The sequence below is a fragment of the Microtus pennsylvanicus genome, unplaced genomic scaffold, assembly GCF_037038515.1.
Source record: "Microtus pennsylvanicus isolate mMicPen1 unplaced genomic scaffold, mMicPen1.hap1 Scaffold_256, whole genome shotgun sequence".
Taxonomy (NCBI): Eukaryota; Metazoa; Chordata; class Mammalia; order Rodentia; family Cricetidae; genus Microtus; species Microtus pennsylvanicus.
This window is the reverse complement of record NW_027460904.1, coordinates 1-59,068: the sequence shown is the minus strand read 5'-3', so window position 1 is coordinate 59,068 and position 59,068 is coordinate 1. Positions and strand designations below refer to the sequence as shown.

The 59,068-nt window shown below is 45.1% G+C and overlaps 2 protein-coding genes across 6 annotated transcripts; one reads left to right on the top strand and one right to left on the bottom strand.

The window, feature by feature from the left end:
- Positions 1-46: 46 nt before the first annotated feature.
- LOC142842200 (cilium assembly protein DZIP1-like) lies at positions 47-10,762 on the bottom strand. 5 transcript variants are annotated; one of them, XM_075959074.1, is made up of 7 exons: positions 10,503-10,762; positions 9,707-9,798; positions 9,184-9,385; positions 8,219-8,467; positions 7,560-7,979; positions 2,366-2,450; positions 47-539 (listed from the first exon to the last, which is right to left on the bottom strand). In XM_075959074.1, the coding sequence occupies exons 4-7, from the start codon at positions 8,219-8,221 to the stop codon at positions 487-489; spliced, it is 561 nt and encodes a 186-aa protein (XP_075815189.1). In that variant the 5' UTR covers positions 8,222-8,467; positions 9,184-9,385; positions 9,707-9,798; positions 10,503-10,762; the 3' UTR covers positions 47-486. The 5 variants fall into 5 exon arrangements, with proteins under 5 accessions (XP_075815189.1, XP_075815186.1, XP_075815185.1 ...); XM_075959071.1 differs by having other exon boundaries at positions 52-539; positions 7,560-8,108; positions 9,707-9,801; XM_075959070.1 differs by having other exon boundaries at positions 52-539; positions 7,560-8,108.
- Positions 10,763-23,331: 12,569 nt separating this feature from the next.
- Positions 23,332-55,405, top strand: LOC142842199 (dnaJ homolog subfamily C member 3). Its single transcript, XM_075959069.1, has 12 exons — positions 23,332-23,558; positions 34,012-34,122; positions 36,178-36,302; positions 38,392-38,466; positions 41,624-41,776; positions 46,560-46,741; positions 47,129-47,248; positions 49,151-49,256; positions 49,543-49,663; positions 52,595-52,727; positions 53,950-54,098; positions 55,230-55,405. Exons 1-12 carry the CDS (start codon positions 23,477-23,479, stop codon positions 55,385-55,387), a joined length of 1,515 nt encoding a protein of 504 aa, XP_075815184.1. The 5' UTR covers positions 23,332-23,476; the 3' UTR covers positions 55,388-55,405.
- The last annotated feature ends 3,663 nt before the right edge of the window (positions 55,406-59,068 follow it).

Sequence of the window (59,068 nt, the reverse complement as noted above, 5' to 3'; positions counted from 1 at the left end):
TGTGACCAGACATTTCATTAATTTTAGTGACTTCTGTCAGCCACTCACTGTACTACAGCTTATTCACAGGGACAGCATATGAACGCTGTTCAGGGAGCAGTCCTGGTGGCTAGGACTCTGGACTCTTCAGACAAGTCCATCCCACTCAAAGCAGAGGAGCAAAGGCTTCGCCTGCAAGTACCACACCGTCGACAACATTTGGGCTCCCTCCCAACTGTCCTAAAGTCCCTGTCGCTGGTCATATAAAGGCTGGGGACTCAAGATGCGGACTTGGGTAGTCATCTGTCAACTAAGGCAAAAGCGAAGGACTGAAAGGTTGTCCAAGGCAGCAAGGCATGAAGGGAGGAGTACTTATGATGTCCATGTACTTACATGAGGATGTACACATGACTGAATGGGTTTACATGTGCTGTGGGTGCAGACATGAAAGGGATGGAAACCAAAGCAGAAAGTCAGAACCTCAAAGATGACCTGAAGAGACAATACTCATCTCAGAGCCTGAAACGCCCTCTGACACGAGTATGAGAAACAAGAAGAAACTGAAACAGAGAGAGAGGTCAGTTCACACCGAAGAGCGGCAGGCCACTTAAAAAGAGTTCAACATTCGCGTGCGTCCAACAACACCGCTTACTCGCTCAGCAGTCCGTGGTTTATAATGGAAATTTCTGCTTTCTGTTTTGCCTCACAACACCGCTTACTCGCTCAGCAGTCCGTGGTTTATAATGGAAATTTCTGCTTTCTGTTTTGCCTCCACTACAGAGCACCACGGGCAGGACTAGCAACATACTGGCCCCGAGTGAAGGAAACCAGGGCATCTATTGAAAACACGCCTGCCCTGCTGGAGGAGGAGACCTGCCGTGCTTTGACAGCATTCAAACAGTGGGAAGACCGAGTCCTTGATAAACCAGAGAACCCTCTCCACAGGACCCTCTTCCATTTCTGTCTTTATTGCTACCTACTTCTATCTCTGCTTTCTGGCTACTTCCCATCAGCACCCAGACACATTAATGCCAATATAAGATGATTTTTCTCTTGTCTCCATGTTTCAATCAAGGTGCTATCTTGGGTCTCCTGCTTCCCTTCCCAGCACACACTCAGACCGACCTGCAATGCCAAGGCCAACTACTGTGCGGCAGCAGTCAGTTCCCCATCAGCATTCCACTTTTAGCTTCAGGAACAACGATATATTTGAGCTCTGCCACCTTCTAGGAACACTTTTCCTCTTGCTGTTCAAGACAGCACACTCCATAGGTCACCCTCACGGGACTGTCTGCCTGCCTTTCTTGAGGAACAATGTTGGGAGATCTAGCAGAGGCCTTGGGTCTTCTGACCTCTAACTAGAAGGCTCCAACCAGCCCCCGTCCTCCAGGGTCCTTCCAGATCCCTCTGTCTACCCCGGGTCTCCATCTGCAAGCATCTGCTGTGTGACTTGCGTGTCTCTTGCACGTGTGATGCAAATGTATGTGTGGCCAACACAAACTCTCCTGCCTCCACCTTCTTTGAACCGTCTTCCCACCCCTCACCCTCCAGCACAGAAAGCGTTCTCCTAAATAGGAGCAGGTCTGCGCTTCATCTCTTGCTTCCTCCTCAAGTCATAACCGTAGGCTCTGTGTCCGGCACATTCTTCTCTCCCTCTGCCCTGCAACCATTCCCGTCTCGGCTTCCTCCTCTTCTCACGTGGACTTCTAGGCACCTCCTGTCTCTTCTACCAGCTCCCACTATTGCCCCTGCGGGCAATTCACCCGCAGCTAGGATGCTCTCTGTCATCATTCTCTCTACAAAGGAGTCACTCCACGTCTTCCCACTGTACCCCCATAACCCATTGGCCAGGGCCTTCGTTTCCTCCTGAGATCAGTTCCCCCAAGCCTCCAGCCTCCCCACCTGCCATGGCCTTCCTCTAGACACACCGTGCAGCCTCTCCTCCCGCCCCCACTATCAGCGGTCCGTGAACCTCGGATGCTCTAGTCCAGAGATCTCACCAGACCGCAACTCCTTTAGGACTCTGCTCTCTGGATAGAAATCACTTCCTCAGAGAGGCCTCCAAAGCCTGCCTGGGATGATTCTCCCTGTCTCTGTCCTTCATAGCCTTGGATACGTTCTTTGGATCTGGCACTCGGAAACCAGCGCCCTGGTTCCAGTGTCACCTTGGCTCTCCATTTGCCGGCAAGACTCGAAGTGGGATTTCTCCAGCGTGCTCACACTGCATCCTCGGCATCAGGGCACTGAGAACTTACACATGGGATTCACTCGTTTACAGCCTGTGAGACTTTCTTTTAAAAGGACCGAGAAATGCACCGGACCATGCCTCACTGAGAAAGGAACAAGGCAGCAGAGGGATGTAACTCTGGCGGAGTTCATGCCTTACCAAGGGCAGACTCTGCAGTGTGGCGGCGCTGAATGTGGCTTTGTAGGAAAGCTTGGTTCATGAAGGCCTTGTCACAGAAGTGGCACTGGAAAGAAAGCAACACAGTCAAGTGTCTGCAGCGAGATTCTCCATCTACCTGCAGTAAAAACCAGGGACCTTGAAGCATGGCCTCTTGGCAGCTTCTCCTACAAGATAAAGAAGCTGGTTAGAGACGCTAACCCAAAGGTAAGGTAAGAACACCCTTCCAAGCTAAAAGAAGTCAAGGGAATACATCTCCTGACAGCTGAAGCATCTCCTCTGGTAACGTCTGGAAGCCCTACTGATGTTTCTATTACGTCGACTTCCAACCTATTGCCACTGACTTGCTCATGGTAGGCTGGCAGACCACACCAGACACCAGCCCTGATGTAGGATTCCCAGCTTCCAAATATCGTGAAAATAAATTTCCGTTACTTAAGCCATCTAATTGATGGTATTTGTCATGGCAGACCTAGTAGCTAATACAGGTACACACACATATGTGGACGTGTTTGTAGATGTGTCTGGAGTGTCTGAAACCTACGAACACTCTCCTATGAATATATACATCTGTGAAGACTTTTCAAAGGTACATGGTATACAACAGACATGAAGGAGAATACAAGGACACAATATTTCCTCTGGAAATGGATGGAGGGAAACTATTTAAAAAAATAAGAGTATGGCCTCTGGGAATTGGTCATACTCCAGGGGATGACCCCACACCCAAGAGTATGCAGATAGGACAAACTGGACACCATAGGTTTTTTTTTTTTTCTATTTTACAGAGGACATGAAGTTGGTGGGGACAGATCTGGCAGGAGCTGGAGGAGGTGAATATGATTTTAAAAAGTTATTAAAATTCTTAAAGTTAATAAAATTTTATATAAAAATAATGGAAAATATATCTTTTTGTTTAATCTTAAAGTTTCCCCAACATAGAGGATGGAAATACAGCAAAACCCTAGCACGCATTACATTTTGAAGGTGTCAGTTACACTGGTCTATGTGTTCTTTCCATGCTTAGGTTCGTTCATTGTTCGTTCTTATCGACTTCTCTTTTTAAATCTTCTACATATGAATATTCACATTTTGGTTATTTTGTTTTTTCTGTATATTGTAAATTCTACATGATAAAATATGGAGGGAAAAGGCAGTGTGGATTGCCATTGTAACCCTTTTACACATCCTGACTGCACACCACACATCACACCCACATTATCTGTGGGAAAAGGCCTTCAAGAAGTGGACATCCTGGAATATTTAATTTCTACTACACGATTCCTGAGATTTCTTGAATCAAAAGAACATGGAGACAAAGAAAGGGATAAAGGAATGAGATCAGGATTACTGAAGATGACCTGGATCACGTGGTTTGCCCAGTCTCTTTGCAAAGAGCCCAGGCCTTCTGGACTTTGTCTGCAGAGGTAAGGAAACATCAACATGCTGGAAGTCACGTGACTTTTCTCATCTTGTAATAAATCAGCTATGGTGTTTGTTTTGTCGGCTATAGGGCTTCCCCACCTCTCTCTCAGGTTTTGTCTACAACAACAATTAGTATGTTAAGAATGGCCACACAAGCGCCATTAGCAATGGCTAAGATGCGGGGACGACAACCTTCCCATTCCACAGAGCAGACATTCATGTACATAGGAGCTGAGCAATTTGCTAAGGTCTAGCAGTTGCAACAGCAGTAGAGGCGTGCTGTGGAATATTCCTTTACACTATGTGAAGGTATTTCACTGTGACTGGTTTAATAAAAAGTCAAATGACCAATAGCTAGGCAGGAGGTATAGGCGGGACTTCTGGACAGAAAGAGCTCTGGGAAGAAGTGGAGCTGCGAGACAGAGGGAGCAGGATGGAGAGCACAGAGTAAAGGCAACTGAGCCACATAAAAGAAGAGATTTAAAAATGGGGTTAAGTTAGAAGAGCTAGTCGGACAAGCCTAAGCTGTAAGTTGAGCTTTCATAATTAATGTCTCCCCGTCATTTTTTGTGAGTTGGTGGCCCAAAGGTGAATCCGTCTGGGATTTGAACCTACTCGTTCCCTAGAGAGCGTCTCCATTGCTGTTCTCTCTGGGAGCAGAGGCATGTGACCTGGATGCACTCTGTCAGACCACACGAAAGAGGCCACAGGATGGAACACATTCACCAGTAGAGAAGTGACTCCCACTCTCTTGATTATGTCTAAGACCCGACTGCGCTTTTCTATGTCATGGAATTTCTTACAATCTGAACATGCAAACAGGCCCTCAACACGTTTATCTGACATTGAAGGTGTGGTAGACTGTGAGGGAAAGAGGGAGAGGAGGGGGAAGGAGGAAGAGATGAGAGAAAGCTCAGTCCACCTGGAGCTACGTTTCCCTGTGAAGCCTGAGGACAGACAGAGTCATTTGACTCACTTTGCCCAGCAGGATTCTGACTCTGTTGACTCCTCCCCCAAGCCAGCAGCATCAGAAAGGTGTGGCTGTTCCCTAACAAGGGGCGTTTCTCACTCCACACCTCGGGAATCAGAATCTCCAGAGTATCACAATCCTGGCAGGTAGGGGAAGGCCATGAGGAGTGCTTGGCCAATAAATGAATCTTCTCTAATTGAAAAAATTAAGTGTGTGTGTGTGTAAGTGTATACTCACACTGGCGAACTTTCCCCACGTATCCTTCCTTTTCCGTGCCCACCACACTACCTGTGTTCTACTACACTCCGCTCCTCACTTTCCTCTCCTCTCCCAATGGCCTCTCTGTTTCCTGACTTCTACAGGTACCCCACCATAAACACACAAATCTAAGACTCAATTTTATGATCCACATATGAGAAAGAATTTGTATTTATTCTTCTGGGTCTGGACTACTAAAATAAAATTATACTGATCAATTTATCTACAAAGTTCATAATTTTATTTTTCTCTACTGGTACCTAAAACTCCATTGTGTATACATAGTAGCACAGGGCCATTGTCCATTCTACAGCAGGTGTTTATCTAGTTATCCTACACAGAAGGATAACGCCCCTCCAAGAAGCCTTAGGTTACCAAATGAAAACCCAGTGACAGGCGTGGGAATACTCTATAGGGTTGCTGCGGGAGTCCCAGAAACTCCAAAAACAACACAGTATATTACCAGTGCTCCTGGTTACCTACTAGAACATGATTGTAAGACCTGTACTTTGATTACAGGACATGGGTAAACCACATTGGTTAACATGAAGTTTCTCCCCTGCTGGTTAGCTTTCACGGTGTCGTAAGGTGCTGTGAACCCTGCTGAGGGAGAACAGCCATCAGCAAGGTTACCCGGCTGTGACTCCTGCAAGTCATCATGGCAACCACCCTGACAAGATCAGCCAGTGGTGCAGTGGTGGCATGGACCTGAGGGGAGATAACAAACAGCTCACGAAGCGTGGAAGACAAAGCGGAAAGACTGTAGCGCCGATGTCAGGAAGATTCCTTAGAAACAATGTCTGGTAGACAAGATGTAAAACGATGAGGCCATTGCATTCACGAACCCACAGCAGCCATGGCTGCCAGCATAAGACCAGCACAAGATCAAGCCTTCAGCACTCCGGCTTGGAGAAGGAACAGGCTCCTGAGGCTAGCTACACTGGCAATGCTACACTGGCAAAGAGATAGTCGCCTTTCTTCTGTGGTGTAGTTTGTCCACGCTCCAGTAGAGGGCTAGCTACCTACACAGGACAAAGCCCTAGGTTGCATTATTTTTTAGGCATTAGATTAATTAATTTTAATTCATTAATAAAAACTCAACTATATCCTAAAGTCAAACGACAAACGAGATCAAGTGTCTTGCCCTAAACTGTTTTGCTGACCAAAATATAACCTGAAGTGTCAATGTTTGCTCTTCACGGCTGTGGTCTGAGCCCCCGACTCACCCACATCTCCAGCACTGAAGCCTACTTCAGCGCCCATTTTCCGAAGACCACTTGAAGGCATTTAAAGAGCATCATCTCACATCTGTCAAAAGTACATTAATTCTGTCAACCAACAGGTTGACCATTTTTTTTAAAAAAAAAATCAGAGTTGGTCCTTCTTTCACTGAAGCACAAATTGAACCTCCCTAATCTGAAAGCTTTAAATCCAAAATTCTCCAAAGCATAGACATCTACCCACAAGTATGAAACTCCACACACAACTCTACGCGATGGGTCTCAGTCAAAACATATTTGCGTAAAACCAACACCAGGCCATCGCTGTAAGCTGTATTTAAAATAGCACTTAATTATCTATTTAGATGTGGGTCTCGTGGGCTGGAGAACCTTTACTATTCTTGCAGAGGACCCAGGAGAGAGTCTCAGCATCACATCAGGTGGCTCACAAACCACCTGTAACTCCAGTCCCAAGAGCTCTGACACTTTCCGGCCTCCTTGGACACCCTCACATGATCACACAGGCACATACACAGAAATACATATTTAGATTTGAGTCCCAGCCCCAAGATACCTTATTAGGTGAACACAAATATTCCAAATTTCCAAAGATGTCTGGTCCTAAGCAGTTCAAAGCAAGAGTTACTCAACCCATACCCTGATTTCAAAATTGCTGTATTTATCCTGGGTTCAACATCTAATTTGAACAGAGATTATGATTAGATTCAAAGGTGTTTAATTCTTTACATGCTAATCTTAGTATTCTTGTCCTTGTTAACCGCACACATTAATACGTCAGGAGTCTATAACTCATCGGGAGACAGCTCTTATGAAGGAACAAAACACAGACAGAGGAGAAACAGAAGTGTGGCAAATGTAGGTAATAGGGGCTTGGCTGACGGACCCACTAAGGTTGTTGGTTCTACTTTGGGACTTCTCTGTCATTTGGGAAACACTTTAAATTTTAAAAAAAGGGGGTGGGTCCCTCACATGTTGAATCATATTTCAGATCCTTTGGGGGCCAACCTCAATAGCAATTTGTATACAACTCATTTTTTTCACATCTATTGTAAAGGAGGAAACAGGTTCAACAACCTATATTTGGACAATATCATAAGTTATGCAGGCAATAGTAGATACTTGATAATCAATTCCTTGGTGGCTATAGAAGGTAATGAAACATTTTCTCTGTTGATTAAAACGAGTGTTTTTGCTTAGATCTGTTTTCTCTGAAGAACAAATCTCTGGGAAGAATGGAGAAGTCAGGGCTCCTAAAGTGAACTGGTCTGGCGCAGCTTCCTACCTGGTAATAGCTGGCTTTGGCCTCTATCATGAGCTGCTGTGTGGATAGCATCTTCTTCCTCCGTTTACACTCGTCCTTAAGTAGTTTGATCTCGCCAGCCTGCTTGGTGAGCAGCTGCTTACTCTGCTCGTAGTCGATCAGGCTCAGGCGCAGCCTCTCCTCCACCAGGTTTAGCTGCGAGGTGAGGAACTCCTGCGAATGCATTAGGTATTCGATGGTGAGCTGCGCCAGGCGGATCAGCTTCAGCAGCACTGGGTCTACCCCCGACTGGCAGTGTGGGCACTTCTCGTCCTCCAGCTTGCAGAAGGTGATATTCATGATGTTCTCCTGCAGCGTCAGGACGTCCACAGCGCCGGCCACCTTGTCCACGTCGATGGCGCTCAGCCGCCTCCAGTCCACGCTCTCCAGTCGCGGCCGAAACTGGAAGAAGGGCAGGGGGCCCGAGGCCGCTCTGGGGGGGACAAAGGCCATGGGGGCCGCGCCTGCGGAAGAGGCGTCGGGCCCCTCGGGGCTGTTGGCCAGAGGGTAATAGACGTGCTTCTGGAAGGGCTGCGGAGGAAGAGAGCGCGGCAGGAGGCAGGAGAGCTTGAGAGTCCCAGCGAACCCCACCGTCCCCGCCCTGCATCCCGGACAAGCACCTCTGGCCTCGCGCATCTTACCATGCTTGCAAGCCAGTCCACCGCCTAAGCTTGCGCTGCAGGGGCGGGGCAGTGTACTCTACTGGCCCGGGCCGCCTCGGGGCCGCCGCCGCCACTCCCCTCGTGAGCCCGCCGAAGGCCCAGACCCCTGCTGCGGCGGCGGCGGCAGCCTAAGATCTGGGCGTCCAGGACGTTGCTATGGCAGCGCCCAGCCCCGACCTGGAGCACTAGGCGTATCCGCCCACGCGCGTTCAGCATGCGCTCAGGGACCTGCGGGACCAGAAGGACAAGAGACCTCTTGGACCAGCCGGAGAACCACACTCCTCATCTTCCGGGAGCGGGCATCTGTCGGCTGCCACCTCCCCTGACACCATCCTCCCTGGTCTCAAAAGACAGGACCCAGAAAGCCTCTGAAACATGCGTGGGGTCACGTCTCCTGAATCTTGAACTCCTAACTGTGGTCTTCTAGCTCTTCACCCCCATGCTAGCGTTAGGTTTTGAGATCTGAAATACACACACACACACACACACACACACACACACACACACACACACACACCTTTCCCACACATTTGGGGAATGTGTAGCAACAGTTAATTGAGAGCATAAGGACGGGAAGGAAATTTGGGATAGAACATTCTGCATGTTGGCTACGGTGTTATCTGGATGTATACGTTTACCACAGTTAACGGAATTGTACATTTAAAATTAAGAGTGTCTTTTTTATATTACACCACAAAAGAGTTAAGCTTATCAGCCTTTTAAAATTTGTCTTGCTTTAAATATACTTTTTAGACGGATTGTTCTTCCTCTGTGGATTGGCAGCTTAATTTTGACATCTTGTTAAAATACAAACCAAATAACTAGCCCAATGTATGCAATAGTTTGTCATCCCAAAAGCATTTCTCAAAATGTTGAAGTTAAAAAGAAGGATGCGAACGTCAACCGTCAGCGTTCTATGAAGGCAACCGGGCTCCGGGATTTACCTTACAAACTTGTGGCGGTGCTGCATTCTTTAAACAGTTCTAGCAGTGACCTGCAGACCCCAGGCCTCTCATCGTGGGGGTCTTCTGGAGGCTGCCAGTGGTTCCCGCGGAGATCAAGGCGCTGAGGAAAAGCCAGGCATTCCTCCTCAATCCACCAGGGAGGCCCTGCTTGGACCAACCATCAGGAATTTCTTTTTCTTTCCTAAAAACCAAATACACGAACAGAAAAAAGGAAAATACAATTCACAATAACTAACCTGACGATAAGTTGTAACCAACTATTTTGAACACTTTCCGTATAAGTAAACCCACAGCAAAGTGTCCAGGAAATGAAACACACACTTCATATATATAAGCCATGTAGTCACAAGATTCTGGGGCTGTATGAAAACCAGATTTTAACGGAGCCTAGCATAAAAGCCGGAAGCACATATACTTTAAAGATTGGTTCTTCTATGTACAGAACACATCTGTTGACCCTGGCCCTCAGTTTCCTCAGCTATTGAAGCTCTGGGACACCGACCTGGCAGGCTTGTGGATTCTGGGCTCCATCCACTGGGCTGGAGGGATCAGCGGGAATAAGAGAGATGTGTTGCTCACCGCTGTTTCCAGCACCTACTGTAGCGAGGGAAAGGAAAGGGCATTCGGAATGTGCTAGGATTAAAAAATAAATTTAAAAAGCCAAAAACAAAATCAACTAACCAAACAAAAAACGGCTAAGTGAGTTAGGTGCTTGGTTGGGGAGATAATGGCTACAGGCCCATATCCCTCCCAATTTTTTCCCCTTTGGCCAGTTAAAACGATGAACCTTTATTGCGTTCCAAAGATCTCTAGCTTAAGGCGGGAGAAGGTGGCCCGCTCCCCATGCATACCCCACAGGGATGAGGGCAGCCCCAAGCTACCCTCTTGGCGGTCACCACAGGAGCTCAGGACATCTGCGGTTAGCCATCCTTAGCCCCCTAGGTCGAATCTCGACCACAAGATGGCCGGAACAGGAAGGCAGGGGGCATACTTTCCTGTCCCCCACCCCCACCTCGCTCCCTGCTCCCCATCCCAGGCTGGGTTCCCAGCCCCGTGCGGCGACTCCTGTTCTGGGCACACCGCGCTGTGCGTCAGGCCTCATGAACCAGAAAAGACAAAGGTTCGTAAAGCCGAGTCCTAGAAGGCAAAAGATGGTTGGAGGCCGACGGCCGCGGCGGATCCGCAGCGTTGCGGATCTCAGCAGGCAGAGGAGGGAAGAAGGCCCGATTCCGCCAGCAGACATGAGAGATGCTCTGTGTTATAGAAGCCCGGCGGGAGCATCCCAGACTTCGACTCACCGCAGCTGCGCGCTCCTGGGCGAAAGCCGGGCGCTGCTAGCCACGAGTCGTCGCCGGGGCCCCAGATCCCGGGATTGCTTCTGGCGCAGAGGCGGGGCTCTCGGAGCAGCCGAGCAGGGAGAGGCAGGCCGGCTCCTTCTTCCAGGGTGCAAGATAAAGTGTGTCTTGTCTGGGCAAGTTGTGACGAGGCGGTTAGCCTGGCGTAGCTCCTCGTCCTCCCAGGCTCCAGGCCGTGGGTGGCTAAGGCTGCCCCACCCCCCTCCCGCCCCCTCCCCTTCACGGTCTTCTGGTGGCTTCTTCTCTCCGCTACCCGGCTCCTCTGGCAGCTGGGCGGGACCGTCCGTGCCTAGACCGCAACGCTAAAATGCGCTCCTCCAATCCCGCTGCCGCTGCAGACACGTGACGCGACGCTCAGCGCTGTTGCTGGCCCAGGGTGCTAGCTTTTCCAAAAGATCTAGATTCACTTCTACCTTAGAGTCACTCTCCTTCAGCTCGCTGCTTCCTCTGAGGGGGCCCGGTGTGAATTTTCTTCTGAGAAGAGATGCATTTTAACTGTGGCTATATGCAGATGGAAGAGAGAGACCTTCAAGAGCCTAACGCAGGATGGGGTCTAGAGTCAAGAGAAGTGTGACTATCCCGTTAGCCCCAAATTGGAACCATGATCCTGCAGAGGGGAGAGGAGGGAATCTCCGTACGCTCTCATAGTGCCTCCTATAAAACGCCGTTATCTAAGGGGATGATGTTCACTCTTGATGAACGTTGAATTACAAAACTAACAAGATCACAGAGCAGAGTGACAGCGGGAACTAGGCTTTTAACACGGGGGATAGGAGATGAGATTATCGTATTTCTGAAATTTATCCTACGTGTGGACTTTCAGTTAACTGAGATACAATAAACTAATCCAATTTGAGGGATTTGGAGCGATTACAAATGTGGAAGATAACAACATAACGGGCTGATTAGTTTTTATCAACTTAACATTAACTATAGTTACCTAGGAAGGCAGAACCCCGGTAAAAAATTTGCCTCCATTGTCCTTACGCTTGTCTGGAGGGCATTTTCTATAATACTGTTTGTTACTGAGGGTGGTTTCACTCTTGGGCAGGTAAGGAAACTGAGCAAGCCTCAGGAGCAAGCCCGGAAGGAGCACTCCAGCGGTGGTCTCTGTTTCGGTTTCGGGGCATGCCCCAGGCTCCTTCCTTATCCTCCAGCCTGGCTTTCCACAATAATGACGGCTATGTATGGTGCGGGTAGACGTGTGTGTTGCATCTTTTCAGGGAAAGTTGTGTCACACAATGCCAGGACAGCTATCAAAAATCTTTAAAAATCAATTGTCTAAGTAAACAGAGAAGAATTAAAACGTGAATAACTGGTTTATAAAAGAAATATCCGTTATATGTTATATATAAGAAATTCACTTTAGTTATACATGGTGGTGCACACTTTTAATCCCAGTACTCAGGATGCAGAGGAAGGAGGATCTCTGTGAATTCATGGCCAGAGTAGTCTATATCCATTTTACAGTGTTGGTTTTGCTTGTCTTTCTTAGGAATTGAATATTCTTATAGCAGAACAAGCACACATTATTCAAGTACAATAGATTTTCTTTCTTAGAATTAGCTGATGGGTAAGAAGTCTTTAAAATGACTGGAGTTTTGAACTCAGCAGTCAACTAAATTTTAGAGCATTGGTTTTCAGCCTTCCTAACGCTGCGACCCCTTAAGACAGTTCCTCATGCGGTGGTGACCCCCAACCATAAAATTATTTCATTGTTACTTCATAACTGTAATTTTGCTACTGTTATGAATTGTAAAGTAAATCTCTGTGTTTTCCCATTGTCTTAGGTGACTCCGTGAAAGGGTCACTTGACACCCCCAAAGGGGACATGACTGGTTGAGAAGCATTGTCATAGTGAGTTCCAGGATTGTCAGGGCTGCATAGTGAGACTCTCAAAAAAAAAAAAGTCCATTTGAACTGGGCGGTGGTGGCACACGCCTTTAATCCCAGCACTCGGGAGGCAGAGGCAGGCGGATCTCTGTGAGTTCAAGGCCAGCCTGGTCTACAAGAGCTAGTTCCAGGACAGGAACCAAAAACTACGGAGAAGCCCTGTCTTGAAAAATCAAAAAAAAAAGTCCATTTGAAATGTGAAGATTATATAGATTAAATGAGGCAGTGCTATCAGTCATCCTAAGGTGTAGGGCTGTTTTGTTCTGAGGTAGAGTCTCACATGTGACAGGCTGACCTCAAACCCACTGGCATGGGCCACTCTACTTCTTGTCTTCCAGGGTGGAATGTACACTTTAAACTGCTTTGTTGTTTTGTGTCTATTTTCAATCTTGTATTTAAAACATTAAGGCACAGAGTTACAGTTTTCTGAGTTTCACTGAGAGAGTTCTTGTGGTGCTGGGTATTGAAGCCAAGGTACTCCATCAACTAAGCTATTTCCTTTGCCCAAAGGTTAGCGTTCTTGATAGAAACCACAAGGCAGGTAATACCAACGAGTTTTACTGGAACTTATGCTCTAACAATGTATGGGGAAGACTTCTTAGATAGGCTGGAGGAGAACATGGCAGACAGTCGCCTGGCTGCTTCCTCACGTGGGGATGTGTCTGCTTTCTGATTGTAGCTTGTGTTTGTGTCTGATGATGACTAGGTCCTGGCTGTCTGTCCTAGGGTTTCAGGGCTAGGGTTGGGGATGTGGAGGACGGCCACTTCTCATTCTGTGTTCTCTTCATGACTGCAGCACCATGGCTAGGTCCTTCCAACACCACCACCGGGAGGCCCAGCAGGAGCGTTACACAAGGTAGGTCTTTCCATTGTCTTTCACAGGAATTTGAACCTTGAGCAGAAGTTCAAAGGATCAGAGGTATATGTAGTCAGGGCTGGAGAGATGGCTCAGTGGTTAAGAGCACCTGCTGTTCTTCCAGAGGACCTGGGTTCAATTCCCAGCATCTACATGACTGCTCACAACCGTCTGTAATTCCAGTTCCAGGGGACCAGACAACTTCACACAGACGCACATGCAGGCAGAACATCAATGTACATAAAATAAAAATGAGAGGTATATGTCGTCCTTAACTGTTTCCTCACGCCACTGTTCCCCTAAGGATGTTTATTCTTAGGCATCCATTTTATTAGCTAAGCTTGATGCTTGTGTTCTTTTAGTTTACATGTTATTACCATTAATTTGTAATATGAATCTTTTGTGCTCCCAAGAACTTGACAAAAATCATTACACTGGGAAAAGTAGTGTAGCAGTTTGAGAAACTGGATTTTCCAGCATGCTCTACTTCTTTACTTCCAGGATGGAATGTATATTTTAAACTGTTTTGTTGTTTTGTGTCTATTTTCAATCTTGTATTTAAAACATTAAGGCAGAGTTACAATTTCCAGAAAAAGTTTGCATGCCAAAGTTTCACTGAGAGAGGGCGACAAGTAACAGGTATGCTGCTACCAAGTTTCGTTCCAGCGGTTTGATAACTGGTAACATGATGATCTTTCTCTACAAATGTATTTTCCACAGATCTCCTACATATACACATTCCACATATATATCTTACTATGAAATCATTGCTTAATATGTAATATTAGGCAAGCAAATGTGTAATACATGATTCAGTAGTTTTATGACAGCTATCACACTGTGGAGCAATCTTTGTATACTATAAAGATGTATCATTTTCATTGGTTAATAAAGAGCTGACTGGCCTGTAGCTGGGCAGGAAGAGATTGGGCAGAAGAGCCTGACTAAGGATGCTGTGAAGAAGGAGTTCAGAGTGTCAGGAGTCGTCAGCAGATGCAGAGGAAGCAGGAGATGGATATGCTGTGCTGGAAAAAAGTATTGCCATGTGATAAAGTGTAGATAAGAGATATGGGTTAATTTAAGTTGTAAAAGCTGGTTAGTAATAAGCTTGAGCTTTGTGCCAAACATTTATAATTAGTATTAAGTCTCTGTGTGGTTATTTGGGAGCAGCTTCCGGGACACAGAAAAATTCCACCTACATATGGTACTCATATATCTGGCACCTACATCCACATAAGACCTGAGAAATTTCTTGAGGGGTAAGAGGAAGGGTTAACCAAGTGAAGTGTCCATGAAAGTGCTACATTGAACGTACTTTACAGCTCAAATACAAATGGGAGTAAGAGGAACTAGAACAGACACGATAGGAAAGATTGTGAAGAAGGAAATACTAGGAGCTAAAGGTAGATTCTGCTGGGGGAGTGGGGAGGAAGGATGAGTTCCCTAAAACTGAGGATGCGTGAAGAAGTATTATGAAAAGCCATGTCTTTTGAACTAACAAAAAACATAGCATAAAAGGAGTAAGAGCAGAGGCACACTGCATGGCTGGACATGCTGCTCTCAGAAGACGTGGGCTATTAAAGGAACATCTCACAAGTTACAGGCCAAGAAAGTTCCAGAGTCCTTCAAAGACTGTACAGTTATTGCCATTGCTCTTGGCTGCCTTAACTAGGTGGTGAGACACTATTGCTCAGGACACCACATACTTTCCTTGTGGTGAGCGATCCGTCCTGAATTGACCGGGAAACAGTCTCCCATGAGAAGAGACGTCCAAGGTCTTTTCCAGCTCCAGACCATGTGTGCTCCGTCGCTGATCTACTAGGAAAGATGTGCCCACTGGCACAACACTGGCAAGAGCGTTCATTGGATGCTATAGTTAGCTTCAGCTGTGGAGAGGGAACCTCAGTGGAAGGATTCCCCAGATCAGGTTGGCCTGTGTTCATGTCCATGAAATATGAAAATATCTTTTTCTCTTTTCTTCTCTTTTCTTTTCCCTCCCTTCCTTCTCCTTCCCTTCTCTTATCTTTTGTAGAGACGATTCCACTATGTACCTCTGGCTATCCTGGACTCAGTTGTAGACCAGGCTGGCCTCTAACTCACAGAGATCTGTCTCCGCCTCCAGGTTTCTGGGATTAAGGCAGGTGTGTGCCACTACTGCTTGGTGGTGAAATGCTTAAAACTGGAAAAAAAAACTTCAAAAGGAAGAATTGGCCTCCAGTGACCTCTGGTGGCTACAGCATATAATTTTTGCCTCCCTTTAGCCTTTTTCTTTTCTTTTCTTTTTTTCTTTCTTATTTTGTTGTTGTTTTCGTTTTTTGAGACAGATATTTTCTGTGTAGCCCTGACTGTCCTGGAACTCACTCTGTAGACCAGGCTGTCCTCAAACTCACAGGATCCACTTGCCTTTGCCTTCTGAGGCATGTATCACCATGCCCAGCTGTTACCTTTTCTCTAACGTGTAATGAACGCAGAAGTACACTGAACGAAGCAGTGACCATACAGGTCAGAGTCATTGCTCTGGCTAGGACTAAATGGAGAGCCATGGAATGGGAAACCCTAGAGTTGAATTCTGGATATATATATATATATATATATATATATATATATATATATATCTTCTTTGGCTTCTCAAGAATCCACTTAAACATATTTTCACAATTATACACATGCACACAAAGTATTTTGATCATATTAAACCAGTTACTGTCTCTCATTCCCCTTCAGTCCTGGTAGCCCTTCTCTTCGTCATGTCCTTCCCGCTGCTCTCATGTCTTTGGTGCATAAGCATCCAGGCATGTGTATTTACTGGAGCCACGGTAACTTACTTGTGGCCACACCGTTGAGGAATGGCACATGTATTTACTGGAGCAACGGTATCTTACCTGTGGCCACACCGTTGAGGAATGGCACGTGTATTTACTGGAGCCACGGTAACTTACCTGTGGCCACACCGTTGAGGAATGGCACGTGTATTTACTGGAGCCACGGCAACTTACCTGTGGCCACACCATTGAGGAATGTGGCTCTCCCTTCCCCAACAATCATTAACTTCCGTCATCAGGAGCCCCTCCAAGGACCAACTCTTTAGGAAAAGTTATATTCTTCCTCCATAGCTGAGAATCCCTATTAGAGAGATTGGGTACCAGCTGCTCAAAATGATTCCAATTTGGTTGGTTAAAATGGTGCACCATCTTACAAGATTCTGGCCAGAACTTCAAATAAGAACTTAAGAAAAACCCTACTGAGTACTTATAGACTATTTGCAATTATACCAGACAGTAGTCTTGAAACTTAACCATCATTTTACTTTTACAGGATCCCATAGAAAGAATATCACCCCCATGACAGCTGGAAGTATTTCTAGAAGACAACGTCCCCTCTCCTAACAAAGTTTGTCCTCAGGGTTAGGGACATCAATTAGGGGTGGATTACAACTTGTATAGAGTTGGAAATTGGGGTAGAAATTATGTAGGCTCAGGGATCTTTTTTGAAAAAAAAAAGGGAAATTGGATTGGATAATGGGTACATTAGTATGAGCTTACACTAATAATAATAGTAATACAGTGAATACTTGTGAGGTATTATTTATAGGAAATTTTTATTGGTATAGATTCTTATATATTGATACAAATTCAAATTATATTGAATACTCCTATTTCTGACTACAATTGTTTGTACACCTAGGCAAAGTTATTTTGTCAGATTGTATGCATGCATGCTTCTACCTCTGCTTAAGGCATTTTTGTATATTGATATAATTTTAGGATATATTTATCATATTGCAATATACATTTCTACCTCTGATCAAGATACTTACATATTGCTTACATTTTGAAGTCATTGTCCTCATTTTCTTTACAGTTTAAAGATTGTTTAATATTCTATTATGAAGTCTTAGTCTTTAACCTATATATGTATTAAGTATTACAGGTCTATAGTCATCCATGTTTGTCATACTTATAAGACTAATCAGTTTCTTTAGATACTTAGAGATACAGAGAAAGGTAATCTTAAGCCACTTCAAAGATCTGTAGAATATGGCATTTAAATAACTTAGGGTTCTGTTGATGTGAGACACGATTGCTCCTGGCAGCACCAATCTACTCCTGAGAGAATGTTGAGCACTGAAGACACTCCACTTGGAGCCACTGAAGACACTCCACTTGGAGCTTGTTTTCTTCTTGGCAAAACTGGCCTTTGAGAAAGGAACTGCCCATGCCTCAACCACTGACAAAATGCATGGTGTCAGGACTGGACAAGCGGGATACAAAAAAGACTGCCAAACATTGCCAAGACCGGGTAAGATGGTTCTGAAAATACTCTTGCCTCTGAAAATGGTCTGTCAGTTACTCTAGGCTTTAGCCAAAGTTGGTTGCTTCAATGTTGCAAATGAGACTGGGTGATTGCCCAGGTAGCCAGTTGTCTCTGTCATTTATTGCACATTTTGGAAGTTGATTGATTGTACTTCCTGTCTACTCTAGTAAATTTTTTTCTTAAAGATTTATTTATTTATTTACTATGTATAGTGTTCTTTCTGCATGTTTGCCTTCAGGTCAGAAGAAGGTGCCAGATCTCATTACAGATTCTTGTGAGTCATCATGTGGTTGCTGGGAATTGAACTCAGGTCCTCTGGAAGAGCAACCCATGCTCTTAACCTCTGAGCCATCTCTCCAGCCCTACTCAAGTAATATTATTTCCCTTCTCAGGTCTTCAGTGGGGTTGACGACTAGATAATCGTAGTTACTTTCCTCTCATGACTTGACTAAGGTATTTCAAATATGACGTAGACTCCTTGGTATAGGATAATTATTGAAATATTTAGCATATATTTCTTGCTTGATACTGTTTATGCTGGTTGTGATTCTAATCTTTATACCTGATATTTGTTCTTATTGCAAATAGTTTTGTATTAGGCTTAGAACTCTACTATTTAAGCAAAAGAGGGAGGTGCTGTAGGAACTCCTTCAGCCAGTAGCCTTTATGACACCAGCCCACTTGGGCGTGGCCTCTTATACTAAAAATGCTGCTGCAAAGCACAACATGCTTGCTCTCTCTCCCAGCTGCTGGATTTGGTTCCCCTTCCCTATTCATGCAGGGGACTGTGATCTGTGAGTCTACCCCTAAATAAATAACCCTTTATTATACTCAATTCTGAGCTAGGGTGGGATTATTTTATAGCCTCCATCATCAGTAGCCACTGTAAAATATGCTATAAAATCTACCCCCAAAACCGTTTTTTTCTCCTTAACTTTCTCTCTCTCAAGATAGCTCATCGCTGTTTGTATTGGAAGCCGTACTCTTTAAATAGCAATCTTATTATGGAAAGATTCAAGCTTCCGATTAGATACAATTCTTTGAAGAGGCCTGTTTGCCGTATTTATCACTTCTTGCCTTGTGTCCCACCACTCTTATTTCGTGTCGCCCCCCCCTCGCCCCAACTCCGGTGAGATTCCTTTATCAGTCAACAATCCTCAGTTTCCCTAGGTCTCCCTTTCCCTTCCTCATGGTAGCCCTTCAACTCAGTTCCTCCTCTTTGCAGATCTACCTTTTAATCTTACATTTTGTGGGACCAAGCTCTCCTTGTTTTCCTTCTGTGTCTGGATTTTGTTTTCTGTCTTTTGCTGTCCCTATACTTTCTCCTAGGGACTCTCCCCCATTTTTGTTTAGTTCTGTTTACACCTTGTCTTTAGGTGATCTCATTCACTCCTGATTTTATGACCCTTCTCTATTTTCTTAACTCCAAATGCAGACATTCAACCACCTGCTTTATATCTCTGATGTCTAAGAAGCATTTCTAGCATAACATGGCTAAAAAGTAACTCTTAATTTTCATTTTGTCTTCTCTTACCTAAGCCAGATGTTAGCCAGTGATAACATCTAGTTACCTAAGCCATGGTAGGCATTGTTCCTGATTCGTCCAAAGGTCCTAATCCCCATCTAACCTACTTGTTACCGTCTTGCTCCACGTGAAATCTACAATTTAGCTTGCTTCTGTCTCCATCTCTGTAGTATCTCCATTTTTCATCTTAGCTTGGCATAATAATCTCCCGATCACATCTGACCTCTAAGATATTTGTCAAAGAACAGTCCAATAAGATAAGTTCTCTGCTTCAAACCCTCTGGTGTCTTCCTGTTTCCACAGAGTAAGATTAAAACTGCTTCTGAATTTAAGTGTTTGACACGGTAGTACCTGACTTAACACGGTTCAGTTGCACATACTTTTTGTCTTTGAGGGAGAAAAATAGCACATTCTGAGTGTTGACTGTTTGAATACTAGCTGTAGGCATGACATTCTTGTGACGCAGCCATGCAGTGAGCTGCAGCTTCCATTTGGCCTCCTCCTCCTCCTCCTCCTCCTCCTCTTCCTCCTCCTCCTCCTCCTCCTCCTCCTCCTCCTCCTCCTCCTCCTCCTCCTCCTCCTCCTCCTCCGCACACTGGGTTGCTACATTGTGGTGTTTAGTAAGTTCCACGTATGGGTTGCATCTTCCACTTCCCATCCCTTGAACTTACTATGGGCTGATCAGGATGTGGCCTCACTCTTAAGGAGAAGAACATTCTGTCCACGTCTCACATTAGATTATCCCACCGTGGTTCAAGTTTATTATATTGTTACCCAATAACTTTGAAACATACTGTCTCATCCCAAAGTTTTTATACTTTCTATTCTCTCTGTCCAGCTCCTAAAGCAATGTAGGCATAAATTTCTGTCCCACCCAGTCCTGCAGCCATTCAGTCCCAAAGAAACACGCAGAGGCTTATATTAATTATAAACTGTTTGGCCTATTGCTCAGGCTTATTACTAACTAGATCTTACAACTTGCATTAACCCATAATTCTTGTTGTGTTTAATCATGTGGCTTGGTGCCTTTTCTCACTGAGGCATTCTCATCTTCCTTCCTCTGCATCTGGCTGGTGACTGCATCTGCCTTTCCTCTTCCCAGAATTCTCCTAGTCTGGTTGCCCCACCTATACTTCCTGCCTGGCTACTGACCAATCAGCATTTTATTAAACCAATATGAGTGATAAATCTTTATAGTATACATGACCATTATCCCACAGCAAAGGGACTGTACTTATTTTTGTGTAAAGTCATGTTACTTTGTGATGGTTGAACACAAAATGTCAGTCACAGTGCTGGAAGTACTCATCCCTTGCTAGCAGTGCTGTTTGGGGTGGTTGTGGAGCCTCTGGTAATGTAGGTTGTGTGCCAAGATTAAAGTCCAGCTTTGCCTCTGCTCCTGTCTCTGCCCGGATTCAGAGACAATGGGCCGAGAACAGGATTCCATTGGCTCCCATTACTGCAACTGCCATACTTTCCCTGCCGTGATGCACTGATGTTGACTGAGTTTTCTGTCCTGCTCGGTTTCTGCAATCATTAAGTCCCAAAGAACTCACACAGAAGTCTATATTAGTTATAAACTGATTGACCTAGTAGCTCAGGTTTCTTATTAACTCTTATAACTATATTAGCCCAGTATTCTTGTCTATGTTAGCCATGTGGGTTGGTACATTTTATGGTGAGGAAGTCACATCTTGCTTCTTCTGTGGCTGGGACAGGACAGCAGAGGAATGGGCTTTCCTCTTCCCAGAATTTTCCTGTTCTCCTTAACCCACTTCTACTTCCTGTCTGGTTGTCCTGCCTGTACTTCCTGCCTGGCTACTGGCCAACCAGTGTTTATTTAAAATATAATTGACAGAATACAGACCATTTTCCCACACCACACTGAGATCCTCTACAACTCTGAGCTGAAACCAACCCACCCTTCCTTCCTTGGTAGGTTACAGCCACAGAGAATCTATAGACACTTTTTTAAATAATCCTTTTCAAGGGATACTTTGTGTATGGTAGTTCTGCTACTACAGGACTGTTGAATGTTTAGAGTCTCTCAGCACTTAAGACCCTTGCTATTCTTAGTTTGTAACCCACACATATTGTTCTAAAAAGACTTTCTCTCTCATTAGGACTTTTTTCAGTTCTTTTTCCTTAAGGCTGGATTCACAAGTGACATCCAGGGATAATACACAGGTTTTTTGTTTTTTTTCCTTTGTTGGTTCCCTTGGTCAGAAATGCCTCATTTGTGTGATACGTTTACTTGAGGACAATAAAATCATCTCCCACCTTTTTACTTTATCTTGTGAGGTATATGTGTATCTGTATTCATCTCAAACAAACTTCAACAAAACCTGAAAGTTTCTGTATGATTTTGCTCCTGTTAGAACAGAGTAGCATTAGTCCCAGGAGCCTTTACCTGCTTCATAAAACCTCCGACTCTTGAGGTTTCAGGATCCTGCTTAATTTACAGATCAGGATAACATATAATAGCTGTTTGGAATCTAAACCTTGTGCTTTTCAGCGCTCCCTTCCCCGCAGCTCCTCAGGGGCTCACTGCTTCCAACCACTAACGGTTTCTTTTACATTCTGTTTCTTTGGAAATGGGATAGAGAGAGCAACCTTTCCTATTTCCAACCTTTACAGTGTATCTTCAAATCTGTCTTGGGACAAGTGAATAAGGTGCCTATTTAACATATCAACGAGGACTTAGAGCCTGGTTCTCCCAGCATTGCTTACTCCCTACCTGGTACAGTCTGTGGCTTGGCAAATCCCGCCCTTTACCCTGAAAGTGCCCCAGAGGTAACATTCTGGTTACCGCTCCCTCCCTTCCTTCTTTGAACCCTTCCTCCTCTTGGCTGCGGAACCCAGTTCCCCTCTCTTCCCTCTCCTCACATGGCTCAGTCTGGTCATGTTCACTCTGGACTCACCCAGATGTCTCTGCCTCTATGCGCTCCCCTTCATCTACAATAAATTTTCTCCTCCACCATAGCTAGGAACAATCATGCCCTTCCTTTTTATTTTTCATAAAAAATCACCATAATTCTTAAAGCACGAAGTAACACTAAGGTATCAAAATCACTGGGCGACAAACCCGCATTGTTTAACTGTCTAAAACACGACTGATATATAGAACGTGTTCACAACAGAAGAAACGGCCATGATCAAAACTAAACTGAATAATTTGAACTCGATCTTGATCAAGCTCTTATCTCTTTGAATGAAACAGGCACAGTAAAGACATCCAAAGAACGGCTCCCGTGGGTGAAAAGTTTGCTTCCAAAGCAAGGCTGCTTCTTGGGAAAGTCGAGGGCAAACACTGCAGACCAAGGGAAAAATGCGCTCCGGTTCTATAGTTTCAAGGACTCGCCAATACATAACTGGCCTAGGGCAGCTTGTAGCCTGGGAACTTGAAAGCCTTCTGCAGCTAGCCAACCTCCACCAAAAAAAGGATGATTCTGAAAGCTCCATGGGAGAGGCTAGGAAGGGACTTTAAGAGAGACGCCCAGACCAACTGTGAGGCTCTTAACATCTTTCACTGGAACAACTCCAGAGTTCTGGTCCCCAAGCCTCTTCCCAAGGTCGGGCATCTAGGCCGCTTCCAGCTTTATTCCCTCAGGGGCTTGAGGGGAGTTGCTACTTGCTGAGGGGGACATTAGCATAAGATTGGCGTCTACCAGCACCCGAGGTCCCCCACGCCAGCTCTCAGGCTCCCTTCCGCCCCGGTACCCGTTCCCCTGTCCCCTCCCTCGCCGCCTTCAGCTTCTCTGAGACGTCCCGGACTTCCTGGACCGTGGTGGCCTGGCCGGCAGGACGGCACCCGCACCTTCTCCCCGCCCTCCCGCCCGGGCGGACCCGGGACGCCCCCGGCGTCGCTCCGCCAAACCCGCCGCGAGGCGGGCCCCCAGCGTTCCGGCGGGCTGCGCATGCGGCCTCCCCAGCCGCTTCCTCCCCGGCCCGGGGCTGACGGTTTGGAGCCCGCTGACAGCTCCACGATCGGCGGACGCCGCCTCGTCTTGTGCTTCCACGTTACCCTATCGGGGACGGGGCGGGGCGTCGGCGTCCGCAGCCAATGGGCGCCAACCACGACCCAGGCGAGCCCGGGCGCCCCGCGACCCGGAGGGAGGCGATTGGACGGCGGCGGTGGCGGCGCTTGGGGGGCGTGGCGTCTTCGGGCCCCGCCCCCCGCCATTTCCGCCGCCGAGCGCCAGCCGCCGCCGAGGCCCGGCCGAGGGACCGAGTGAGCGGACGCACGGCGGGCGCTGGGCTGCGGGCTGTGCGCCGCGCGGGCTGCTGGGCCGCGCACCTTCCTGCTGCTCGGCCTCGGCGCCCTTGGACATGGTGGCCCCCGGCTCTCTGGGCAGCCGGCTGGGCGCGGTGTTCCCGTTCCTGTTGGTCCTGGTGGACCTGCAGTACGAAGGTGAGTCCCGCCCTGCCCGGGGCCGAGCTCCGGGTCCCCTGACCGGGCGGGAGCGGCGCACGGAGTGGGAGACGCGTGCTGGGCGGGAGGGCGGAACCGGCGGAGGCCGGGCCCGAGCCGAGGACCGGGCGACTGGCGGGCCGCGAGGCTGGGACGGCGGCCTGGGGCGCCCGCGGGAAGGGATAACGGCGGCCGGCACGGGACGGTTGCAGGTCGGACGGAGCGGGCAGACGGCTCGTCCCTGGAGTCAGCGCCCCGCGTCGGGTGCGCGACTCAGGCTGCCGCCTGGAGAAGTCCATGCTGGGCTGGCTGCTCCCAAGTTGCGGGGCTCGGTGCTGTGGTTTTGCAGTTCCCAGCATGGCGTCATTCAACTTTTTTTTTTTTTAAATTGCTGGTGCTACTTTTTCTAGTTCTCGGGGCGGAGGGTTGGGTTGGGGGAATCTCCTTAAAAAGATAGGGAGCTCTTACATATCACCCTGGCCTCCAGACTGGAATGTTGGCTACTCCCAGCATACTAGCAAAACAGGAGGCCTATCCCAGCTCGGGTGTAAGCGGGGAGGACTTAGGCATTGAAGTCCCGAATGCCCGTTGAACAGTGCTTCCCAGCTTGGTTACTGTGCTGTAGTGATATATCTGTCCTGGCCACTGCTCCTGTACTCATTTCTGAAAGTGGGGAGGGGAAGGGGATAGTTGTCAAGGAAAGTAAACAATTGACTGTTCCCTGGGGGGTGGGGATTGAGGAAGTGGATTTGGGACTAGTTGATGGGGAAAGCCTCAGGAAAGTGTCTGTGGCATTCTTTCTTTGTGAAAAAGTCATACCATTCTGTTGTTACCTCTCCATTAAAGGTAGGCTTTTTTGTTTGTTTTGGCTTTCCGATACCCGTATGTTCTTTGAACCTCAAGTCAGATTTTGTGCTGAGACCAGTCATTGGCATTGGAACCAGCCTCAGTCTGGAGGGGAGTGGAATTTGAAGACCTGGACCGCTTTAATATATAGGTCATATATTTTAATTCTCTGGAATTTTCTAATTCTTTCCATCCGTGTTAATTATGCTCAGTTATCGTTAATGACTTATTTGGATACTTAAAAGAATGTTGTTTATGTTGTGTTTAGTGTCTGTTTTGTTCAGATGTAGAAGTGCTTATTTTGGTTTGCTTTACCTTTTCAGCAGTGTGTAGATCAGTCACCTCTTACAAATTATTATTCTCTGTATGATTCTTAAGGCGTTCAGCACTTCATTTCTCACTGTGGTATTTCTGTAAAAAAAGCACTAATGGCGCCCCTCAGGGGAAGCCGGAGGGTTGCCTTTTCAGGAGCATTCGCAGGTGAGGGAGAGAAGGGAGCCTTTTTGTAAGCCCCTCTTGTTCTTGGAGATATGTGATAGTGTTTACACATGGGGAACTGGTGCTCTGAGAACTAAGGACAGTTTATCTTGGGCTGGAGCGATGGGTAGATTGTTTGCTGGTCTTCAGAAGACTGGAGTTGGATTCCCAGCACCTGATCAGGCTACTCACAGTTATAATTCCAACTCCAGGAACACACACACAAGGTAAATAAAATCTTTAAAAGTAAACTTTATCTCATTATGAACTGGACACAGGGAAATTATTGGTAGCCTCGTTTCCAGTCATTTCAGAGTTGTGGCAGGTAAGAAAAATAAGCATTTTAAGTTACCAATAGAAAGTGACAGAAAGGTGATTTCCTGGCAGGGTCAGTACAGTGGTTCTTCCCAGGTGTGCCAGCTCTTGCTTGTGATCTCAGCACTCAAGAGGCTGAGGCCGGAGGATTGTCGTGAGTTTAAGACCAGCCCTAGTTGTATCATGAGTTCTAGGCCAGTCTGAGCTACAGTGTGATACTTTGCCTTTAAAAAAAGAAAAGAAAACATGCTCTCTCTCCCAGAAGGTGGTCCTCCAGCTGTGTGTCAGAATGTCATGTGGGGGGCAGGTAAGAGTTCTAGGCACACTTCGTCTTGATGGAACCTGGAAATTTGCATTTCTACAAGGATCCCAGATGACCACATTTTGAGAGCCTCATAAATTAGAGGTCTGCTATTTATTAGACCCTAAAGTAGCAAATCATCAGCTTAGGTTTTCTAGAATAAGTTAGCTGTGCCTGGTTTTGAGGGAGGCATATAGGTCAGTTGCCGTGCTCTACTTTAGGCTTGGAGAGAGGACAGGGAGTGTGAAGCCCAGGGTCATAATATAGGAAATATTGTTAGTGATTAGCCTGATCATTTTTGTTTTTTTTTCTGATTTAAAAATACCCTTTTAAAGTAGGCTTTTCTGTTATAATCTACAGAAGGAAAGCACATGTCATGAACTGAACAGCTGACTCTCAGCTTCTCTTTCTCAGAGCCTTCAAAACAATTTAGAACTTTTGAGTAGAAAGAAAATTTTAGGGACTAGAGAGATGTCTCAGTGGTTAAGAGTGCTTGCTGGCTGCCCTTGCAGAGGGTGGGACTTCAGTGCCCATCAGTACAGCTGATTGTAACTCCCAATTCCAGGGCTGAGGAGCTGGAGCACATACTGTCTCTTACACACAGAGATACAAATAAAATAAAGAAAAAGAAGACATTAATATCCACTTTAACATTCTCGCATTCCAAATAAGATTATTTAAATTTGTTGCTGGTGGCTTCTTTAGTGACTCGAGTGTGAGTACAGAATGAAAAACACACATTTTTTGTTGCCACCGTTTTATCTTTTCTTTTCTTGACATGTATCAGGAACCCATTTTTAAATTCACTGAATTAAGCTGATTAATCCATGTATTTTGGCCACCATGGGAAAGACTTGAAAATCTATTCATAACAAAGGCTGTGATACATTTTGCTTAAACTGATAAATTAAGAGTATATTTTACCTTTTGTAGGATCTCTGTGATACTAGTTGAATATGAAGAGAATTTTTTAAAATGATTTTAAAGCAGTTTCTATAATGAAATGGTCAGCTCCCTAAGATTATTTTGAATTCTTTAGCAAGCTAGATATGAAGTTAGAGTGTCTGAGTTCGGCTCACCAGCTGGCCTTGCTGAGCTGCCTGGTTAGAGTTGCTCCCATGCTTGCCTGGACAGGGCTATACTGAGACGGGGTGCCCTGGAGCTAGTGGCTTTGATTTTCCCATGTAAAGGTAATCGTGGTTAAGTTTAGTTTCTGCTATCATGATCTTTTAATTAATTGATTGGTTGATTGATTTGTGTGTGTGTGTTTTGTTTGTTTTTGTGTTTTGCCTGACAGCGTCACTCTGTAGCCCAGGCTAGTCTACATGGACTCTGGAGTTTGATTTGTAGATCAGGATGGGCACAGCCTGTGGGGATTCTCGCACCTCTGCCTGCTGAGTGCGGAGGGGTGGGGGGGTACTAGCATGTCCCCATCACACCTGCCTTCTTTTTCTTTTGATTCATTCATCAGCAACTTAACTGTGTTTCCATAGAAATGTTTCAGGGAGACCCAGTTACCTGCCCTTTAAAACGGAAACATTTATTTCAACCATAAGTTTATTTTTCTTTCTGTATCTTTAGAAACTGTCTCTTTTAAAAATAGGCAAATCTGAGTTTGTTGCTTGGAGTTTTGGAATATAAAAGACTTGTGTCAGCAAGGGTATGCTCTATGGCACTGTGATGAGTTATATATATGGTATAACATTAATGGGAATCCTTAGAGTTCACAGAAGAGGGAAGTATCAATATCTTTTATCCATTTTCTAAAAGCTAAATAGTTTGTCACTGCAACCACGTGATTACACTTGATTACAAATACTCTTAAATTTCTCTGCTCTTGTGTTTTTGGCTTCTTACCTGGGAGATCCCAAAATCCATTAAATTCAAGCTTGACTGTCTTTCTTGTTGTACCTAAGAGCTAAATGCAGATGGAGACGAATAACTGTTAATTTACTGTTAGTCTCATTGAAGGCACCCAGGCTCAATCTCACCTGCACACTCAATACTGCTAATATTCTTACAATTCTTTACTATGTCCTTTCCCATGAATAACCAAGTCCAGTTTAAATTCCCCTTCTCTTACTCCCTTTATTCTTAACAGAACCGGGGGAGGGGAGAGTTGAGCCTGTGCTGGCACATGTGTGGAGGCCAGAGGAGAACTGCAGGAGCTGGTTCGCTTCTTCTTGCATGTGGTGTGGTCCAGCGATCAAGTCTCCCACACTTGGTGGTAAAGCCTTCCCCACTGAGCCAGCCTGAAGACCCCGCTTGCCTCATTCCCTTAGATCTGGTCTTTGTCAAGGACGGCTTTCCCTTCTTTCAACAACAGCGCCCTAGCTTACCGGCCTGAGCGCCTCAGCTTGATGGTAGTTTTCATTATGAGAAGTCCTAGGTCACTTCATAACCTGTGTTGGTGTTTAAAACTCAAAGTTTTTCAAGCTGGTTATGAACTTGATGTGATAAGTGTCCTGCCTTAGCTTCTCTGCTGTGAAAAGTACCTTCTGGGTCCTCACAGTGAAGACAGGCTGGGTGCTGCGGCTTTACATGGCAAAAGGACCAGCTTGTTCCCTGCTCATTCCCTTTAAAAAGGCACCGGTACATGTCTGACGCCACAGACTAGTAACTTACTTCCCAACCATTGTAATATCACCACAGTGGGTGTTTCCGCAGGTGGATTTTGGGATATTCAGAGCCGGTTGTTCTCTCCCTTGCCATCACCCCCTCCCCTCCCCTGGATCCCCCCATCATCCCTTCCTCTCCCCTGGATCCCCCATCACCCCTTCTCCTCCCGTGGATTCCCCCATCACCCCTTCCCTTCCCTAGATCCCCCCATCACCTCTTCCCTCCCCTAGATCCCCTCCATCACCCCTTCTCCTCCCCTGGAACCCCCGTCACCCCTTCCCCTCCCCTGGATCCCCCCATCATCCCTTCACCTTCCCTGGATCCCCCCATCACCCCTTCTTCTCCCCTGGAACCCCCATCACCCCTTCCCTTTCCTAGATCCCCCCCATCACCCCTTCCCTTCCCTGGAACTCCCATCACCCCTTCCCTTCCCTAGATCCCCCTATCACCCCTTCCCCTCCCCTGAATCACTCCATCCCTTCCCTCCTCTGGATCACCCCATCATCCCTTCCCCTACCCTGGATCACCCCATCACCCCTTCCCTTCCTTGGATCCCCCATCATCCCTTCCTCTCCCCTGGATCCCCCCATCATACCTTCCCCTCCCCTGGATCCCCCCCATCATCCCTTTCCCTCCCCTGGATCCCCCCCATCGCCCCTTCCCTTCCCTGGATCACCCCATCCCTTCCCTCCTCTGGATCCCCCATCACCCCTTCAGAGGACAGCTTTTGGGAATCAGTTGTTTGTTTGCAGGGATCAAACTTGGGTAGCCGGTTTGTGGCTAGTGCCTTCTTCTCAGGTGAGCCATCTCATCAAAGATTTACAATTAGTCATCATTTTAAACAAAACATATTCGTTAGTTTACTTTGATGATTTTAAAAATATAAATAGTATATGAATATACTTTGCTGGAAAAAGTGATCAGTATAGCAAGATGGATTATCTTTTGAAAGCATAAGTGAAGCCAGTCTGTATAGTGTCTGTTCTTAGTTCATGGAACCACAGTTCTGATTCATAGCCAACTCCACTCTATCTTCACACTCAGCCAACATAAGCTCTTACAAACTTCAGCTAGACCTTCAGTCTCTTGCTAAAGCCCATTCTAGGGCTTTCCTTATCACTCACATAAAAACCTAAACTTCTCTCTGTACCTTGCATTTTCATCGATCTTGTACATGTTCTCTGTCCTTCCCTCCTTTACTGCTGTCTGTGACCTCGTCTAGTTTCCTTGAAGTTGGGCTTGCTCATGCCAGGCTGGTTGCACTGGCTTGTGACCTGGGTGTGATTTTGGCATGTGTCATTCAGCACTGCTCTCCAGCCTTCTTATTTTTTTTTTTAACTCAAGCTTATTGACCCAGGGAGCCTGCTTGACTGTCTGTAGTGATTACTCCTTTCCTCGGGCATTTTGTCTCCTAGCATCAGATTGGCACTTAGGAAATCATCTTGTTTATTTCTTGTTCTCCATTGTGTCCTTGCTGCTAGAGCTGAATTTAAATAGATCTTGCAACCTTTTGAATCTGTAAGATTATTAATTATATTTATTTTAAACAATTTTTAAAATATTTGTGCTACTAATTTTATTTTCGTTCTTAGTGTTAGGCTGTTTAAGAAGTGGCCCTATGAGCTGGGCGGTGGTAGCACTCAACAGGCAGAGGCAGGCAGAGGCAGGAGGATAGCTCTGTGAGTTCAAGAAGATCAGCCTGTTCTACAGAGTGAGTTCTCCTGGATTGCCAAGGGTACATAGAGAAACCATGTCTCAAAAAAAGAAAAACATTATTTTATGAACTTCTTTGTGTTTCAGAAGTCCTCATTACCAATCTACCTGGCTCTGGTCCTTTTTGTTTGTTTTATCAGAGTTTGGTGCACTCAGAAGTACCTGGAGTCTATCCCTGGTTCAATTCAGAGAGTGCATTTGAATGATGTTTCCCAAAGTCCACTAACTAAGGTTCCCTGTGCTTGCTGGAATATGAAATTCCTTACTCATGTATGTGTTTGGCAGCTGTGTAGATGAAGTGCCGCCTCCGTTACCGTGTGCCGCCTCCGTTACCGTGTGCCGCCTCCGTTACCGTGTGCCGCCTCCGTTACCGTGTGCCGCCTCCGTTACCGTGTGTCGCCTCCGTTACCGTGTGCCGCCTCCGTTACCGTGTGCCGCCTCCGTTACTGTGTGCCACCTCCGCACCTCCCAGCCCGGGTTGTGCTCACTACATGACGTCTGCCTTTTTCTTTTCTTTGTCATCGTGTCTGCTATAGCTGTGTGCATCACCTTCAAATTAGATCTCTAGTCACATTGTTCCTGAATATAGTCAACGCTTACAGATGATCTATTCCTATAAGAGATATTGTTATTGAACCTATATAAGTAGCTACGTTGCCATAAATTGAGAAGATTCCCTGTACTTTTCGCACTTTTGCGTATATACTCCAGAGAACTAGGGGAGAAAGCTTTGTTGTTTTTAAACAGTACAAACAGAGCTTCCTTAGAACAGGAAGGGGAAGCTGTTTCAAGTAAGAGGTTGAGAAGAGCTGTGTGGTGGCGCACGCCTTTGATCCCAGCACTCGGATCCCAGGCGGATCTCTGTGAGTTTGAGGCCAGCATGGTATACAGAGTGAGTTCCAGGACCGCCAAGGCTACACAGTGAAACCCTGTCTTGACACCCCCCCCCAAAAAAAAAAAGTTGAGAAGAATCAATTTTAACTGCACTCAAACCTGTGTTCCCACTACAAATACTAGGGTCCAGTTATTTATTAATCTGTGCCAGGAGAAACCTGTTGAGGCTTGATGAGACAGTGGATTTAACTGTAATTTTAGTTTTGCAAGTCTTACAATTTTCTGGCTGATTTTAGCTAGACCAGCGTTGTGACTGAGGCAGGGGCAGGTGATTATTGTTATGGACTAATTATATATTCTCTCTCTATATATATATATGTGTGTGTGTGTGTGTGTTCATATATATATATATATATATATGTGTGTGTGTGTGTGTACATATATATAGTTAGGGAATCTCCCAGGTTGACTTCAGCCGAGAATTAGTCCTGAGCTTGACATTCTTCTCAGAACACTTCTTGCACTGCAAAGACCCCATCCCTTATCACCCTTTGTGCCGTTATGGCCAAGCATAGGAGACACTTGGCCGTCTAAGAGGGTCTCATTAGGCTGTCAGAGTCACCAGAGTGTAGCTGAACCAGCTGTAGGGCTTGACTGGATCACTAGCATGTCACTTCCCTCTGGCTCAGGGTCAGGGTTCGAGCAAACACCTCCGAGCACCTTTTGGTGGGTCTTTGTCCCGGACCGTTTCCAGGGCCAGTGTAACAGTTCGGGCCATTCAGGAAACAAAACACATAGTAGTTCTAAAGGGGCCGCTGCAGGCATGACCCAGATGCTCTAGTGCTTGATGTAGAAGTTTGAGGACCTGAGTTTAGTGCCTAGCATCCAGATGTGAAAAGAAAAGTAGGGCAGGATGATGTGTACTTACAATCTCCACACTGGGGGTGCGCAGACTGGTGGGTCACTGGGGTTGGCACACTAGCCAGGTTCAATAAGAGACCCTGTCTTAAAAAAAAAAGGTGGAGAGTAAGTGAGGAGGATACTTGATGTCGACCTGACCCCCCACAATGGTACAAATACACGCATACGCATATGTTTTCACACCACACCGAAAGTTTGTAAAGGGTGAGCCAGGTAGAGTCTTCCCTTTGTACACAGTGCCACAGTAACTCAAGATGTGGGAAGAACAGTGAGACACGTCCAGGAGTGAGAGAGGCTGCCTGGGGAAGAGGCTCTCTCCTCTGAACTGGGGTTCACACTTTGTTCACTCCCTGGGGAAGAGGCTCTCTCCTCAGAACTGGGGTTCACACTTTGTTCACTCCCTGGGGAAGAGGCTCTCTCCTCAGAACTGGGGTTCACACTTTGTTGAGCTGTGGTTGCAGCTCAGGTTTGCTAACAGTGAGACACTGAAACCAGAGTTGACTGCAATTGATGGAGAACAGAAAGCAATCATACCAGTGTCGATACTTTTCTGTGTGGATATATGGACAATTGTGAAGATACAGTGTGACTGTGCAGTGTCATTGTTGGGAGGTTGCTGTGTGAGAATGCTCCTGTACACTGTAAAGATTTGTCACTTTTATTAGTTTAATAAAATGCTGATTGTCCAATAGCCAGGCAGGAAGTATAGGTGGGGTGAAAAGACTTAGAGAATTCTGGGAAGAGGAAAGGCAGAGTCAGTCATCAGCAATATACAGAGGAAGCAAGATGAGAATGCCTCATTGAGAAAAGGTATCAAGCCATGTGGCCAAACAAATAAGAATTATGGGCTAATTTAAGTTGTAAGAGCTAGTTAATAATAAGCCTGGGCTAGTAGGCCAAACCCTTTGTAATTAATATAGGCCTCTGTGTTTCTTTGGGACTGAACAGCTGTGGGACCAGAGGGACAGAAACTTCCCTCTACAAATAACACCCAGACGTTTGATAAGAATTTTCACATAAAGCCTGAGGAAACTTTTAAAAAAACTAAAAAAAAGAAGATTCTAGACAGACAAGAACAGAGTCAAGTGTAGCTTCTTGGTAACCATCTTTTCTCCAGTAGGTAGCAGAAGCCAGAAAAACAAAAGAGCACACCAGCAAACAGAACCAGGAGGCACCCGTCCTTCCTACAGTTCTCTCTAGCTCCTTTGTAGCAAACTACATTGACTTTACTGTGAAGGAGGAAGGCCTGAACTCTCTGGTGCATTACTGTGTCAGGGTAACTGCTGAAGGAGGAATTCAGAGCAAAGAGACAGTTTATAGATAATTGGCCTACTTAGTCATATCATTCTACTTAAAATGTCTCTGGTCTTCATGGAGTAAAATTCAAAGCAGGACATAACAAGGCTTTTAGTCTTTGGTTTCATACCGCTTTATTTTGTGGCTCTGCTACAGTTATCCAGGTCTCCTTGCCATTTTTGGAATGTATCTGGGTACCATGAACTTAAAGTCTTTGTGTTAGCTGCTACTACTTGGAAAGTCTCCTTCTCCTGCCTGCATGATGGGCTTTTTACTTCCTCTTAAGTTGCTCGGATGTTGGCTTTTCAAGGAAGCATGCTCTTGGACCATTTACGTTTGTTTCTCGCTGTTGACACTTGACTTACTCCACAGTAATTTTTTACCTGATTATACAAGCTATTGTTTGTTATGTCTGTCTCCTCCCACTGTAATGTCGGGTACTTAGAGGATTCAAAGAGCAGGGCTCACTTATCCCAGTGACTAACCCAGTGCCTGGTGTATTGTCATTGCTTGGTGTCCTTGGATACCATAGCAGACTGATCTTCATTAAGATGAGGGTCTAGCTTAGCAAAGCCGTTCTTTAACAGACTATGTGGTGTGTGTCTGTGTTCATGTGGAAGCTGAGTTAGTATCTCTTCCTTAACCATGCTTCTTCAGATTTTATTTCCTGAGGCTGAGTCTCCCTGAATCTAGTCTTCCGTGTGGTGTGCTAGCTGGCCATCTGCACTGAGGATCTCCTGCTTGTGCATGGGCTGCTGCGCCCTGCTTGTGTTTTTGTGGTTGCTGGAGATCCGTGTCTGGTCCTCATGCTTACATAGCACGCATCTCATCAACTGAGCCAGCTTCCCAGCTTTAATTGAGCAGAATAATGTCACCAGTACTCTAATCTAGTTTTCTTTTATTCTTTCAGCTGGATTTATTCCTTGGGTTGGTTTAATGGAATATAGGTATATTTGGGAGCTTTTTATATTCTATAAAATGAAACATATTACCTAAGCAAATGAAATGAAACAGTGTGCTTCACTGTGTCATTTTCATATGGCTGAAGCAGATTAATGTTATCTTTGACTATTTATTAGGGTTACAGTTGCTTCATGGGAAGTTAACTCATTATTCTGTTTTCCTTTTTAGGTGCTGAATGTGGAGTAAATGCAGATGTAGAGAAACATCTTGAACTGGGAAAGAAGTTACTTGCAGCTGGACAGCTAGCTGATGCTTTATCTCAGTTTCATGCTGCAGTAGGTTGGTATCATACCCCAAACGCTCAGTTGCTCTCTTCGGATTGTTAGTCAGAGCTTCCATTTTGGATAACACTTAAAGAATTATTACATGTAAAATAAACCATTAAACATATTTTCAGGATTCTGGGTGAATTAGATTAGTAAACACAGAATACATGAGCGCACGTGCATCTAATGGAAGGGGTATGAGTAGGCTGGAGGGAAGGCTCTGGAAGAGCATGCACTGCATCTCCACAGGCCTAAGGTTGCTGCCCAGCCTCTTTCTGCTGACTGAAACTTCTGATGCATCTGGACTCAAGCACCTGTCCTCATATGCACATACCTCCACATAGACACACACATGCACACACAAACACACATGTGCATACATACTCTTTAGAAACCAATCTATGAAACACAGAGCTCACTGAGGTTTAGCCATGTATGCATTAAGAATAACTCAAGGTTTTGTCATTCTGAAAAACTCCATTCTGCAGTGGGCAGTAGTAATTCCAGACCTTGTGGAGAGTCAGGAACCATTGAATGCTCAGCTCTAAGTGGAACTGTTTATCCAGCCCCTCAGAGCTCAGAACGTAAGGAAGATGGCAGAAAGAACATCAGAGGCAGAAGGGCATGAAAGTAGCAGAGGGGCTGTGGGGAGAGGAAGGAGACAGCAGGAGTGGGAAGTAACAGGAGCGAGTCTGTTGGCCGGAATAGGATTCAGTGCATTCATAATAAAAGTTGCCATTATGTTTCATCAACATTTAATGAAAAGCGAGATTCTTATGAAAACTTTGTCTAAGCAGACCTCACATAGTGTGCTATTCTCTTCTTTGGCTAGGTGATGAATACAGTCATTGCTTCGGTGGTTTTTCCAGATTGGAGATTTTCTAGTTCATTGACTCTTCACTGTTGGTCAGATTCCAGCTGCCCCTTGTGATGTTTCTTTCAGATGAGTTGTAGCATCTGTAGCATCAACTGTCTTTGTGCTGTCTACGAAAGAGATGATAGAGTACATGGCTCCCGAGGACCAGTGCCGCATTCTCGTTCTCTCTCTGAGACAGAATCTCAGTTTGCAGTCTTTGTTAGCTTAGCGCTCACTCAGTCACGACGCGGCCTTGAGCTCACAGAGCTGTTCCTGCCTCTGCCCTCGGAAGGCTGGAATTAAATGTGGTCTGCAGCCTTGCCCAGCTTAAAGCACCTTCCAAGACGTTTCTGCCTAGGTTTTAACCTAGGTCTTTTGACATTGACCTTTTCTTAGGTACCCTTTTATTCATTTCTCACCTGGATTTGTGCAGAGTGGTTAGTCATCCTGACAAGTTGGGTAGTTTATTTTCAACAAAGTACAGTGTGTGGTCATGTGACAGGCCTTGGGGGGGTATCTGTGTGGTCATGTGACAGGCCTTGGGGGGCGTGTCTGTGTGGTCATGTGACAGGCCTTCGGGGGGGAGGGGCATGTCTGTGTGGCAGTGGCTTACTTGCTGAACCTCCTAGCCTACCATAGTCACTGTTTTTTAAGAAGCTCTGCTTCATGTAGCAGCTTAAAAACTCATAGGTTTTGAGCAAAACTGCTGCCCACTTTAGATGCCAGTCTGAAACCTCAGATCTACCAAGTATAAACCAAGGGTCCCATGGAGTTAGCTTGCTGGAATGGCTCTAAGCCACTTCTGTGGTTTAGGACAGAGGATCTTTCAGAGGGTACAGATACCTATCCAAAGAGAGGAGGTGCATAGGCCATGCCAAAGGAAAGGCTGGAGCTGTGTTCTCTCTGGGTCCCTCCCTTCAGGGACGCCGTGTGCTGCACTGACCTAAGCACAGTACCACTCGGCTGTGTCCCACACTCTGAGTTTTAATGCCATTCTTGTATTTATTATTGTCTTCACAGAGAAGCTGTGTAGCCCTGGCTTGACTTGAATTTGCTGTATTGACAAGCCTGTCCTTAGACTCGCCTGCCCCTGCCTTCCAAGTGCCGAGATTGAAATTGTCCACTGCCATATCTGTTGCCATATTTAATAAGATTGTAAGCTGTGATCTTCTCAGGTGGATTACAGAAAGCTAACACTACTTTAATTTTCAGATGGTGACCCTGATAACTATATAGCATACTATCGGAGAGCTACTGTCTTCTTAGCGATGGGAAAATCCAAAGCAGCACTGCCTGACTTAACTAAAGTGATTGAACTGAAGATGGATTTCACTGCAGTAAGTGCACCTGAACTTGTTAAGGGAAACGGGAAGAGGTCATCTGTCTCCTGCAGGGAGTATTGGCACCATAGGCATTGCGAGAGCATTCCAGAGCTGTCGTGTGGAGAGGAAAATGAGATCAAACTTCCTACACTTGTTCCTCATAGTGGCACACAACTGTTGTTCCAGACGGGGAGATGAAGGCAAGAGAACCCCTGGAGGTCTGCTTGAGTACTATAGCAGTAACAGCAAAGTTCTCCGAATTAACAGTCTGTATGGAGGCTGGTGTGCTTGCTGCTTAGCCCAGCCTATGGTAGGCAGAGGCCATGGGAGACAGAGGCAAGTGTATGTCTGAGTTCAGGGATAGTTCCAGGACAGTCAGGGCTAGGTAGAGGGTGGTCCTGTCTCAAGAAAAGCAGAAGAGGAGTGTATGGAGAGCGGCAGGGTATACTAGGTGATTTGTTTCCTTCAGAAGCCTGACGGTATCAGCTCTGTTTGGAGGCGGAATGTAGGGACGCGTGAGAGACCCGGTGCTGAAATGACGTTTACGCGTGAGGGGGAGCATGAGGAGGGGGTCCATTTAAGGGGTGTTTTTGTGGATCCCAAGCATGTTAGTATGGTTCTCCCCAGAGTCAGTGCATAAGCTGCAGAGTTAGAGAAGCTTACTGTAAAGTCTGCTCTCCTGACGTCAGGTACGTCATTTTCGGGCTGTCATAGGCTGTACGGGCATTCCTTTAGTTTGATCAATGCCACAACACAGCTAAGATAAACAAGAGAGATTGGTTTTAACTCGTGGTTTCAGAACCTTCAGGATGCAGTGCACGCTCCTTGATTGGGGGCCTGTGATGAACGGGGCCGCCACAGCAGTGGAGCACATGGAAGAGGAAGTCACTTAGTTCATGGCAAACAGGAAGCAGAGGAGAATACACTTTAGCCAGGATAGGCTATGGCCCCCAACCCAAGGATGCACCCCCTGGACCCTGCTTCTTTTAGGTAGGCCCCACTTCCTAAAGTGACAACCCCTGCTGAGGATCACACAGTTAACACGTGAACTATTTCACTATGAGACTCTCATCAGTGGAATACATATGTGGGCTGTGCATATTAATTAATCAATCAATTTTGTCACCATTATTTATAATTTTCCATATTCCTAAAAGGATTTGAGCTGACTATGTAGTACGTGTTTGATGTGAAATATTGCTGTATTATTACTTTAAGGTGGGATTTCCAGCTGTCATATTTTTGTTGACTTCATGACTTGACAGTGGAGCACAGCCTCTCACAAGGCTGTGGAACCCACTTTCTTAGCATTGTGGTTAGTTATCAGCTGGCCAAAATGGCCTTAGTTGTCCTTTTTGTGTGTCGATGTAGCTAATAGAGGAATAGGGAAATTTTATGTTCTGTAAAAGTAACATATAACTTTGGGTTGTCTGTGTGGTTATATCGTCCTCAGAGAGGTGTGAGTTGAAGAGCTAGGACCATATGTATTGGAAGAGGACAATCAGACATGAAGGAGGGAGACTATTCTGTTTATAGTAAATATTTACGTTGAAGGGCTAATGAAAGAGCTTTGACAGTCCCACTGCAACTTTCAGTGGAGAGAGTTAGTATGATGTCAAAAAGTATTTTTTAAAATTAATATACAGGGCCTGGAATGTTGCTTGAAGGTACAACCCTGTACCATTCATCTTTAGGGTCCCTGTGTCTGTACCCAGCATCATTTCAAAATACGGATATAATTCATGTTGAAGAGTTGAGTAGTTCTTAGTTTTTAGCTGCTACAGTCAGTACCATTGTCTAGTTCCAGGACATCCTTATCATTCTCAAAAGAAACCTTATATCTTAAACAAGCAAAAGAGCCCCCCCTCCTGAAAAAACCCTTCGCTTATGATTTCTTTGGGTTGAACAAAACATATTTTTAGAGGAAAAATATTTTAATAAAAATCGTACACATTCTGAAGCTATAGGAATTAGTCTCTGTGCTGAGTCAAACAAACACTGAAGAAATGAATATTAGTAACTTGATTACAACTTGTAGTTTTGTCCTTTCTATTTAAAGCAAATTTAGACATCCATAGTGCTCACACAGTCCTTCTTCCCCTAGGCGAGGTTACAGAGAGGCCACTTACTGCTCAAACAAGGAAAGCTCGATGAAGCGGAAGAGGATTTTAAGAAAGTGGTAAGTGCCTGGCCCAAAGGGGTTACTGGGCGACGTGCAGAATTGATTTTCCTTTGTAATAAGCTACTTTATATTAGTTTTATAGCTAACACACACACACACACACACACACACACACACACACACAGGAATCATAGTTTTTTGGTTTTTTTTTTGAGACAAGGTATCGCTGTGGCTTTGGTGCCTGTCCCAGAACTAGCTCTTTTAGACCAGGCTGGCCTCGAACTCACAGAGATCTGCCTGCTTCTGCCTCCTGAGTGCTGGGATTAGAGGCGTGCACCACCACCGCCCGACCCATAGTTCTTAAATAAATATTTAATAGCTGGCATCAAAGAATCATATTAACACTGTATGGAGATATTTTATTTGTGTTTTAGCAAACAAAGCTTGCCTGAAGATCAGAGTGCAGAGCTAAGCCACTAGAGGCCAGGGAGTGGTGGCACACACCTTTAAACCCAGGACTCAAGGCCACCCTGGGCTATATGAGATTGAATCTGTCTAAGAGAAAAAGAGCTCACACATCAGTGGTCCCAGTACTTGGGACCCCATGTCTTTAATCCTAGCACTGGGGAGATGGAGACAGGAGGGATATGGCTGGGCGGAGAGAGGAATAGAAGTAGTAGGAGGAGGCAAGAGCTCAGTGCACTCTGAGGTTTGCTGGAGGCACAATGCAGTCTAGGTAGTGTGAGGACAGGATTGCCCCTTTGGTCTGAGCATTGGCAGAGGTATAAGATCTCTCTAGTGGCTTACTGCTCTGCTTCTCTGATCTTCAGCTTTAACCCCCATATCTGACTCTGGGTTTTGATTAATTAAGACCAACTAGGATTCGTGCTACAACAGTCGGAAGATAAAATGCATGCAATTGCTACATAAGTCCTGATTCAGATATAGGCTGCTTACTTTAACTGCATGAGAATCTAGACATGTCCTCTGAAACATGCTCCTGGGTTATACGTGTATATGAGATAGGCATACAAGCAAATACCTGCTAACAGTGACTCAGGGATTGATTTTCAAGCAGTTCATTTTACCATTTATTCAAGAGAAAGGCAGATTGTATACTAATGTGTGGCATGTGCTTGTTTCTTTTTACATCAAGAATGAACTCTTGGGGCTGAGGAGATGTTCAAATGGGTGAAGAGCTTGGTCAAGTACGAGGACCTGGCACCACAGTAAAAGCTGGCCTTGACATTGTGCACTGTACTCTCAGTGCTGGGGGAGTGGAAAGAGGCTGATCTTAGGATCTTCTGGGCAGCCAGTCTCCGCAGTGTGTAATCTCTAGTTCCATCCAATTTTTCTGCAAATAACATGGCCTCCTTCCTTGTGATTGAGTAATACTCCATTGGTTTATAATGGTGTGAATATATGCCATGTGTTTTTTAACTGTTCATCTTTTGTGTGACTATCTGGGCATGTCACAGCAGACATGGGCATGCAGGTATCTGTGTGTGTTGACCTCTTGTCCTTCAAATACTACTCAGATACTATAGCAGGATCATATTTAGGTCATTTTTAGCCTTTGGGAGACCTTCGAACCGTTTTCCACAGTGGCTGTACTAATTGCCTTCTTACCAACAGTATATAAAGAAAACCTGCATTTTGATTGTGGTAGAAATTAGATATTTGGTAAATAACAGTCAATTGCAATTTAATTTTAAAATCAAGTATAAATCTTTGGTAATTTATTTAATAAACTCCATTAGTAGTGACTGAATACATACATACCAGTTGGGAAGGATTCAGACTTAGGGAAATGGTAATGAACGTAACAGTGGGGCCATCCCAGGGCTAAGCTAGTAGTAGTAGATGTGCAAGTTGATTCTGTGCCTGTTGTGAATAGCACTGCCCTGGACATTACAGTGTAGGTAACTTTACAAAGTGACGATTTCATTTCCTTACAGTCCAGGGAGAAGATTACTAGGTCATATAGTAGTTGTATTTTTAACTGTTTTCAAAACCTACATACTGTTTCCTAAAATTACATTTCTGCCTGTAGGGTTCCTTTTCTGTGTACAACAGACACCCCACTTTCTGCTTGCTGTGTTAACTGAGTTTTCTCTCTCTGCTTGCGATGTCTTCATTTTCAAGTACTTTTTTTTTGCCTGTTTACTTATGGGTGTTCTTGCTTTTAAGTTCTGTAAGTTAGTGATATAACTTGGGTATTATCTGATAATATGGTTTATAATTTCTCCCCAGCATGTCCGTCACCTTTTATTTTGTGTGTGCATAACCTAAAAATTCAGACTATGCAAATAAACATGTGGGACTCCACTAAATTATAATCTTATTATGGGTCAAATTTAGATACTTTAATTGCTGTAACTGACTTTAATAGAAAATATCCACATTTTAAAGTTGGCTGATGTATAATTCAAGGAGAAGCAGATTTTTCCTGAAAGTATGTATTGTATTTTGTACCCTGTCCTCATTGTGTATATTCAGTTTCCAAAGCTGGGACTGAACCTAGGATGGCACATTTGAAGGACGGAATTCCATCCCTGGCTACACGCAGCTCCCTCCCTGTGATTTCATGTTTCTGTCAGCGTAGTCACAAAGGTTAGGAGTAGGGTTCAGGGTGGAGCACATGCTTAGCGCAAGTGAAGCCCTGGGTCCAGTCACCAGCGCTGAGAAGGAACTCGACTTTTAATAATGTCTGCCGACAGTCACGTTTGGGAATGCTTGCCATGCCCAGGTTTGTGTGGCTGTCGTGTTGTCAGAGAAAATGCACACAGCATGTAGAAAAGCATTGAATTCAGGATTTGGGGAAGTAACTTGCTCTTTTAGGCTCTATTGTAACGTAACCATGAAAGGCTGAGGAGATGACTCTGGGCCTGACCACGCTCAGCCTCGGGGCCAGATGCTGGAGGAAAGCATGGACTCCTTCAGCATTTGTACTGTGCCATGCAGGCCCAGCACAAACATAGTACACGGTAATGTTCAGAACAGTATGGAGATATTCATGGCTTTGTCACTGAGGAATGGCGAAACTTCTCTTCATGCTATCCCTGTTTGTTGCCTGCTGCTGTGTAATGAACAACCCAAATCTGTATTTTGTTAGTCAGAACTGTGGGGGCGGTGGGACTGGCTCTCCTGGGCGGTGTTTAGAATGTTCAGATCTGGATTTAAGAGAGGAAAACTTTATTTGTTTTGCTTGTAGCTCAAATCTAGCCCCAGTGAAAATGAAGAGAAAGAAGCCCAGTCTCAGCTCGTAAAATCCGATGAGATGCAGCGCTTACGCTCGCAAGCGCTTGCGGCTTTCGAGAGCGCCGACTACTCCGCTGCTATAACCTTCCTTGATAAGATCCTGGAGGTGAGTCTCGGCTCCAGAGTGGGAGCCCGGGAGCCCGGCACTGCTCTTAGAGTTAGGCGTACTGGAGAAACTCCGTGTTTATAAGCTGCCCAAACCAGGCTAGGACACAGGCTGGTCCTTGGGCTGGTCGTGGAGATTTGCAGTTGAAGGTACTTAGTACATGTTGGTGTGCTGTGAAGTGAGACTACATTCTTGTTGTTTTTTTTTAACAGAGTCTTATATGTAGCTCTAGCTGACCTGGAACTCTCTATGTACACCAGGCTGGTCTTGAACTCACTGAGATCTGCCTTACTCTGCCTGCCAAGTGCTGAGATTAAAGTTGTGCACCACTATCCCTGGGTGAGAATTATGTATTTTCACCCACTGTTTGCCTTTGCCCCCCCCCCCTTTAATTTTGGAGCGCACCATGTTAGACAATGGGTAAAAGATGAATTACTTAAAGAGAAAGGAAAGATGGTCTTTGAAAGAAAGAGAAACACTTAAAGTGAGAAGTTTCTAGAAGAGAAAGCAGAGAAAGTGCTAGGATACAGAGGGTTCTAATAGGAAGCATTAGGTTAGGATCTCCTTGCCCCAGGAGGATTTAATGTCAGGTGATTTCAGAAGAAAGTCTAAATGGAAGTAATCAACATAATTACCATTCTTACAGTTTAATATTGGCAATAAATATGTGATTTATGGAAAATAGGCATTCACTTGATAATTTAAAAATTATGAGTGTGTGTGTATGGTGATGTGTGTGTGCTGTGATGGTGTGTGTGTGTGATGGTGTGTGTGTGTGTGATGGTGTGTGTGTGCTGTGATGGTGTGTGTGTGTGCTGTGATGGTGTGTGTGTGTGCTGTGATGGTGTGTGTGTGTGCTGTGATGGTGTGTGTGTGTGTGTGATGGTGTGTGTGTGATGGTGTGTGTGTGCTGTGATGGTATGTGTGTGTGTGTAATGGTGTGTGTGTGTGATGGTGTGTGTGTGCTGTGATGGTGTGTGTGTGCTGTGATGGTGTGTGTGTGTGCTGTGATGGTGTGTGTGTGTGCTGTGATGGTGTGTGTGTGTGTGTGATGGTGTGTGTGTGCTGTGATGGTGTGTGTGTGTGCTGTGATGGTGTGTGTGTGATGGTGTGTGTGTGTGTGATGGTGTGTGTGTGTGTGATGGTGTGTGTGTGTGATGGTGTGTGTGTGTGTGATGGTGTGTGTGTGTGTGATGGTGTGTGTGTGTGATGGTGTGTGTGTGCTGTGATGGTGTGTGTGTGTGCTGTGATGGTGTGTGTGTGATGGTGTGTGTGTGTGTGATGGTGTGTGTGTGTGTGATGGTGTGTGTGTGTGATGGTGTGTGTGTGTGTGATGGTGTGTGTGTGTGTGATGGTGTGTGTGTGTGTGATGGTGTGTGTGTGTGTGATGGTGTGTGTGTGTGTGATGGTGTGTGTGTGTGTGATGGTGTGTGTGTGTGATGGTGTGTGTGTGATGGTGTGTGTGTGTGATGGTGTGTGTGTGATGGTGTGTGTGTGTGATGGTGTGTGTGTGTGTGATGGTGTGTGTGTGTGTGATGGTGTGTGTGTGTGATGGTGTGTGTGTGATGGTGTGTGTGTGTGATGGTGTGTGTGTGTGTGATGGTGTGTGTGTGTGATGGTGTGTGTGTGTGATGGTGTGTGTGTGATGGTGTGTGTGTGTGTGATGGTGTGTGTGTGTGATGGTGTGTGTGTGTGATGGTGTGTGTGTGATGGTGTGTGTGTGTGATGGTGTGTGTGTGTGTGATGGTGTGTGTGTGTGATGGTGTGTGTGTGTGATGGTGTGTGTGTGTGATGGTGTGTGTGTGTGATGGTGTGTGTGTGATGGTGTGTGTGTGTGATGGTGTGTGTGTGTGTGATGGTGTGTGTGTGTGTGATGGTGTGTGTGTGTGATGGTGTGTGTGTGATGGTGTGTGTGTGATGGTGTGTGTGTGTGATGGTGTGTGTGTGTGATGGTGTGTGTGTGTGTGATGGTGTGTGTGTGTGATGGTGGTGTGTGTGTGATGGTGTGTGTGTGTGATGGTGTGTGTGTGTGATGGTGTGTGTGTGTGTGATGGTGTGGTGTGTGTGGTGTGTGGTGTGTGGTGTGTGTGGTGTGGTGTGTGTGTGTGGTGTGTGTGTGTGATGGTGTGTGTGTGTGTGATGGTGTGTGTGTGTGTGGTGGGTGTGGTGTGTGTGTGTGTGATGGTGTGTGTGTGTGATGGTGTGTGTGTGTGTGATGGTGTGTGTGTGTGTGATGGTGTGTGTGTGTGTGATGGTGTGTGTGTGTGTGATGGTGTGTGTGTGTGTGATGGTGTGTGTGTGTGATGGTGTGTGTGTGTGTGATGGTGTGTGTGTGTGTGATGGTGTGTGTGTGATGGTGTGTGTGTGATGGTGTGTGTGTGATGGTGTGTGTGTGTGATGGTGTGTGTGTGTGTGATGGTGTGTGTGTGCTGTGATGGTGTGTGTGTGTGCTGTGATGGTGTGTGTGTGTGATGGTGTGTGTGTGCTGTGATGGTGTGTGTGTGTGCTGTGATGGTGTGTGTGTGTGCTGTGATGGTGTGTGTGTGATGGTGTGTGTGTGTGTGATGGTGTGTGTGTGTGATGGTGTGTGTGTGTGATGGTGTGTGTGTGATGGTGCGTGTGTGTGATGGTGTGTGTGTGTGATGGTGTGTGTGTGTGTGATGGTGTGTGTGTGATGGTGTGTGTGTGTGTGATGGTGTGTGTGTGTGATGGTGTGTGTGTGTGATGGTGTGTGTGTGTGTGATTGTGTGTGTGTGTGATGGTGTGTGTGTGTGTGATTGTGTGTGTGTGTGATGGTGTGTGTGTGATGGTGTGTGTGTGTGTGATGGTGTGTGTGTGTGATGGTGTGTGTGTGCTGTGATGGTGTGTGTGTGTGCTGTGATGGTGTGTGTGTGTGCTGTGATGGTGTGTGTGTGTGCTGTGATGGTATGTGTGTGTGTGTGATGGTGTGTGTGTGTGATTGTGTGTGTGTGTGTGATGGTGTGTGTGTGTGATGGTGTGTGTGTGTGCTGTGATGGTGTGTGTGTGTGCTGTGATGGTGTGTGTGTGATTGTGCGTGTGTGCTGTGATGGTGTGTGTGCTGTGATGGTGTGTGTGTGTGTGTGATTGTGTGTGTGTGTGATGGTGTGTGTGTGTGATGGTGTGTGTGTGTGATGGTGTGTGTGTGATGGTGTGTGTGTGATGGTGTGTGTGTGTGCTGTGATGGTGTGTGTGTGTGCTGTGATGGTGTGTGTGTGTGTGTGATTGTGTGTGTGTGTGATGGTGTGTGTGTGTGATGGTGTGTGTGTGTGATGGTGTGTGTGTGATGGTGTGTGTGTGATGGTGTGTGTGTGTGCTGTGATGGTGTGTGTGTGTGCTGTGATGGTGTGTGTGTGATTGTGTGTGTGTGCTGTGATGGTGTGTGTGTGTGCTGTGATGGTGTGTGTGTGTGCTGTGATGGTGTGTGTGCTGTGATGGTGTGTGTGTGATTGTGTGTGTGTGCTGTGATGGCGTGTGTGTGAAGGTGTGTGTGTGTGATGGTGTGTGTGTGTGATGCATCTGCAGAGGCCATACACTAATTCTGTGGAGTCAGTGCTTCTCCCTCCTATTTGTGGGTTCTGTGGCTTAGTCACTAGGTTTGTATGCAAACATCTTCACCTACTAAAATATCTTGCTGGCTCATATTTGATAATTATATACAGGAAATCATGTAATCTTGCTGTACTAAATTATTTTATTGATACTTTATTAAGGGAACAAAAAACTAATTTTTACTTTCTTACTGCTAGAACTGCCCATTTGGGCCTAGCTCGTTAGTATTATATATATATATATAAAATATACATACATACATACATACATACATACATACATACATACATATGTGTGTGTATATATATAAAACATTATTGACACAGTGTTAGAGACTCCGAGAAAAACAAAACAGGCCCTCTTTGTGAACTTGGGGTATCTGTTTAGAAGAATCTATTACTGTGTTTAATGAGTGTGATAGACTTCCTAAAATAGGAATGGTGAAGTCTTCCATGTTATTTTTTTAAAATGAGGATTTAATATCAAGGAAGCAAGGATGTAGTATTTTACAGTGCAGTATGTATTTTGCTAGTTGGGAACTAAGGTTTCAGGTTCAGTTGGTGAGCCTTTGCACAGCATTCATTCACACAGCCTTGTATTTGACACCTTGTACGGCAGTAACACCCGAAATCGCTACACTCAGGAAGTAGGGCAGGAGGAGGATCAAGAGTTCGAAGCCATCCTGAGCTAATAGGGTGTTGAAGACCAGCTTAGTATACACGATATCCTGTCTCAAAAAACAAAATCAAGCAAGAATTACGAAAAAGAACCTCGGCTTTCTTTTCTTATAGAAATTATAATTGTTGCATAAACATCTGAATATTCTCATCAAATGTGTCAGTGGGAATAACCCTCTACTAGTAAATGCCATGGTTTTGTTGTTTCAGTTTTTGAGAAAGGGTTTCATTGTGCATTTCGAGCTTGGCCGGAACTCAGTGTGCGAGCGCTATGTTTTTGTGTATTCAGAGTTTAAAAATTCTATAATCTGGGGAAGAAAAACTCGCTTTTGTGTATTTTCTCCTCCCTCAGGAGGTTATCACCTGCTGTTTTCCACTTTTAATTATAGCAGGGTTTTAAACACCATTTATAAAACACCGACTTTAATCACATTAACTGAGGTGTTTGTTTGTGAATGTGTGGATGGAATGTGTGGGATGCAAGAATCGAGCACACACTTTATGTTTCTTAAAGTCTAGTTCTTTTGTTTCTCAAGGTTTGTGTTTGGGATGCAGAATTACGCGAACTTCGAGCTGAATGTTTTATAAAGGAAGGAGAACCTAGGAAAGCCATCAGTGACTTAAAGGCTGCTTCAAAACTGAAGCATGACAACACGGAGGCGTTCTACAAAATCAGCACGCTCTACTATCACCTCGGGGACCACGAGCTCTCCCTCAGGTCAGCCCCTGCGACAGCCACATCTAGTTTTTTGACAGTTTCATATTATGTTAATACAAATACTAAGGACTTTTTAAAATATCTATACCCATTTAAATAAACTATGTTATCACTAATGTATTATATAAATTCTACAGCTTATTTTCAAGAATTAGTCTTACGAAAGTGACATTGCTGTTTTACTTACCGAAACAGAGTGTTTAATGTGTAGCTTCATGCCATTTGAATTGTTGTTTTTATGATATGATGTCATATGTAAATGTGTATAGTAAAAGTCAGCATGTTTTCATTATTACAAAAATACGTTAATGTTGATTACTTAATGCAGAAAAGTATTTAAGGATTATTTTGACTTGGAGTATTTCTTTTTTTAAACTATGTGAGCAGCGAAGTCCGTGAGTGTCTGAAACTTGACCAGGATCATAAAAGGTGCTTTGCACACTATAAGCAAGTGAAGAAACTGAATAAGCTGATCGAGTCAGCTGAAGAACTGATAAAAGACGGCAGGTAAGAGCCTGACATGTCGGACAGACACCGTGGAAGCGACTGCACGGTACCCCACTAGCAGCTCAGTGCTATTTCGGGTGTTTCCTATTTTGTGTGCCAGGTACTGGGCTATGTACTGAGAGCACAGAAATGTGACTACAGCTTTTAGTAGTATAAACCTTTTATAAAAGGTTATAGCTTAATGTGGGAGGTCAATTGTGGTGATATGAAAAAGGAAATAAAATACAAATTAAACAAAAAAAACTAAAGCTTGTCTGAAGATTGAAGTGCAGAGCTAAGCCACTAAAGGCCAGGCAGTGGTAGCACACACCCTTAATCCCAACACTAAAGAGACAAAGGCAGACAGATCCCTGTTAGTTCAAGGTCACCCTGGACTACACAAAATTGATCCAGTCTAAAAGAGAAACAGAGCTCACACAGAGGTGATTTCAGCATTTGGGATCCCACGCCTTTAATCTCAGCAGTAGGGAAGGTGGAGACAGGAGTAATATGGCTGAGTGGAGAGGAATATCAGGTGGGAGGAGACAGGAGCTCAGTGCAGTCTGAGGACGGGAACCCCTTTGGTCAGAGCATTGCTTCTCTGATCTTCAGGCAAGCTTTGTTAGATCATGATCAAATATCACCACAGTCGATATGAAGTGCTGGGGTATAGAGGTGTTAGCAGAGCTTCGGAGTGGACAGAGCAAAGAGGAGCCCTTAATCCAGTCTATAGCAGCGAACGCCAGGAGCAAAAGGGGAGCTCTTGGGGAGGTGGTAGGTATTTACATTCTCATCTTAAAACAGGAGTTGTCTGTGTGGATATTGGGGTGTAGGGGTTTGGTAGGCTGGGGCAGGAGAGTTGAAGTGTCTCCAGACAGTACTGCTTACTGTGAGATAGAGTCTCTGTTCCCTACTCCTTGTAGCTCTCATGACACGAGCCTCCTGTGCTGTCCCTTACACCACACTGCCTTTCTGTCCGTAGCCTTCCCTAGATCCCAACAACCACGAATATATTCTTTGTTTCTATGGTGTTGTCATTTCAAGAGTATTGAAGAAATGCAAACACAAAATGGAAACTTTTGAGATTAGCCTTTTCCCCTTTAGCAGAGTTCTCTGGGTTTTATCCAGCTTGTTGTTTCAATCTTTCCTATTTATTGGTTAATATTTCCACGGTATTACTCTCCACACTATTTATCCAGCCACCACCCATTGACGCTCACCCAATGAATAATGCCACTTCTGTGTGTAAATCCTTAGGGATGGAGCTACAGCTCAGTGGAAGAGTGATTGACGTGCAAGACACTGGCTTTGCTCTCCAGTGCTGTTCCCTATGCCCCCAACACACACACACACACACACCCCTCTTTTGTGAATTTTTCTGGGGAGACATGAAGAGGCATTTGCCGGTGACAGAACACTCGAGTTAGTGAGGTGAGCTGCCACACTTACTGGACTTAGAGGTGCATGAGTGACCTTAGAGCAGCTTCGCCTCTGGTGTCACTTCGGGATGGATGTTGAGTGACCTTAGAGCAGCTTCGCCTCTGGTGTCACTTCGGGATGGATGTTGAGTTCCTCGAAGCTGTGCAGTCCCTCCATTTAACTTTCAACTCTCCACCTCATCCATGCCCTACCACATACTTTAAATAGTTTTATTTATTTGTGCGTGCAGGCAAGCGCATGTCCTGGAGAATAATGAGTGTATGGGCTCTCTCCACCGTGTGAGTCAGTCCTGTTGACCAGCACCCTTGCCTGTCTCTGGGCTTCAGGGGGGGCGGCCTTGGACTCAGGTTAGAGTCATTGTATTTGAGGGCAGGAGTTGTGCTAGTTCGGCTGGATTACTAAGCAGTACACCCTGAAAGGAGGGGTTGATCCTCCAGCTTTGGAAACGGTTTCATTGTTACTCCCGGGTTGCTTATTTCATAGATACACAGATGCAACCAGCAAATATGAATCTGTCATGAAGACAGAGCCCAGTGTTGCTGAGTATACAATCCGCTCCAAAGAAAGGATCTGCCACTGCTTCTCTAAGGTAACGTGTGAACACTTCATTCACATGGATAACAGCCAATTTTAACTTCCTCAAAATTCTTTTTTATTCATTCATGTGTGCTCACGCTCACTGAGCCCATTCACTGTGTGCTCACGCTCACTGAGCCCATTCACTGTGTGCACACACTCACTGAGCCCTCTCTCTGGCCACAGTGTTTATTTTTATTGATTCTTTGATACTGAGGATTGAGCTCAGGAGCCTGTGCATGATAGGCACACGCTTCACTGAGTGCACCCAGCCCATCTTTTCTTACGTTGACTTTTAGGATGAGAAGCCTGTGGAAGCCATTAGAATATGCTCTGAAGTTTTACAGATGGAACCTGACAATGTCAACGCTCTGAAAGACCGAGCAGAGGCTTATTTAATAGAAGAAATGTATGACGAAGGTAAGTCTTAAAGGAACTTGACTTGCAGTATCTAGAGGTTAAATTGTATGAAATCAACACATGTCAGTTGCAATGTATTTTGAACACAGTTATCTGCAAATGGCTAAGAATTTGAAAAACTGATAATTATCTTTCTTACTGGATCATAATAGGTATAGCATCTGAGCAAAGAGTTCATAAACCAGTTTTAGTGTTTCAGTAGTCAGTTCAGTTAGGAGAGACAAACAGCAGAATTGAGAACCATGGTTTCCTGTCATCCAGAGGTAATCATTGTTCAGTTATTTTTCCAGACATGTCTGTACAAATGACGCTCTTAACCATATAAATACACAGTATGCACAATACATATATGTCTAACATGATCCTGTGGCCTCCCAACTTCAGACATTAGAATAGCTGCTTACCTTACTTGAGGCCGCACTGAGAGCTTGCTGATAGATGATGTGAGGACCTTGAAAAGGCCGTGCTGGCGCACACACTCGTGTGTTTATTGAAAGATGGAATTCATTACATGCATTGTTTTGTTTATCACATATTTGGTAGGACTTTATGAACATTTAAACAGGGATTTTTTGCTAATTTTTTATTTGATGACTTCACATGGGTTTTAGCTAGAATCATCCCTCAGTTCTCCTCTCTTACCCGCTACTCTATCTAGAAGAACCTTTCTTTCCAAAACATACCCCTCATTTCATATCATTTTAATTTTTATTTTTTAGTGGCACATTAACTTTAAGGTTACTTATATGAGCATGTGGATATGTATGGGTGGGTGTGTGGCCACAGACCTGAAAACACAGGATTCTCCTCCCGAAGCCATTAACTGTCGGTTGCTCCTCAGCTAGGGGGAGGGGAGGGGCTTGCGAGCCTTGCCCTCATCCATGTTGCAGTGTTGACTGGCTTGATTTTGTGCAGGCCACCATGCAGCAGACAGCGTGTATAGCGCTCCTCCCCGGCCGCTGGCTCCTGCAGTCCTTCCTCTATTTCTTACGTCTGCAGGCCTTGGCAATGGGTGGTGGTAAACGTGCGACTCAAGGCTGTCATTCCTTTTCAATTTTAATTAGTTAAGAATCTTTTAGAAGCATCTCTGACCAAGGTTAGCAGCATCATTAATTTACAAATATAAACAATTTCAGAAGACAGTTCAACAACATATCTATTTAGCAAAGCAATCTTTTGTATGCTATCTAGGAGGAGACTATATGTTCCTTTATGGATCACCTTGGCATTCTTTGCTAGAGTCTACAACTTCCCTAGCTGTGGGCTTTTGACCAGGTTTATAGTCCCAGGCATGAATTCGCTCCCGTGGACCCATCAGAGAGTGATTGTTATCCTCCGTAATATTCATACCACTATTGTACTGGTGAGCACATTTGCCTGGCTGGTCAGTATTGTAGCATGTGGAGTCCAGTGTTGGCTAAGACAACTATTACAGGGAAGGGCCAGTTCAGGAACCCTCTTAGCTTGTGGATTGCTGAGAATTTCCCTAGCACCTGGTTTCTCCTTAACCCCATAATGGCTCCTTCTGTCAAATACCTCTTTCACTGCTCCCCCTCGTTGTCCCTCCCCGAACTCGGCCATCTCGAGCCCTCATGTTTCCATCCTCCATCCCATCCTCTCTTTGTTATTTTTTTTGTTAAGAACCTACTTATTTTTTTTCCCTAGAAATGTGTCAAAAATTTTTATCTTTACATTTCTATGATGTTCATTTTTTAATTTTTGTCATTGTGCTGGGAAGAGGGCAAAGAGACTGGATTATGTCTCGTCTTGACCAGTTGTTAGCACTGCTCCTTAAGAAAGTCAGAGGGTGGAGAGGGATCGCAGCTCAGTGGTTAGAGCAGCGTCTAGCATGCAGCCTCCGGGTTCAGCCCCACCCGCCACATCCATACACACCAGAAAAAAAATGTGGTTTGGATGAGGTTTTGTTTAGATTGAGGTTAGAAAATTAATTGCTAATAGTACATTTAGAACCATATTATTTCTGTCTTTTAGTTTCATAGCTGTTGATTTATGGCTGTGAGGTAGACTTGTTTACTTTTTTTACATGATTACCTCTGAGTGTGAAATCTGAGGAAACTTAACAAAAATTACTTAGCTACTATATGTTTGTGGGAAATCAGTTACTTCTTGTAAGTTATATGAATATAGGAAACAATAATTCTATACTTCTTATAGTAAGAAAAACATTCATACTATAATGCTTAGTATGATCTAAAAGACTTGCCGTTTGGGGACGGTGAGATGGCTCAGTGAGTGGGTAAAGGTGCCAGCTGCCACACCTGACAACTGGACTCACTCCAGATTGGTAGACTATATTGCAGGATACTTTTAAGAATATGAGTCCTTTTTCCTATAAATTGACACAAGTCAAGTTTATTCTACAGCTGAGCCTCATCAGAGCCCCAGTACCCAGGGCTGTCACTGAAGGCCCTCGTAAGCCTCTTACCAAGGAATGTTCCTGAAACCCAGCGTGAATAATTTTCATCTCCAGGACTTTGAAAGGATGAACCCCACACTGATCTTGACCCAGATGTTCTGTAATAGAGCCTGTGTTGTAGATTAGGGCTCTGTGTATTTGGTTTTGATGGATCGCTTCATCACAGTGCGGCACTGAGTGATGGGTCTTCCTAACTGTCAAACATAGAAGTTGGTGCTCTTTCCCAGTGTTCTGTTTTCTTTGTGGCTTCAAGATTGCGTTGTAGGTGTGGGGAGATAATATGAGAGGGTGGGTAACTAAGCCAGCCACAGTGAGTTCTGCTAAATGGGAGAACTTTAGCCTCAGTTATGAATTAGTTTGAACAAAATTATGAAAAAGGGACCATTTAGGCTCTTGGAAGCAGCAGTGAGTGAAGGTTCTGGCAATGAGGACTGAGCACGAAGCTGGTAGAATCGCCATTTCCCTAACAGCTTTTCCTAAACATATTTTGACAGCCATTCAGGACTATGAAGCTGCTCAGGAACACAACGAAAATGATCAGCAGATCCGGGAAGGTTTAGAGAAAGCTCAGCGGTTACTGAAACAGTCACAGAAGCGTGATTATTACAAAATCTTGGGAGTAAAAAGGTGAATTGTTGAAGTTTGTATTATTTAACCAACTGCTTTACAGCTAATTGTAGCTCCTTTTGTCCTACCCTGGCTCTCTTCCCTTACTCATGGTGTTTCATTTATATATTATTCTAGCAACCTTTGACATCATAAACTGTTTTCAGTATATTACAGGCAAACACACTAATAGATGTTGATGGTGGAAGTCTGTGGTGGAAATAGGTCCTAGGCCTAGACTTTTTGGAAGGATTGAGAAAGTAGAGTTGAATTCATTTTCATTGGGCTAGGAGGAAGGAAAAGAAAGCCCTCCCGTGGGCCTAAAGTTAAAGCTGTAGTGTTATAAGAGCGTTCTCCATGCTGGGAAGATGCTCAGTGCTGAAGAGCAGTTGTCCTAGCAGAGACCCAGGTTCAGCTCTCACCATGCACTTGATGGCTCACAGTTGTCTCTAACTCCAGTCTGACCTCTTCTGGCTTTCTGTCATTACACACATGATGGTCATACATGCAGGCAGACACCCGTACACGTAAAATAACATTAAATCTAAAAGTTTTGTCGAAAAAAGATTCATTTTTCAGACTGTCATCTTTTGTTCCAAAGTTTAAGCTTTGGTCTTACTCATATTAAGTAAACTCGGCCTAAAGGGGTTGACAGAGGTGTGTGTATGCATGTGCGTGCTTTGATTGGCAGAATCTTGCTGCGTAGCCCTGGCTAGCCTGAAGACACTATGTAGACCTAGCCCTTATACTCACAGAGATCTCTCTGCCTCTGCCTCTGCCTCTAGAGTACTGCTGGGATTGAAGGTGTGTACACCACCATCTTGATGTGAGACTATCTTCTTATGCCCAGAAAGAATTAAGCTATGGTGTTGTGGAAATCTAGAAGGGACATCTGTAAAGATCTGTACTATATTCTAAGGTTGTGGCTCAGTGTTGGTGGGTTTGCTGTGTGCACAATAGGTTCAGTTTTCAGTGTTTGTCCCCACCACCCCCTGGGCTCAAAAAGGAAAGAAAGGCAAAATTGACTGTCGAGAACAGTATGTTTGAAATTTTGAGAACAGAGTTGTATGTCATCAGGTGATACTCCCTATATCCCTTACTCACAGAGCTTGCAGTGTGTGTTTGCAGTGCTGTGGTTGAGTGCTCAAGGGGACTACCAACACAGCTCTTCTGAGGTTTTCTTTGAATAAAAGTAGGTTGGGACCTTTCTGATAATTGCTAAATAATTTTCTTCATCCTTCAGAAATGCCAAAAAACAAGAAATCATTAAAGCCTACCGAAAACTAGCACTTCAGTGGCATCCGGATAATTTCCAGAATGAAGAGGAAAAGAAAAAGGCAGAGAAAAAGTTCATTGACATAGCAGCTGCTAAAGAAGTCCTCTCAGACCCAGGTACCTTGTGCTGCAGCGTCTGCTGCTCTTGGAATAGTGCCGTTGGGATGAATGGCTCCTGTTCCTTTCCCGCTCCAAGGGCAGAGGTGAACTGTAGAACAAGGCGGGTGAGCAGGAGGGCTGTGGTTGGCTGTCAGCCCTGCGGCTCCACTGGTGAATGTGGGCTGTGTTCTCCCCACCTGGACAAGTTCTTACCCTTGTTTTTCTCTAGCAGTCATGGGAAAGCACAACACGGAGCACAACACACTAGACCCTGCTAGTCTCTTAGCTCAGTGATGGGTGGTTCTCTGCACAAATTCCCCATGTGTCAGGAGCCTGGGGAGGAAGCCAAGTATGTTGGGCTGGCTTACAAAAAGAGGAGGAGAGTAGATGTCTAGCTAGGCCTGTTGTGCCTTGTGGATGTTAGCAGCCATCTTGCCCTAAGTCACATAAACAGATGTACGGGTTGATATATATGTGAATCTGGTCTGGAAAGTAAGGAGACAGGCTAAGAATTTGTACACACTGCTTTTCATGACTTTTTGTACGTGTGGAGATGGGTGTTCTAATTTGAGCTAGGCAGCTTCAACAAAGAGGAAATCAAGTTATGCCCCCCTGAGCAAATCTTCTCTGTGCATCCATTTATAGTACAGAATTTAAATAGTCCTTTGTCCAAAGTAATTTGTAGTCTACTAAGGGGGACAAGTGCACTTTATTATTGGAAACTCTAGGTACAGTTTACCTGTTCTGTTATCGGATGCAGAATGCTTACACTGCCCCTCAAGGGTAGTATAGCGGTTCGGCCAGAGTTAGGGGTCTTAAGGGATTTGGTGGTGTTAGGGGGGCTTCCCACCCTATCCTTGCCTGGTTCTCATTGTGGTCTTCATGTGTCTGCATTACATTTGGGGAGGAAAATGAGCTTTATGGACTGTTGTTTCACCTGTTGGGCAGAGTAGCTCCTTAGATGCTTTGGAGATGGACTTCATGTAGGAGATGAGGATTGATGTGCTGTTTTGTAAAGAGAACGGCTCTGGGAGTTCCCCTGGCAGTGGTTTTGTTCATGATGGAATGGGAAAGTAGGGGGAGCATCAAAGCCTCATAGCTATACCTTGGGTTAGCACGTGGGTCTTCATCTGCTGCTTTCTTTTGTAGAAATGAGAAAGAAGTTTGATGATGGAGAAGATCCTCTAGATGCGGAGAGTCAACAAGGAGGTGGTGGCAACCCCTTCCACAGGAGCTGGAACTCATGGCAAGGGTTCAATCCCTTCAGCTCAGGCGGACCGTTCAGATTTAAATTCCACTTCAATTAAACCAGCTGTTTTACTGCTCCTCTTCTTTATTATTTTCTTAACATTCAAAACAAAGAAACTTTGGGATTCTAATGGAAACAAAATGAAACAAAACTTTGAGTTTGTCCATGACCAAAGAGTTGTTTCAAGGAAAAGACTGTTCTTACTGTAGACTTGATGGGCCTGCCGAGGTAGGGAGCAAGGAGCCCTGTTTCTGACAAGGCAGCCTGTGCTCATCTTGTGTTGCCTGGGGGACGTGGTGTGGGGCATTTGTCCTGTGGTGCTGTTCAAACAGCATTATATATATATTTAACCTGGAGCAGCCAGATTCTGAACAGCCTTGCATAGTAACCATGAGGAGGAGCTGTAGTCTTCAAGAGAATGGATTGTGTCTCAGTATTCTTAAGAGACAATGTTCTTTGGGACAATTGTGCTTAGGTTTTGGTCAGTCCAGTCACTTGCAAGGATTTCCTCCTGTCCCAATGTCGTCATGGCTGTCCCGGCAGGAAGTGCAGAGATCATCATTTGGGAAACAGTCCATCATGTGCGGGTGGGGTGCTCAGGTGTAGAGTATGCCTTGAAGCTGAAGATGTATTTTTGCTGTTTTGTCTCTCTTGAATTTGTTAAAACTTATAGATCCTCTCTTAAATGTTAACCAGACCAAGTTCAAAAGATCAGTCTGTGAAAGACTCCGTGGTGTTCTGGAGAGCGCTGTTGAGGGTCAGGCTGACATACTGAGCAGCTGAGTGCAGAAGTGCCCTAGAAGTGCAGTTTCTCTGTCAGCATCAGCAGCTCACTCCCAGCTGGCAGGGGAACGAGGCGGCTTCTCAGTGTCTCTCACATTTAGCCCAGTTGTCTTGGCTGTATTGTTTGTTGGGTGTTTGCTCCGTAGATCTGCCTCACTAGGACTGATGTTTATTATTCCGCTGAGAAGAAAGTATAGGCTTGCAAGTCTATTCCGCTCTGTGTTTGCTCACATCAGTAAGATGACATTGCCCATCTCCTCCTGAAAGATTCTTTTGCTTTTTAAGCAGATACCTCTTTAAGAAATATACTATTCAGGATTTGTATACTGGATAATTTTTGCCCTAAAAACCTGTTGCTAAATCAAGAACATTGAATATTTATGAACTACTGATGCTGCATTGAAAATGTAAAAGAATTATTTTGGTAAGAATTATTACCTTTATTCTAGAAAGTTGTTTTTCTTTTTTGAAACATTGTGAAGTATTTTAAGTATAAAGGTCTAATATATTGTTTTTATGAGATTAATCATTTTAGTTAAATTGTGGGAGGCATGAAGGTAGCATCCAAGCACAAATCATTTTCTTAATCTGTAGTCATACCCTTGAGCATATACAGAAAAAGATTTTTAAAATGGACAAACATAAGTCACATAGTTGAGTTGGGCAAAACATTTAAGTGCTTTTTGCCTGTACTTAGGAGCCTGTTTCTTACCAATAAACTCAACAATGCATTTCAAAACCACTTTCATTTTGCTTCAGTGTCCCCAAATTCACATCAGGCCATGTGTGGTAACACACACCTCTGACCGCACTAGAGCCGAAGAGAAGGCCTCGTTTACATGGTGAGTTCCAGGCCAGGTCCCCCACCAAAACACTAAACAGATAAAGTCCAGCCAGCGTGGAACAGTGAATGGCATGGTTTCACGTCTCAGCCATCTCATGTTAACACGCAGCTGTTCTGTCCGACTCCTGTTGTGGACGCGTCACGACAGTGAAGGCAGCTCTGCTTTCCAAAGTCCCTTCGCACCAGCAGAACCAAGGAAGCACCACGCTCACTCTCCCACTTAGAGCGGATGCAGAGTTGCCAGTAGCACGGAGCTGGAGGATTCTGACATGGTTGAGGTTGGGCTGTGTAGACCTGTGGTCCAGATCTGGTGCCTCTTAATTTGCTTCCCTGAGGGTTTTAAGGTTTTTCCCCCCTACTTGTAACTACCCTAAGTAACTGAGGATTAGTGTTCTCACTGCAGACTTGGGTGCCAAAAGCAGATATCAGGAGGGAGATGAAGGTAGATCTCTGCTGATTACTGAGGGAGGTGACTGGTCATTTCCAGCATGCATGCTGTTGGTAGTCTCCTGGTGACCAGCCTATCAGATGAGCAATAGAACAGTGTCCCTTCTGCCTGGTGACACTGTAAAGCCACATTAGTGGAGAAACATTCTCCACTTTCTGCTTTTTCCTTTTTGCAGGGCCACTTCCACATCCCGGTTTCTCTTTTAGGAACTGCGGAAACCTTTGTGGTAATTCTGGGGAAGGTAGGATCAAGCTCACTGTCTCTGTGCTCTGCTGTGTTCCGAGCCTTTCCTTCCCCGTGCTGAGCTTCCTAAGTGCACCATCGTTGGCTGCATCCAGTGCTCACCACTGCAGGAAGGAAAAAGTCGCCTGCTACCAGAGGGCACCTTCTTCACCTTTCAGTTCTGCAAGTTTACTCTTTTCTACCTTGACTAGAAGAACCTGGGAGAAAGCTCAGTGGGTTAATTAATGTGAGTGGTATGTAGCATCGTCATTGAAACATCCCCTGAGCAGTGCTGAAGTGTTTTAATTGTGCAGCTTAACCACTGGAGCTCTGAGGATGAGCGAGTTGAAGAATTGTGAGCAGGCCGTGAGGTTTGTGACTGGAGCTCAGAATGTGGGCTGTAGTAGGCGCTCACAGTGACTTTGAGGCCCTGCTTTGCAAGTCCCAAACTTAGACACAGCGCAAGAGTGCGAGAGGATTATTGGTAACTAAAGGTCACTGTCACCACTGCTTACCCCTGGAAGACAGTATTCCCACGTAAAGGCCTTGGCTTGGTCAGAAGTTGTCACTCGCCATGAAGGAGGAGGAGGTGAGAGGTGGTGGCTGGAAGACACTGCTCGGGCCATCGTGGGTGCCCAGCTGCCTCGAGATGGCACCGGTGCTGATGGCCTGGACGGTGTTGTCAGGTGACGTCAGGAGAGTTTCCTTGAATGGATCTGATGTCCCTGTAGTGAGGCAGGATGGAGGACGCAGGTGATGACGTAAGAACTGATCTTTCCAGATCCTGTCATTCCTTTTCTATTAGTGGCAGAATTTATTCTGTAATTTCAAATGATGTTAGGAGGGGCAGATAATTTTTTAACAGACGATCTCATTTGCTGAATGATTTAAGAGTAAAATTAGCCACTGCGTGGCTTTGTGTGCAGTCACAACAGGTTTATTGCACTTGTATGTGGATGAAATATTTACCTGTGCAAAGGAATACAGGGCACAGGGCAAGTCAAAATCAGAGATGTTTGAGAAGTTAAATTATTACTCTTAAGTTTCTATTTGCTTTAAATGGGACAGACTTAACAATCCATCTCTATTTAGTGTTTAATGAAAAAAGGAACTAAAATTATTTCAGCTGGGGCTCATACATGTCTATGAATATGGGCAATATTTTCATGCCCGTGTATTTTCACATTTAATAAAAATATTTATGGTCACATCCACTACTTTCTTGCTTCTGTTTCATGTTTAACCTTTTAGTTAAAATTCTAAGAAAGTCCGTCCTAGAAGCCTGTTTTCAACTTTACTGCACACAAAATCAGTGACCGAGTTTACAGGGAAGGTCGGAGCAGGTAGATATGTTAAAAAATCTTTTAACTCACCAAGTCCTAGGAAAACTGGACTTAAAATAGTGAATTATTTTTTTCTACTTTAATATTAAAGTCTAGCAG

What these genes read in the sequence shown, in the direction of transcription:
- LOC142842200 (XM_075959071.1), bottom strand. An exon ending in CCAAAGCCAGCTATTACCAG is followed by an intron (nt 2,451 to 7,559) that starts GTAGGAAGCTGC and finishes CTTTCTTTCCAG; the next exon opens with TGCCACTTCTGTGACAAGGC. An exon ending in CACTGCAGAGTCTGCCCTTG is followed by an intron (nt 540 to 2,365) that starts GTAAGGCATGAA and finishes TCTCTGTTTCAG; the next exon opens with TTTCTTCTTGTTTCTCATAC.
- LOC142842199 (XM_075959069.1), top strand. Translation starts at nt 23,477, where the DNA reads ATGGTGGCCCCCGGCTCTCTGGGCAGCCGGCTGGGCGCGGTGTTCCCG. An exon ending in GAACTGATAAAAGACGGCAG is followed by an intron (nt 47,249 to 49,150) that starts GTAAGAGCCTGA and finishes CTTATTTCATAG; the next exon opens with ATACACAGATGCAACCAGCA. An exon ending in AGAAGAAATGTATGACGAAG is followed by an intron (nt 49,664 to 52,594) that starts GTAAGTCTTAAA and finishes ATATTTTGACAG; the next exon opens with CCATTCAGGACTATGAAGCT.